We start from the raw sequence: 70,478 nt of genomic DNA, 5'->3' as shown, positions 1-70,478 counted from the left end.
ACACACCATCCTTCACTTGCGCATACACCCCCACACACACATTAAACCCTGCTATCTCACACACATACACCCCCACACACACATTAAACCCTACTATCTCACATACATACACCCCCACACACACATTAAACCCTACTATCTCACACGCATACACCCCCACACACACATTAAACCCTACTATCTCACACGCATACACCCCCACACACACATTAAACCCTACTATCTCACACGCATACACCCCCACACACACATTAAACCCTACTATCTCACATACATACACACCATCCTTCACTTACGCATACACCCCCACACACACGTGTAATGTGCTGCTCATGATCTGTGTCTACCTACTTCTGTATGTTGTCCAGGTGGGACTTCAGTGCTTCTGAGGCAGCCATGATGGAGGCTGTGGGTGACCTGGGGGGTGAACTGTCCATCCCTGACAACTTCTGCCTGACCGTGCCAGCTTACGACCCTGCCCGGCCACAGCCCCATGCCCACCCCAGCTACAGCACCAACCCGCAGACCACCGAGCTCTGTGCCACCCTGGGTCTCAGAGACATCTATGCCCAGGTTGGGCAGGGAGGGTATGGGGGCCAGATAGGCACCCCAGAGCTGGAGGATGATGAAGTCCAGAGTGGAGATGAACCCAGTGAGTACCCTAGTGACACCTCAGGCCTGTCCAGCTCCTACAACCCTGATGAGATCACCATAGAGGATGAGTGGGAGGAAGAGGAGGAGGGAGGAGAGAAAGAGGGAAGGGGGAAGAGCCCTGATGCAGTGGTCCCAGAGGGGGAAGCGGGGGAGGCAGGAGGGAGACGGGACTCGGGGCCCCCCTCTAGAGAGCTGCCCCCCAGCCGCATGGTTCTGACCATGCCTGAGCCCAAATCAGACCCCGCTCCTCCCTCACGCCTGTCCCTCAACCTACCTCCTCCCTCTCACTCCTCACCTCCGGAAAGGGAGGAGGAGGAGGAGGAGCCCCATGTCCGGATCCCTAAGCGCACCAGTGGGGAGACGGGGGACCCTATCAGTACAGGCAGCACCCCTAGGATCAAACGCAGGAACCAGGTCATCTACACTGCAGTGGACGATAATGAGAGTGAGGACTAGGGCTGGAACTTGACCCAGGTTTCAGGGGGAAGTCCGTGGGAACTGTTGTCAAATAGAAGATTCTTATTATCTCCTTTTTATATTGCTATTGTCGTTCTTCAATGCAAACCAACAGAGTTTTTTTTTTTTTTAGTATAGGGAGAGTGGAGAATCCCATGATGGAAATGTATTTTTTTAAGTCTGTTCAGTTCCTTTTTTAAATTATGAAATAAAGAAAATGGTGATTTTAAGAAAAAAATAAGTTGAATTTCAGATGAGGCACACTGTTTCCTCAGTAGTTTTCCACTGTGGGTCAACTTCAAAAGGGCTGTGTTGGGAAACAACAAAAGGTTAAGAACATGAATATGTTTGTACACCAAATAGTCATAAACCAATTTTGAACATGAACCTTATGACATCTTTACTTTAGCCAGAAGTCAAATTCTTGCCAAAGTTTAATTTCCTGTTTGCCGTTTAATCGGTCTACGAGATATGACTCTTTTATACAAATGCACAGATAAGAGGGTCCATGGACAACTTCATAACTGGCCAGGGTTTCCCCAACTCGGTCCTGGGGCCCCTCCCTGGGTGCACGTTTTGGTTTTTGCCCCAGCACTACTACACAGCTGATTCAAATAATTAAAGCTTAATAATGAGTTGGTGATATGAATCAGCTGTGTAGTGCTGGGGCAAAAACCAAAATGTGCACCCAGGGAGGGGCCCCAGGACCTGTGGTTCCTGAGCTCTTTAGCAGACCCACACATAACTACAGTTTCAAGCCAAAACCCATGACAGGAGAGCAGTATCACCACTGACTAAATCATTGAGACATACTATCGGTTCAGTCACTGACTGCACACATGGCGCAATAGCACATCTTTATTGAACAACGCTTTACAGAGGTGCTGATGGGAGTTCAGTTTTTTCCCACACATTGTGTGAACATCATTATTATTACACATAACCTGTGATCAGGGAGTTAATGAATGAGTGACTCATGGATTCATCAGTTAATCACGATGAGCCCATGAAACAACTTGTTTTTAAATTAAGTAGAGCTCATCACATCGATTAGGGTCCTTTAGTTAGCGATTCATTCCAGGATGACATAGGTATTCTAGTCAGTAAAATCAACAACAAACAGAACAGGTTCAATACAATTAGGTGAGAATACATAGTGTATTTTTGACGAGTTCAAAGGGCAGACTGACAGACAACGTGCAGGCAGCTAATGGTTACAGGGATGTGCTTTACTTGGACTGCTACCTACTGAACACACACCAGAGCAAACTCAAAGCATACAGGGGAATAAAACAGAGTAGGCACTTTGTTGTTTTTCAAACCCCTTGTAAGCACCCTTATTCTTCTTAGCTAAACATGCGCAATTCCAAAACGATCCCCCCCCCCCTATCACCTACCTACCTCCCTGTAGATCTGAAACAAATGGAGAGTTAGAAGCAATATGGCAAACATAAATCCACCCAGTCGATCAGTTGACAAGGTGAAGCAAATATGTCTTCTCTCATCCATCCAGATCTATATGGAATGTCTAGGGGTTATGCGTTAATGGAGTCCAACAGAGTGGGTAGCTCTGTATTCAAAGCTGTCCGTCTCCAAACCAGTGCTTTGAACAGCATCAGCTCGTTAGTCAGTCATTAAAAGCGTTATTACATTGTTTTCATTTACATCAACTCTTACGCAGTAAGACACAGGACAAACGAGGAACAGCAGAACATAGCATGTATATCATGGCCCATGCATTCACAACATGACAGGCAAGATACAATGGTTTCCTAACTACAGGACTTCATCCCTAGAGGGGTTTGTAGCCTGGTCCCAGATCTGCTTTTTCTGTCTAGCTCCACGATCATTGTCAACCATAGGGACTTGGCAATGACAGCACAAACAGATCTGAGACCAGGCTAGGGTTTTGAGATCCTACTATATATTATCACTCAGGAGAGGCAAGGATTTTCTCCTGACCAGGAGAAACTGCAGCCCTGGATATCACTGTGCAGTAACCAGGGTTTTCCGAGCTCGGTCCTGGGCCCCCTGGCTGTGTAGTGCTAGGGCAAAAAAACAAAACACGCACCCAGGAGGGGCCCAGGAAGGAGTTTGTGAAAAGCTGCATTAGACAGTGGATTGATTGTTAGAAACAGCGGTGGTCTCCAGCGAGGGCCAGACTCAGACATGGCATAGAGCAGACTCACTCTGTACTGTGGATTCTTCAGTGTATATCTAGTGTACATATGTGGGTGGAGGTGAGGACGAAGGGCCTGGATGATACCAGACTGGCATTGGCACCATGATGTCTCGCAACACCGCTGCTCTGAGGAGTATTAATAATAATAATAATATAGCCTAGGGGAAATAAATAAATGAGGCCAGAGGAAATAAGGGCATCAGAAGAGGCCATGAACTGTGTTTCCCTCCCTCTCATGCGATTGTGGGTAAACTGTGCCATCTAACATGGGTTATTCTATCTGTGGCAACCGGGAAGTGTCTGGAATGGCTCAGGCCAGGCCAAGGCTTCAGGGTTTAGGTTGTTCAGGCAGCCTGGGACTCATGCTAGAGGGAGTGATGAGGGGGCATTCAGGACAGCAGTAAAGGGAATACTTTGGGGGAGTGTGACCTGCATCCCATTCCCTCTTTTCCCCCCTCATCCCTTAAGACTCCCTCGCTCCAGCTCTCCTTTCTTCCCTCTCTGCCACTCAAGAACCGACACTGCAGCGATTGCATAATGAAATGGAACCATGATTGAAATGAATCGAGACAGACAGAAGGCAAAACAACATCCACGATTAGTGCTAAATAATATAGTCTCACACTCACTCTTTTTCTTCCTGTCTGTCAGTCTTTATCAGACCTCTCTCTCTGTCAGAAATCTATCTGGCTTCGCAAAAGACAACCGTCCTGTTCCGACTCTTTCCCTATGTCTCTATCTCTCTGTGGATGGGAGGGAGGGTGGAGGTTTGAAGGGGGTGTCCCCTTGCCCGACCCCAGAGGTTGGGAGCAGGGATGGCAGGGTGGAAGTGGAGCGGTCCTAGTTCCCACCTCCTCCTCCTCCTCCACAGCAGGATCGGGTGTTGTGGGCATCAGGGTCCTGTAGGTTCACTCCTCTGTGTCGTGCTGCGTGTGTAGGGTTCTGGGTGTCTGTTTTTGGCATCTTTTTGGCTGCAGAGACAGTGGAACACACTGTTATTATTCTGACCTAGTTCTAACTGGGGCCTGGAGTTTTTCTTGGGCAGGTCATGTTGTCATGAAAAACTGTTAACAAATGTTCTGTTATTAGGTCAACAATTGAAATGAACAAAAATGGTGTCACCTATAAGTATCCCTATAGATTGATGGGGGAAGATGGAAGCTTACCAATGGCCAGGAACAGATCGTTGACATTCATGGCCGTCTTGGCAGAGGTCTCCATGAAGAGAAGCCCAGTGTCTTCAGAATAGGTCTGGGCCTCCTGTCAGACAGAAGGCAACAGTCCATCAGTATTGGGAATCCCCAGTGTTTTAGAATTCATATTTGATGTCAGTGTATAGTGACGACCATAACATGTTACTGAGTCAGTGTAGAGGACAGTACCTCGTACTCCACTAGTCTCTTCTCAGCCAGGTCAGCCTTGTTCCCTGCCAAAGCGATGACAATGTTGGGGCTAGCCTGCCTCTGTAGCTCCTTCACCCAGGCTTTGGCTCGCTCAAACGTCTCCTACAGGAGGGCAAAGCAGAGGCCATAAGAGAGGTGCAAGTTGGTGAGAAAGAGGGAGTCAGATACAGTGCAACATTTAAATAACATGGCAATGTTCACATGATAGAGGGCTAGAGCGTCTATACAGTACAATGGGGCGATTCCACGGCAACAGAAAATATTGGTATCTCAGATTGTTCTGGCATTTCTCACATAGAAGGGAGGAAGGGTCTTTGAAATGCTTTTTACATTTGTATCACAAGCCATTTAAAAAATAAAAAAAACATGGTGAAAGTGGCCATTTTAGGCCCTTTTTATACCTGTACATTACTCCTGTCAGACCTTATGATCTGTGAACCGTACAGGATACAGACAGCAGCTTGGTGTCATTATACTATAAGACCCTATGATCTGTGAACCGTACATGATACAGACAGCAGCTTGGTGTCATTATACTATAAGACCCTATGATCTGTGAACCGTACATGATACAGACAGCAGCTTGGTGTCATTATACTATAAGACCCTATGATCTGTGAACCGTACAGGATACAGACAACAGCTTGGTGTCATTATTCGCTGCTGCCATGTTGTGTTGCTACCATCTGTTGTCAGGTTGCTACCATGTTGTGTTGATGTCATGCTGTGTTGTCGTCTTAGGTCTATCTTTATGTAGTGTTGTCTCTCTTTTCGTGATGTGTGTTTTATCCTACATTTTTAATTAGAATCCCAGCCCCCATTCCCTTAGGAGGAATTTTGCCTCTTGGTTGGCCGTCACTTGTCTAGTTAACAAAAAAATAAGGTTAAATAAAATATACTCCTTATAGTGTGCTCTAAAAATGTCTTGATTATGAAATGTAATTTTGCACATTCATTTATTCAACATAAAAAATCTGTAATCTCAAAAGACATATTGTTTGGAACAATAACCTCTACAAGTACATCACACTTCCAGTGGGCTCTCTGCTAATTCTGAAGGTATGATACATTTATATGGACACCAGAAATACAGTGAATTGTAATGGGCTTCAAAGGGAACTCCCTCCCACTGCTGGTGATTTGCTGAATGTGCAATCCTAAAGGAGGGCTGTGATTGGTTAATGACCTATAATGTCAATTTCTATGTATAAAATGGTTCATATCATTAATAGTACCAGAGAGCCACTCTGGAAATGTGATGTGTTTTAAGAGTACTGTTACAATGTGTCTACAAAATAAGCTACGTCAAAAAAGGAAGTTGAGATATTAATATTTGTAATGTTGAATAAATGAATTAACATTTTTATTTCTGAATCTTGACACTCCATATTTGAGAGAACACTATGAGGAGTATAATGGCACCAAGATGTTGTCTGTATCATGTACGGTTCACACATCATAGGGTCTTACAGTATAATGTACGGTTCACACATCATAGGGTCTTACAGTATAATGTACAGTTCACACATCATAGGGTCTTACAGTATAATGACTAGATGTCTGTATCATGTACGGTTCACACATCATAGGGTCTTACAGTATAATGACACCAAGATGTCTGTCATGTACGGTTCTCACATCATAGGGTCTTACAGTATAATGACACCAAGATGTCTGTCATGTACGGTTCTCACATCATAGGGTCTTACAGTATAATGACTAGATGTCTGTATCATGTACGGTTCACACATCATAGGGTCTTACAGTATAATGACTAGATGTCTGTATCATGTACGGTTCACACATCATAGGGTCTTATAGTATAATGACTAGATGTCTGTATCATGTACGGTTCACACATCATAGGGTCTTACAGTATAATGACACCAAGATGTCTGTCATGTACGGTTCACACATCATAGGGTCTTACAGTATAATGACTAGATGTCTGTATCATGTACGGTTCACACATCATAGGGTCTTACAGTATAATGACACCAAGATGTCTGTCATGTACGGTTCTCACATCATAGGGTCTTACAGTATAATGACACCAAGATGTTGTCTGTATCATGTACGGTTCACACATTTTGGGGTCTTACAGGAGACAGGTATACACTTAGCATATAAAACATTAAGAACACCTGCTCTTTCCATGACAGACTGACCAGGTGAATCCAGCTGAAAGCTATGATCCCTTATTGATGTCACTTGTTAAATCCACTTCAATCAGTGTAGATGAAGGGGAGGAGACATGTTAAAGAAGGATGTTTAAGCCTTGAGACATGGATTGTGTATGTGTGCCATTCAGAAGGTGAATGGGGAAGACAAAATATTTCAGTGCCTTTTGAATAGGGTATGGTAGTAGGTGCCAGGCACACCAGTTTGAGTCAAGAACTGCAACGATTCTGGGTTTTTCACACAACAGTTTGTTTCCCATGTGTATCAAGAATGGTCCACCAGCCAACTTCACACAACTTTGCATTGGAGTCGACATGGGCGAACATCCCTGTTGAATCATTTTGACACCTTGTAGAGTCCATGGCCCGACGAATTGAAGCTGTTCTGAGGGCAAAATGGGGGGGGGTGCAACTCAATATTAACAATGTGTTCCTAATGTTTGGTATAGTCAGTGTATGTCTAAAATTGGCCATTTCATCATGATCTTCTCAAAAATGGTTTGTGATACAAATGTAAAAGCATGGTAAATATCTTTCCTCCCAATGAAGTTTCTATCAGATACCAAACACATGTTCTGTTCCTGCTGGCATGGAATCACCCAATACATTTATTTACTCCTTAAGTTAGCCCTGAAAACGCAGCTCTGTGGTGCGCTGAATGATGACTGTACCGGCTTGGTGATGTCAAAGACCACAATAGCAGCCTGTGCCCCGCGGTAGTACATGGGAGCCAGACTGTGGTAGCGCTCCTGTCCCGCCGTGTCCCAGATCTCAAACTTCACAGTGGTGTCGTCTAGACACACAGACTGGGCCAGGAATGCAGCTGAGACAGAGAAGACGAGAGAGTGAATGTAAAACTAATTATGTAAAACTCAACCCTTTCATCTCAGCAAACCCTCCCTTCTTGGTCCAGGAATAAAACTCTCTGTGTTCTTAACAGAAGATTTTGTTACGGCACTCCAGGAACAGAGTTGCCCAACCCTGATCTGGGGCCAACAGTGTGCCAGTCAACTTCTCTCCTCCTCCTCCCCTCTCTCCTCACCTCCAATGGTGGTCTCCTGGAACTCATCAAACTGTCCCTTGACGAAGCGCAGCACCAGGCTGGACTTGCCCACAGCCATGTCTCCCAGCAACACCAGTTTAAACTGGCATATCTTTGTCTGGGGCAGCATGCAATTGGGCCGGCCACTCCCTCTGGTAGCCATGGTGACAGAGATGAGGAGGGCGGGAGCCTCCCAGTGATGGGAGCTCAGACTACAGGGGACTCTGGGACGTGAAGTCTTTCTCCAACTCTCCTCTTTTTCTCTCTGCAGATGAGAGAAGATTTTATTTTTGTATTTATTAAAGATCCCCATTCCTGGGGTTCAAGATCCTCTTCCTGGGGTCCAAACAAATGAAGGCATAAACATTATTACACCACTACACATCGAAAATACAACATTTATAATACCACTATATAGATATAATACCACTATGTGTGTGCTGGTGTGTGTGTGCGTAAACGTGTGTGTGTGTCCTGATTTTAATGCACGAGTTACTTGATGTGGAATAGATATGAGAACAGAACAGAGGGAACTGGTAATGGACAATGCTGGTAATGGACAATGCTGGTAATGGAAAAAGGAAAGATTGGCTCAAATGACAGCAGGTGTCATTCAGTCTGGACAGGTGGGTCATTTTATTTTATTTTTTAATCAGTTCAGATGACCATTAATATCATGATATATTTATGACAACATTATTACATGTTCTGCAATAATGCCCATCCACACAAATCTAGGAAGACTGACAAAACCAAAAACACATGCATAGAGGATGTTTGAGCATGACAGTCATATTTCATTGTGTGACGCCTTCGTCACCAGCCTACGGATTTGTGCTATGTAAATAAACTCAGCAAAAAAAGAAACACCCCTTTTTTCAAGGCCCATTCTTTCAGAGATAATTTGTAAAAATCCAAAGAACTTCACAGATCTTCATTGTAAAGGGTTTAAACACTGTTTCCGATGCTTGTTCAATGAACCATAAACAATGAATGAACATGCACTTGTGGAACGGTCGTTAAGACACTAACAGCTTACAAACGGTAGGCAATTAAGGTCACAGTTATGAACACTTAGGACACTAAAGAGGCCTTTCTACTGACTCTGAAACACACCAAAAGAAAGATGCCCAGGGACCCTGCTCATCTGCGTGAACATGCCTTAGGCATGCTGCAAGGAGGCATGAGGACTGCAGAAGTGACCAGGGCAATAAATTGCAATGTCCGTACTGTGAGATGCCTAAGACAGCGCTACAGGGAGACAGGACTGACAGCTGATCATCCTCTCAGTGGCAGACCACGTGTAACAACACCTGCACAGGATCGGTACATCCGAACATCACACCTGGGGACAGGTACAGGTATAGGCCTGTTGTAAGGCAGGTCCTCACCAGACATCAACGGCAACAACGTTGCCTATGGGCACAAACCCACCGTTGCTGGACCAGACAGAACTGGCAAAAAAGTGCTCTTCACTGATGAGTTGCGGTTTTGTCTCACCAGGGGTGATGGTCGGATTCGCGTTTATAGTCAAAGGAATGAGCGTTACACCGAGGCCTGTACTCTGGGGCAGTGTGTCACAGCATCATCAGACTGAGCATACCCTTCCTGCAGGCTCATCCTGACATGACCCTCCAGCATGACAATGCCACCAGCCATACTGCTCATTATGTGCGTGATTTCCTGCAAGACAGGAATGTCAGTGTTCTGCCATGGCCAGCGAAGAGCCCGGATCTCAATCCCATTGAGCATGTCTGGGACCTGTTGAATCGGAGGGTGAGGGATAGGGCCATTCCCCCCAGAAATGTCTGGGAACTTGCAGGTGCCTTGGTGGAAGAGTGGGGTAACAACTCACTGCAAGAACTGGCAAATCTGGTGCAGTCCACAAGGAGATGCACTGCAGTACTTAATGCAGCTGGTGGCGACACCAGATACTGACTGTTACTTTTGACCCCCCCCCCCCCCCTTTGTTGTTCAGTTTGTGTCTCAGTTGTTGAATCTTGTTATGTTCATAAAAATATTTACACGTTAAGTTTGCTGAAAATATAGGCTGTTGACAGTGAGAGGATGTTTCTTTTTTTGCTGAGTTTATTTATTATAGCGATTTAAATTAACCGCCATAGGGGTCATTGAGAGGTCGAAACATGGGGCTGGCTTCTGCTGTTCCTGGTCCATTTGATAGAACGAATGGACCTGGTCATGTCAGTCGCGCGCACCAACAACGGCGAGTTGATGTCCCACTCCCCACTGTCACATTCATCCAAAAGCTGGCATTTCGCCAGGCAGCGAGCTATTGTCATTTCAGTGGAGTGACAGCACGCACAGTGTTTTCACTTTCATTACCACGAGAGCTCAAACCCCGTATGCCATTGTTTTTCATTATCTGCTAAGCATTTAGCTGTATATTTTATTTTACATCGGGGTATGAATATTAAAATAGGCGCTATGCAGGTATCGTCAGTTTTATCCGTAAACTGCTGTATCTCCGTACAGAATGGACTCCGTTGAAGCCCAGTCATTTTGCTGCGGATAAGCCAAATCCGCCCCAGCTCTGGTTCGACGGTCGTCTCACTTTCATTCTTGCAGCTCCACATCCCATATGTACACTCAGGGAGTAGAAAAATATGAATACATACCAGTGACGATATCGGCGCTCTCTGAAACGATCAGAGGTCCCCGTCTTGAGACTGTTGACAATATATCAGCTGGTAAAACGACTATTAACACTTCCTGCAAATTCGCGCAGTCGCAGTCAGTGTCGCATTCTCGATTTTCTTAAACGGATAGATAACCGCATTCCTCCACGTTTAGTTCGTCAGGTGCAAAGGCCCGCAGTCTCAAAACAGACTGTTTTTCATTACCAAAAATGTATTTACAACCGCATCAGAACAGAACTGCAGTAGCTAATACATATAGGTTGGGTTGTAATTTGATGCCTCTGTATCTGAATGGTATATTGTGCCTATTATGGAAATGTTTAATCACAACAAAATAATTGAAAGCTAAATGAGGACCAATGTACATGAGGTGTACACATGTAGAGAATGGACTTCGACTCGGCTACCTACCTTTAATCAGACGCAGCGGAAAACGACTGCCCCCTCGCATTGAAGAGTTCAAATTGAAGGCTAACCGCGGTACTGCAGGCATTGTTTCAGAAAACAGGTTGCCCATTATATTAAATTGTGAAATTATAGTGAATGTGGTAATGGCGATCTTCGTGGTCAATATTCGTGGATATCCGTCTATAAAAACAAATCGAACACAATCGTGGTACAAATAATTGCTTCTATTTCACCAGATGTATTTCCTTAACCAATTACTTTAAAATCCCACACAGACGAAGTAAAAAGGATAATTGAGTTGATAATGGCAGCCTGCAGTACCCCGGTCGTCTTCATTTTGAGATACTCAATGAGAGGGGAAGCAGATTACATTAGTTTAGATTGTTTATATTTTGTCACATGCACAGGGTTGCAGATGTAGTTGCAGTGTACAGTGACATACTTAAACTCCAAGAGTGCAAGTGTGAATGAAACAATAATACAAAAATAATATATGTTTACAAATGTTCAGTAGCGGTGGAGCTGCCGTATCAGGCTGTGATGCAGCCCGTCAGTATGCTCTCAATGGTGCTTCTGTAGAACATTGAGGGCACTCTGGGACATTTCGAATTTCTTTTGCCTCCTGAGGTTGTTGGTAATCAGGACTACTACTGTCGAGTCTTCGGGGAACTTGATGGAGTTGGAACTGTTTGAAGCCATGCAGTAGTGGGTATACAGGGAGTACAGGAGGGGACTGAGGAAACAACGTTGTGGGGCCTCCATGTTGAGGATCATTGTGGCAGGGTTAATGTTGCCTATCTTCATCACCTGGGGGTGGCTCATGAGGAAGTCCAGGACCCAGTTGCATAGGAAGGAGTTCAGTCCCAGGGCCTTGAGCTTTGAGGTGAGTAGGGTTGCACATTTTGGGGAATATTCAGAGGTGGAAACTTTCTGTGGGAATTAACAGAAATATATGCAAATTCATATTAATACCATTTAAATGTAGATGTTTTTTGCATTGGATATATTTACCATATCATATGGAGACAGAAACATAAACATTTTACCTCATCAGAAGGAGACATAATTACAAATGATTAAATCCTTCCAATAGAAAAAACAAATAGTTACAAATTGAACTTTGATTAAATGAGTTGACTCTTCACATGGGATGATTTCACTAAACAACAAAGAAAGAGAATATTGAATGATCCCCAATGATCCATCACATCTCCCAAAAACGTTTTCAACATACATCTGTAAAATGATAGTCTAGAAACTAAAGCTTTGGTTGTCTTCCTCTCAGGCTTCCATGTCTTCTCCCTGGACCTGCTCAATGTCCACCTCTTGAACATCAGACTCTCAGGCCTCATCTTCACTGTCACTTTTCAACCTTGTTGAGGTTAACTTGTCAGGCTCAAAAAGCCAAAAATTTGCCCGTATGGCCACCAATTTTTCAACCATTGTAGTGGTCAGCCTGTTGCGTGCTTTGGTGTGTGTGTTCTCAAACAAGGACCAGTTGCGCTCTGAGACAGCTGATGTTGGTGGGATTTGGAGAATGATGGAGGCAACAGGGGAAAGAGCCTCAGATCCACAAAGTCCCTTCCACCAGTTGGCTGATGAGATATGTTGGCACGACTGCCATATTGCATCTCCATCACAAAGCCCTTGCTTGGAAGTGTACTTCGCCAGACAGCCAAGAACCTTGCCCTCATCCAGGCCGAGGTGGTAAGACACAGTAGTGATGACACCATAGGCCTTGTTGATCTCTGCACCAGACAGGATGCTCTGCCAGCATAATTGGGGTCCAACATGTACGCTGCGGTGTGTACGGGCTTCAGGAAGAAGTCTTCATGCTCTTTGATGTATTTCAGAACTGCTGTTTCCTCTGCTTGGAGCAACAGTGAAGTGGGCAGGGCAGTACAGATTTATTCTCTTACATCTGCAAGCAGAGTCTGAACATCAGACAGGATGGCATTGTCTCCCTCAATCCGTGCAATGGCTACTGCTATAGGTTTCAGGAAAACTGGGGCGGCAGGTAGGCTAGTGGTTAGAGCGTTGGACTAGTAACCGAAAGGTTGCAAGATCAAATCCCAGAGCTGACAAGGTAAATATCTGTGGTTCTGCCCTTGAACAAGGCAGTTAACCCACTAGGCCGGCATTAAGAATTTGTTCTTAACGGATAGATTCAATGCATGAGCAGCACAGCCAATGGGTGTGATGTGAGGGTAGGACTCCTCCACTTTAGAACAAGCAGCCTTCATGTTCGCAGCATTGTCTGTCACCAGTGGAAATACCTTCTCTGGTCCAAGGTCATTGATGACTGCCTTCAGCTCATCTGCAGTGTAGAGACCGGTGTGTCTGTTGTCCCTCGTGTCTGTGCTCTTGTAGAATACTGGTTGAGGGGTGGCGATGATGTAATGAATTATTCCTTGCCCACGAACATTCGACCACCCATCAGAGATGATTGCAATATGATGATTTGCTTGACCTTCACTTGAACTCTGTTGAGCAAATGAGTAGATAAAGCATGTATTGTTGGAGGGGTGTATACTGGGCGAAGAACATTCAGAAATCTCTTCCAATACACATTCCCTGTGAGCATCAGAGGTGAACCAGTTTCATACGCAGCTCAAGCAAGACATTCTTGAATTTCTTCAGCATTTCTCTGACTACGTTCCTCCATTGAGTCAAATAAACTCCTGATTCCAGGAGGACCATGATCTGTTGCTATCGATAAGATGTCTGATCTATCATTTTCACCTCAAATAGAAGTAGAGGGACTTTTGTCAGAGGTTGCTTGTTGTGAGCGCTCAGGGAATTTCATGCACTTTCCCAGATGATTCTGCATCTTTCTTGCATTCTTCACATATGATTTGGCACAGTATTTGCATATGTACACAGCTTTTCCTTCTACATTAGCTGCAGTGAAATGTATCCACTCATCAGATAGTGCCCGTGGCATTTTCCTGTACAGATTAGAAGATACATTTTTTTTTTAACCCAAATACAATTCCATGTACAGATAAATATTTAAGCAGTTAGATTAAACAACTCCTTTGTAAGATAAATGTTTTAAAATGAAACATGTTTGGAAACAGGTGAATTAACACTCCTCAGTTAGCAGGCTCAAGCCAGCTAAAACCCACATGGTAGCAAAAACTAACTAGCAGAAATGTTTAATAAGTTAGAAATGATTTAAACACACTTTGCAGTAGGCTACTATTTACTAGTTAACAAAAAATAATGTATGTCATATTATTATATATATATTCACCCCATCCAGTATTGTAAACAAAATTTACTAGAAAGCATGTAGTCCTTGGCTCAGACAGTGTAGTGGTGTGGGCTCAATAGCATCTCATTAGTGTGCAAGATCTTGAGAATCAGCTGTACATGTGATGGAAGAGTGCACCGTGCATGCAGAGGGTTGCAATTCCATTAAATTGGGGATAGTTTTACCAAAATTTGCCACAAGACCTGGAATTGCCTTATGTGTATCCCACAAAAAAGGTTCACTGTTATAAGGTCATTTTAAAAAATGAATTTAAGCAAAATTCCCAAAATTCCTGGGCTTAACTTCCCATGGAAAATGTCAGACCCTTTGCAACAACTAGTGGTGAGCTTAGAGGGCACTATGGTATTGAAGGTTGAGCTGTAGTCGATGAACAGCATCGTCACGTATGCATTCCTCTTGTCCAGGTGGGTGAGGGCAGTGGGCAGTGCAATGGCAATTGTGACGTCCATGGATCTGTCGGGGCGGTCATCGAATTTGGAGAGGGTCGAGTGTGTTGGGGAGGGAGGAGATGATTTGGTCTTCGACTAGCCTCTCAAAGCATTTCATGGGGACGATAGTCATTTAGTTAAATGACTTTCCTTTTCTTGGGCATTTTTATGAAAATGTCAGAAAACACAGCAACTAGTTGGTCTGCAAATGCTCGTGAGGGCGCTCTGATGCTGTCTTGGCCGGCAGCCTTACGAGGGTCAACACGTGGAGACCGTAATAAGCATGTAACCCTTGTTGTCCTCAGGGGCTCTCATCGGCAGCTTAGTCGTTTTGCTTGAAACGTGAGAAAAGGGTGTTTACCTCGTCCGGTAGAGCGGTGTTGGTGTCGGCGACGTGACGCATTCTTTTTGTAATCTGCGATTGTTAGAAGCCCTGACACATGTGCCTTCATCCAAAGTTTTCACATTCTATGATCAGATTTCGTTGTTGGCAATTACCTTTATCTTATGTCAACATGGATTTGATTCGGGTGAATGTATTATTATTATCCTGGCAATCTTTCATAGATAGGTGAGGTCACAGTTAAACCTTTACTTAGTGTTTTGCCAGAGGTTATAATGCCCTACATAGAAGTATCTGACCTGACTTTGAACAAAGACACATTTCCCTCCGTACCACAGGACGGCGCAGTAGAGCTTTGATCAACATAACTGTGCTCTTTTCCTCCGGAGAGAACCTAAGCGTCACCAAAGATTTGTTTAACTAACCCTCGTTGTTCTAGCTCTGGCGTCACGTGACAAAGCTGCAAAATCAAAACAGTTCTCTCTATTTATCTGTATAAACAATGTAACCAGCTCCTGAATTCATTTACTCATGTAAGTTAAATAATCAATAGGTCCATCTCTCTTCCAATAACATTGGCGAGAGAAGAACTGCACACGTGTTAATGAATAAACGAACAAGTGAGCTAGCTAGCTAATTCATTGACAGATGTTCTGATAATGCCAGTAACCAACCAAAGAAAAGCAACATCAGGAGAGAGATGATGCGGTGTTCTGCTCTTTGACTTTACATCTAATGCAGCAACTGCCTTAATATTACTGGAGCAATAGTAGTATAGCAATCATATCAGTAGTATAGCAGTGTAATAACTAGTGTTATGCAGGTGCCCTTTCTGTTCATTAGTTTGTCTGTAATGTGGAAACTGTGTGTTTGTGGCTACTAGCTATATGTCATTATACTGTTGTGACTGTGTTGTGTTGTTGCTGTGTCAGGTGCAGGGCACCAACGACAGCAGTGTGCTCAGTAAGGTGTCTGCTGTAGCTCAGGGTTACTTCCTGGATGACTACCTGAAGCAGTTTGTGTTTAAGGAGTTTAGGAGAGCCCCTCTCATCAACAGGTCGCTAAGATAGAAACATAACATGTGCACACACACACACTCAATAGATTTGTAGAGTTAGAAGGATCTTCCTCTATGTATTTGTTTGTGTTTGTACTGTATCTCTGGTGCAGGGATTACTATGGGGTTACTATGTACGCTGGAGAGCTGTAGACCACTGTGTCAAGCAGTTTCTGTGGCTGACAGAAAGCTGCCCCAGGAGACAGGTAAGCTTAGCCTGGTCCAAGGTCTGTTTGTGCTGTTTTGCCAAATCCTCCCCTGTGACGACCCCCATAGTGTCCCCTCCCCCAAGGTCAGCGCTGAGCCCTCTCTCCCTGGTGGTGAAGCCCATGCATGGGGAGCTGTGTGTGGAGGGTCTGAGGATGGCCTCTACCTTTACTGGGTCCTGGGCTGGTGCTGCTCAGTGGGGGTTCAGGCAGAGTGGGTAGAGGGGCTGTCCCCTCCTCCCAGGTGTCCGACTGTATCACACTGTACCATCTGTCCCAAACTGTCCATCTGTCCCTCGGTGGGGAGCTGTGGCGTTTCCACTCCACCCAATCAGAACCCTTTTCAGAGTGAGCTATGACCCTTGTGACCTGCCTGACCCAGTTGCACCTGACAACCAGGCCTCACTGAGGCTCCCCTTGAAGGAGATAGGCTGTGCTGGCAACCTGCCTCAACCAAGACGGAGGCACACTGCGACCATACTGAGGCAGGAAGGTGAGTACCCTTACAGGCTGATCTAAAGTCAGTTTGTCTGCAGCAGGGATTACTGATAGGACTTTGTTTTAGAGTCTTCTCCTGTCTCCCTCGCAGGTCAGAACTTCCTTTCTGTGTTTGAAGGGCAGAACGAGGCTGAGGATGCACTGTATCTTGATGACCAGCGTTGGACCGAGGTCTGTTTGTTTACTCTGCTGTTCATTATAGTACCTTCCTGCATTACCTCGCTGTGGGGAACATAGCCTGCCTACCACAGGATGTTGGTGGCACCTTCATTGGGGAGGATAGGTTTGTGGTAATGGCAGGAGTGGAATAGGTGGACTGGTATCAAATAAATCAAAAACATGGTTTGATGCCATTCCATCTGCTCCGTTCCAGCCACTATTCAAATCAAATGTTATTGGTCACATCACATGGTTAGCAGATGTTAATGCGAGTGTAGCGAAATGCTTGTGTGTCTAGTTCCAACAATGCAGTAATATCTAACATGTAATCTAACAATTCCACATCAACTACCTAATACACACAAATCTAACTAAGTAAAGGGATGGAATAAGAATATGTACATATAAATATATGGCTGAGCAATGACCGAGCGGCATAGGTAAGATACAATAGATGGTATAAAATACAGTATATACATATGAGATGAGTAATGTAAGATATGTAAACATTATTAAAGTGACTAGTGATCCATTTGTTAGAGTGACCAATGATTTCATGTCTGTATGTAGGCAGCAGCCTCTCTGTGTTAGTGATGAGCCGTCCTCCCCTCAGCAGCCTCTCTGTGTTAGTGATGAGCCGTCCTCCCCTCAGCAGCCTCTCTGTGTTAGTGATGAGCCGTCCTCCCCTCAGCAGCCTCTCTGTGTTAGTGATGAGCCGTCCTCCCCTCAGCAGCCTCCACTGCTGCTTACATCAAATAAATACAATATCACTGAACTTTGACTGTGTGTTTTATATGAGGGCACCGTTGCCTGAGCCCCGCTTCTCTAATTCAGCCTGTCCATCTAAAGGAGGGGTGGTGGTCTGTGGAGGTCTGGGTAGAGGAAGTGTTCCACTGAGGGATACAGTCCTACTGGGGCCCACCACCACCACAGGTTTCTGCTGAGAGAGACTGCAGCTCCAATCCCCTCCAGTGCCCAGCTGTGGAGCTGCAACAACTCAAACAGGAAAACACTTTTTATTTTATTTAACTAGGCAAGTCAGTTAAGAACAAATTCTTATTTACAATGACGGCCTACCCCGGCCAAACCCGGACGATGCTGGGCCAATTGTGCGCCGCCCTATGGGACTCCCAATCACGGCCGGATGTGATTCAGACTGGATTCAAACCAGGGACTGTAGTGACGCCTCTTGCACCAAGATGCAGGGCCTTAGACCGCTGCGTCACTCTGGAGATAATTGATTTCAAAGCATCGTGTCACTTTGTGTTTTGCATATTGTTTTAACATGGAGTGAGTTAATGGACAGATAAGTTGTTTCAGACTCCGTAGTCCTCCTCTAAATAAGCCCAGGATATTGTTCTGCTAAATCATAGGTTTTCTTTAACACTGGCACCATCCTCAATTCGTTGTAGATATTCCCACTGTGCCCATGTGATTTGTAATTGGCTTGTGTTTGTGGGAAGAGTGAGGGTGTTCTAGGGGTTGCTGTTACAGACTTGACCACATGGGGCAGTGTGGAGCTCATCCTGGACACTGAGTAGGCTTTGACCCAGTTATATTACATCCCTGTATGTAGTGCACACACGGTCACAGATAACACACACAAAATGGATTCACTGTACACACTGTCATGGGCTACACAAAATAGATTCACTGAGATCCTCCCCTAGTCTGCCGTACTCCTGTTATATTATACTCCTGCTTTCACTGCACACAGTCAACACAGACAATATAACATGGATTCACTGATTACCAACTGCCATCTCTCTCTGTCCCTCCTCTGGCCTGCTGTACCCTGGCCTCATGCTGCACTCCTGCTCGGCGCTCCTGGCTTCTAACAGACTCTTGACGGGTCAACAATGATGGCTCTGATTGGTGGAGGAGGAAACTGCTTCGCCTTTGGGACTCATCACAACCCTCACCCTGTCACTGTGGACCTCAAGCCTGTTCTATAACAATGGTTGCTAGAAGTATTCTTTGTGAGGACATTTTTGTACAGTATCAACTTGGTATTGGAAACCTGAGTCGACCTGTGGCAGTGGAACTGAAGCATCGATAAGCTATCTTGACACCTGTAGAACTCAAGGTCATGGTGACATTCTCTTATTGTTATTAGTTCCTTTGTTATTCGGGCGATTCCAACAGAAAAGATTGCTCCCTCTAGCTTTCACCAAAATGAGTCAGTGGCTGAGTTACACATACAGAAGTACATCTTCCTTTGGGTTGCAGCAGTTCAGGGCCATGGGCTACCTTCCAGCCCTACACACTCACTCACACAGACACATAAAAAAGTCCCAACATATCAGATCTGCTTACCAGACACATTTTTATTTCAGGTGAAACAAAGGACTCACAGTAAAAGGATAGGACTCACAGTAATAGGATAGGACTCACAGTAATAGGATAGGACTCACAGTAATAGGATAGGACTCACAGTAAAAGGATAGGACTCACAGTAAAAGGATAGGACTCACAGTAAAAGGATAGGACTCACAGTAATAGGATAGGACTCACAGTAATAGGATCAAATAACATTTTATTGGTCACATCCACGTGTTTAGCAGATTCCTTCCCCAGTCGTCATTGTTTTTGTTTCATATCTGTGTGTTGTTAATGTTTCGGTTCATGTTCCGTTTATTTGATTAAAACACTGACTCTCAGGGCACAGCGTTACAGAATGACGACTCAACAAAGGGAAGCATCAGGGAGTGTTTTTTCTGTTTTTGTGTTGAAGGCGATGTTGGGTCCGGGTGTTGGAGCTGGAGCTACCTGGGAGGTCTCAGCCGTTTGTTAACTGGATGAACAGGTCCCCATGCCTCAGCCGAGGCTCTTAGTCCTCAGCCGGTTCGTCAGGTTTCTGCGCCTCAGCGGAGGCGACCGATCCGCTCCGGATCCCCGGGATCGTCCCTGTGGTTGGAGCCGACTGCGCCGGGTAGGGGATACTGTCACGTATGATCTCTCCGGCGCTCTAGGTCGTCATGCTCCCACGCCTTAGCAGAGGTGACCGGTCCGCTCCTGATCCCTGGGATCCTCATCTTGTCGGCGTCCTGCGGCTGGAGCCACGCGTCGGGTAGCGGGTACCTGTGCTCCTTCTCCGGCCACCAGGCTGCTCGTTTATGGCGCACACCTGTCACCAGCACTACGTGGATTTGCGCATAATGACACTCACCTGGACTCCATCACCTCCTTGATTACCTGCCCTATATATGTCACCCCCTTTGGTTTCTTCCCCAGTCGTCATTGTCCCTGTCATGTCGGTGCGCTGTTTGTGTTTCTTGTTTTGTTTATTTATTTATTTATTAAATGTATTCACTCCCTGAACTTACTTCCTGACTCTCAGCGTACATCTTTACAAGTAATATCTAACAATTTCACAACATCTACACACATCTAAGGAGTGGAATTAAGAATATATTAATATTTGGAAGAGCAATGTCAGAGCGGCATAGACTAAGATACAGTATATTTATTTTATTTATTTATTTCACCTTTATTTAACCAGGTAGGCAAGTTGAGAAGAAGTTCTTATTTACAATTGCGACCTGGCCAAGATAAAGCAAAGCAGTTCGACACATACAACAACACAGAGTTACACATGGAGTAAAACAAACATACAGTAGAAAAACAAGTCTATATACAATGTGAGCAAATGAGATGAGATAAGGGAGGTTTAGGCAAAAAAAGGCCATGGTGGTGAAGTAAATACAATATAGCAAGTAAAACACTGGAATGGTTGATTTGCAGTGGAAGAATGTGCAAAGTAGAGATAGAAATAATGGGGTGCAAAGGAGCAAAATAAATACAGTCGGGGAAGAGGTAGTTGTTTGGGCTAAATTATAGATGGGCTATGTACAGGTGCAGTAATCTGTGAGCTGCTCTGACAACTGCTGCTTAAAGCTAGTGAGGGAGATAAGTTTTTCCAGTTTCAGAGATTTTTGTAGTTCATTCCAGTCATAGGCAGCAGAGGACTGGAATGAGAGGTGGCCAAAGGAAGAATTGGTTTTGGGGGTGACCAGAGAGATATACCTGCTGGAGCGCATGCTACAGGTGGGTGCTGCTATGGTGACCAGCGAGCTGAGATAAGGGGGGACTTTACCTAAGCAGGGTCTTGTAGATGACCTGGAGCCAGTGGGTTTGGCGATGAGTGTGAAGCGAGCGCCAGCCAACAAGAGCGTACAGGTCGCAGTGGTAGGTAGTATATGGGGCTTGGTGACAAAACGGATGGCACTGTGATAGATTGCATCCAATTTATTGAGTAGGGTATTGGAGGCTATTTTGTAAATGACATCGCCGAAGTCGAGGATCGGTAGGATGTTCAGTTTTACGAGGGTATGTTTGGCAGCATGAGTGAAGCATGCTTTGTTGCGAAATAGGAAGCCAATTCTAGATTTAACTTTGGATTGGAGATGTTTGATGTGAGTCTGGAAGGAGAGTTTACAGTCTAACCAGACACCTAGGTATTTGTAGTTGTCCACATATTCTAAGTCAGAACCGTCCAGAGTAGTGATGCTGGATGGGCGGGCAGGTGCAGGCAGCGATCGGTTGAAGAGCATGCACTTATTTAAGAGCAGTTGGAGGCCACGGAAGGAGTGTTGTATGGCATTGAACCTCACCTGGAAGGTTGTTAACACAGTGTCCAGAGAAGGGCCAGAAGTATACAGAATGGAGTCGTCCGCGTAGAGGTGGATCCGAGACTCACCAGCAGCAAGAGCGACATCATTGATGTATACAGAGAAGAGAGTTGGCCTAAGAATTGAACCCTGTGGCACCCCCATAGAGACTGCCAGAGGCCCGGACCACAGGCCCTCCGATTTGACACACTGAACTCTATCAGTGAAGTAGTTGGTGAACCAGGCAAGGCAATAATTTGAGAAACAAAGGCTATCAAGTCTGCCGATGAGGATGTGGTGATTGACAGAGTCGAAAGCCTTGGCCAGGTCAATGAATATGGCTGCACAGTATTGTTTCATATCGATGGCTGTTATGATACCGTTTAGGACCTTGTGCGTGGCTTTGGGGTGGTACCTGGTAGGTTCATTGATAATTTGTGTGAGATTGAGGGCATCAAGCTTAGATTGTAGGATGGCTGGAGTGTTAAGCATGTTCCAGTTTAGGTCACCTAGCAGCACGAGCTCTGAAGACAGATGGAGGTTAATCAGTTCACATATGGTGTCCAGAGCACAGCTGGGGGCAGAGGGTGGTCTATAGCAGGCGGCAACGGTGAGAGACTTGTTTTTAGAGAGGTGGATTTTTAAAAGTAGAAGTTCAAATTGTTTGGGTACAGACCTGGATAGTGGGACAGAACTCTGAAGGCTATCTCTGCAGCAGATTGCAACACCGCCCCCTTTGGCCATTCTATCTTGTCTGAAAATGTTGTAGTTAGGGATGGAGATTTCAGAGTTTTTGGTGGTCTTCCTAAGCCAGGATTCAGACACGGCTAGGACATCCGGGTTGGCAGAGTGTGCTAAAGCAGTGAATAAAACAAACTTAGGGAGGAGGCTTCTAATGTTAACATGCATGAAACCAAGGCTATTACGGTTACAGAAGTCATCAAAAGAGAGTGCCTGGGGAATAGGAGTGGAGCTAGGCACTGCAGGGCCTGGATTCACCTCTACATCACCAGAGGAACAGAGGAGGAGTAGAATAAGGGTACGGCTAAAAGCTATGAGAATTGGTCTTCTAGGACATCTGGAACAGAGAGTAAAAGGAGGTTTCTGGGGGCGATAAAATAGCTCGAAGGTATAATGTACAGACAAAGGTATGGTAGGGTGTGAATACAGTGGAGGTAAACCTAGGCATTGAGTGATAATAAACACTAACCAGAACAGCAATGGACAAGGCATATTGACATTAAGGAGAGGCATGTTTAGCCGAGTGATCATAAGGGTCCAGTGAGTAGTGAGATTGGTTGGGGTCACGGCGATTCAGACAGCTAGCCGGGCCATCGGTAGCAAGCTGGCAGAGGATGGAGGTCTGTTTTTAGCCACCTCGTGTGTTTCCGTCAGTAGATTAGTGGGGTTGCGTGTGGTAGAGGGGACCAATCCAATTGGCAAAATAGATGTAGTTATAGTGACCCAAGAAAATTGTCCGATAGACTTATTCAGATAGCAGCCGATACGACAGCTAACGATTAGCGGGCCGCAGATGGGCGTTCAGGTAACAGACGGAGTGGCCAGTTGGATAACTCCCTCGGGCAGATAACGTCGGTAGTCCAGTCGTGAAGGCCCGGTGGGGCTCCGCGTCGGCAGTAAAACGGGTCTGGATAGGTGATTGTAGCCCATTAGTGGCTGATGGAACTCTTCAGCTGGCTATACATATGACATGAGTAATGCAAAAATAGGTAAACACATTAAAGTGACTAGTGTTCCATTTATTAAAGTGGCCAGTGATTTCAAATCTATGTATATAGGCAGCAGTCTAATGGGCTAGTGATGATACAGTCCGACAGGATGCTCTCAATTGTGCATCTATAAAAGTTTGTGAAGGTTTTAGGTGCCAAATTTCTTCAGCCTCCTGAGGTTGAAGAGGCACCATTGCGCCTTCACCACACTGTCTGTGTGGGTTGACCATTTCAGTCAGTGTACACCGAGGAACTTAAAGCTTTCCACCTTCTCTACTGCGGTCCCGTTGATGTAGAAGGGGGGGGGGGGGGGGGGGGGGCCTCCTCTGCTGTCCACGATCATCTCCTTTGTTTTATTGACTTTGAGTGAGAGGTTATTTTCCCAGATCCCTCACCTCCTCTCTGTAGGCTGTCTCATCATTGTTGGTAATCAAGCCTACTACTGTTGTGTCGTCTGCAATCTTGATGATTGAGTTGGAGGCGTGCGTGGCCACGCAGTCATGGGTGAACAGGGAGTACAGGAGGGGTCTGAGCACGGACCATTGTGGGGCCCCAGTGTTGAGGATCACCAAAGTGAAGGTGTTGTTTCCTACCCTCACCACCTGGGGGCGGCCCGTCAGGACGTCCAGGACCCAGTTGCACAGGGCAGGGTTCAGAAACAGGGCCTCAAGCTTAATGATGAACTTGGAGGGTACTATGGTGTTGAATGCTGAGCTATAGTCAATGAGCAGCATTCTTACATCGGTATTCATTCCTCTTGTCCAGATGGGATAGGGCAGTGTGCATTGCAATCGCAATTGCATCTTCTATGGATCTATTGAGGTGGTAAGCAAATTGAAGTGGATCTAGGGTGTCAGGTAAGGTAAGAGGTGATATGATCCTTGACTAGTCTCTCAAGCACTTCATGATGACAGAAGTGAGTGCTACGGGCGATAGTCATTTAGTCAGTTCCCTTTGCTTTCTTGGGTACAGGAACAATGGTGGCCCTCTTGAAGCATGTGGGGACAACATACTGGGATAGGGAGAGATTGAATATGTCCGTAAACACTCCAGCCAGCTGGTCTGCACATGCTCTGAGGATGCAGCTAGTGATGCCGTCTGGGCCGGCAGCCTTGCGAGGGTTAACACGCTTAAATATCTTACTCTTGTCGGCCACGGAGAAGGAGAGCCCATAGTCCTTGGTAGCGGGCCACGTCGGTGGCATTGGATTATCCTCAAAGCGGGTGAAGAAGGTGTTTAGCTTGTCTGGAAGCAAGATGTCGGTGTCCACGACATGGCTGGTTTTCCTAGTGTAGTCCGTTATTGTCTGTAGACCCTGCCATACACACTACAGTTCAAAAGTTTGGGGTCACTTAGAAATGTCCTTGTTTTTTTGAAAGAAAAGCACATTTTTTGTCCTTTTAAAATAGCATAAAGTTGATCAGAAACACAGTGTAGACAATGTTGTATTGTAGCTGGAAACGGCAGATTCTTCATTGAATATCTACATAGGCGTACAGTGGCCCATTATCAGCAACCATCACTCCTGTGTTCCAATGGCATGTTGTGTTACCTAATCCAAGCTTATAATTTATAAAGGCTAATTGATCATTAGAAAACCCTTTTGCAATTATGTTAGCACAGCTGAAAACTGTTGTTCTGATTAACCTCCAAACGAGCTTCAATGCCAAACAACACTCCTTCCGTGGCCTCCAACTGCTCTTAAACGCTAGTAAAACCAAATGCATGCTTTTCAACCGTTCGCTGCCTGCACCCACATGCCCGACTAGCATCACCACCCTGGATGGTTCCGACTTAGAATATGTGGACAACTATAAATACCTAGGTGTCTGGCTAGACTGTAAACTCTCCTTCCAGACTCATATCAAACATCTCCAATCTAAAATCAAATCTAGAGTCGGCTTTCTATTCCGCAACAAAGGGTCAAATCACGCCGCCAAACATACCCTAGTAAAACTGACTATCTTACCGATCCTCGACTTCGGCGATGTCATCTACAAAATAGCTTCCAATACTCTACTCAGCAAACTGGATGCAGTTTATCACGGTGCCATCCGTTTTGTTACTAAAGCACCTTATACCACCCACCACTGCGACCTGTATGCTCTAGTCGGCTGGCCCTCGCTACATATTCGTCGCCAGACCCACTGGCTCCACGTCATCTACAAGTCCATGCTAGGTAAAGCTCCGCCTTATCTCAGTTCACTGGTCATGATGGCAACACCCACCCCGTAGCACGCGCTCCAGCAGGTGTATCTCACTGATCATCCCTAAAGCCAACACCTCATTTGGCCGCCTTTCCTTCCAGTTCTCTGCTGCCTGTGAATGGAACGAATTGCAAAAATCGCTGAAGTTGGAGACTTTTATCTCCCTCACCAACTTTAAACATCTGCTATCTGAGCAGCTAACCGATCGCTGCAGCTGTACATAATCCATCGCTAAATAGCCCACCCAATTTTACCTACCTCATCCCCATACTGTTTTTATTTATTTACTTTTCTGCTCTTTTGCATACCAGTATCTCTACCTGCACATGACCATCTGATCATTTATCACTCCAGTGTTAATCTGCTAAATTGTAATTATTGACAGTGACCCCAGACTTTTGAACGGTAGTGTACGTGTCGTGTCTGAGCCGTTGAATTGCGACTCCACTTTGTCTCTATATGGACGTTTTGCTTGTTTGATTGCCTTGCGGAGGGAATAACTACACTGTTTGTGTTCCACCATATTCCCAGTCACTTTGCCGTGGTGGGGATGGGGGTGAGGGGTGGTGGTAGTAGTGGAGGTGGAGGTGAAGGCAAGGGATTGGGAAAGAAAGGGGAGGGGATGTGGTGTAAGAGAAAGAGAGGAGGGATATGTAGGGAGATTCTTACTCTGATTGTAATTTAGTTTTGGGGGCTACGATGTAAGGTTTGTATTGTTCTGTTTTGTCGATGTTCTGTTCAATCTAAAAATCTATTTGCCTAGCAATCCATCACCAACACAATGTTTTTATATTCTTGAGAAATTAAACATCTCTTTTTATTACAATGTCTGTTGTATCCCCCCTGTTGTATTCCCAACTGTTGTATTCCCCCCCTGTTGTATTCCCCCCCTGTTGTATTCCCAACTGTTGTATTCCCCCCCTGTTGTATTCCCCCCCTGTTGTATTCCCAACTGTTGTATTCTCCCCCTGTTGTATTCCCCCCCTGTTGTATTCCCAACTGTTGTATTCCCCCCCTGTTGTATTCCCAACTGTTGTATTCCCCCCCTGTTGTAATCCCCCCCTGTTGTATTCCCCCCCTGTTGTATTCCCCCCCTGTTGTATTCCCAACTGTTGTATTCCCCCCCTGTTGTAATCCCCCCCTGTTGTATTCCCCCTCTGTTGTATTCCCCCCCTGTTGTATTCCCCCCCCTGTTGTAATCCCCCCCTGTTGTATTCCCCCCCCTGTTTTATTCCCCCCTGTTGTATTCTCCCCCTGGTGTATTCCCCCCCTTTCTGCTGTTTGCATCGTTTATGGCTTCTGTCCTGGAAATATTCAGTCAATCATATTTCACAAATACTGTGAGTTCAAATATACTTTTTTTTGTTTTTTACAACATAACAACTCCCTTCCATTCTTGGCACACGCGTTTTATACATTACTCCTCACGTCACACTCATAGTAACTCCTCTTAATGACCCATCCCCTCTGGCATTTAGCCACCTTTATCTTATTGCCTTGCACTAAGTTTAGTTTGGTTTCATATTAGGGCATGGAACTCGTAGAGCCACAGAAATAGTTCAAATAGACAGACATGTTTTCAACTAAGACAGGTGCGTACATGTAGGACCCTAGCCACCATCCTTGGTACTTTACAAAAATAACCAGACATGTCATCCTGCTAACTCCTCTTAAAGGGACACCCATGTTCTGGAAAAAACCCAAGAGGTGTAACCATAGCAACAGTACATAGTAGGCCATAACACAGTTACAGGAATAACCAGTCGTGTCCAACCCCAGACAGGTACATGTCTAATGGTGTCTAATGACCCAGAGCACATATGGAGTGCACTAGTTTAGCTGACTCCTTCTGAAATAAATAGTTGCCACATATCTACTGTAAAATGCACAATACTTCCTGTGTTATAGAGAATATATCCACCACTATATTCTGCAGAATTGTTGTGTCAAAGTTGCAAAATGTATTGATTCTACTGTGGAAGTGTATGCCTGATTCTGCCAGCACTAGGTCAGCCCATAGCGATCACTCGATCAGTGTGATCAGTGCTATATGCTGGTATTGATCTTCATTGGCCAAGCCCTGAGGCCGGGGGGAACTGTCACTGTCCTGTCCTGTGCTCGGATTCATTGGGATTGGGATGCCTAATATGCCCATCTTGCATATGCCCTCTAGGACTGAGATTGAGGCAGTGGCTGACTTACAAAGTGGATCATCTTGCAGGAGCCGAGACGGTTCGTTGAGGCCCATCCAGCGCAGGTATTCAGGCCCCCCCCCCCGGTAGCCCATGTAGTTGGGCCTCTCGTAGACCACCCAAGCACGACTCTCCACACGGAGGGAGTTACAGCGGCTCAGGTAGGAATGGAAGTCTGTGCAGTCGCTGTCACACTCAACAATGGCCCTGTAAGTTCTTATACTCGTAAAAAGACAATCTGGAAGAAAGCCAAAGAAATCAGAGGTGAGTGACTGGGTTGACTTTAGGTTCTTATGCTTGTTTAATGCTCTGAATTTGCACTGTAGGACACATGTACCTTTTCACACAATTAATGGCTTTTCCCAACCTAAAATATTGAAGTAATATGGTCCTTGCTCAAATCATCCATAAGACTCCAACCCTACCAGTGCCTGGTGATTGACAAAGAACAAATCAATCCACCCAACACATTCCTGATGCTTTCTTTGCAGCTAGTACTGAACAAAACTATAAATGCAACATGCAACAATTTAAAGGATTTTATTGAGTTACAGTTCATATAAGGAAATCAGTCAATTGAAATAAATTCATTAGGCCCTAATCTATGGATTTCACATGACTGGGCAGGGATACAACCATGGGTGGGCTTGGGAGGGCATAGGCCCACCCACTTGGGAACCAGGCCCACCAGCTGCAGAGCCCGACCCATCCAATCAGAATTAGTTTTTATCCACAAAAGGGCTTTAATACAGACAGAAATACTCCTCGTCAGCTGTCTGGGTGGCTGGTCTCAGATGATCCCGCAGGTAAAGAAGCCGGATGTGGAGGTCCTGGGCTGGCGTGGGTACACGTGGTCTGCAGTTGTAAGGCCGGTTAGACGTACTGCCAAATTCTCTAAAATGACATTGAAGGTGGTCGAGAAACTGTGCCATTGTGTTGAGTGACAAAACTGCACATTTTAGTGGCTTTTTATTGTCCTCAGCACAAGGTGCACCCGTGTAATGATCATGCTGTTTAATCAGCTTCTTGATATGCCACACCTGTCAGGTGGATGGATTATCTTGGCAAATGAGAAATACTCACAAACGCACAACATTTGAGAGAAATAAGCTTTTTGTTCATATGGAACATTTCTAGGATCTTTTATTTCAGCTCATGAAACATGGGACCAACACTTTACATGTTGCGTTTATATTTTTGTTCAGTATAAAAGCCATGGACGGGGGTAAACCCATCTGTTTGAGTTAGTTTTTCCAGCACAGGAAAACTTTCATGTAAATATTTTCAATGGCACTTGAATGCCAAATAGAAGACTGGAGTTCCAATCACGTTAAGTGTTTAGGCCAGGTGTCTGTAGGACATCAGTGCTGACGAGCTTTTACCCACATTCTAGTTCACAGATGGGGTTGAGCTGTGAGGTCTGGCAATAGTGCCATCCACTTACTGTGTATATCCCATGGCATCACACACAATTACTCTGTAAATATTACACTCCCATGACAATGTTTAGACTATTACATTGTTATTACTATGGCTGGCAGGATAAATCAGTCAAGTTTGACAGAAAATATTCAGAAGGACCATACCATAACTATACCAAACACACCACAGAAAATCACTGCTATGCTACTGCCACCATACAATCCCTGTGGCAAACCTGAGTGTCCTGTCCTGTCCACCACATCTGCATTAAAACCTATTCTGATGGAGCCGGTGGCAGCCCAGAGCCAAGCGGCCATATCCCTGTTACTCACCAGCCCATTTTGGACATTATATGTGGGCTAGGCTTGATAGATAGCAGTGGTCTGATGGTCCCCCTGAGGCCTGGATGTCTCTGGTCCTACCACTCAATCCCTTTTATATAACCAGCCTCCCAGTTTTATAAACAGTGGCGGCTATGAGAGGAACAATTGCTGTCATGAACATTTTGATAAAAAAATGAGTCAATGATTCTAGTGCCATTCAGTTTTTCCAGAAAAGCAAAGTGGGATTACAGCATAATGGTAACATGGTGACCGTGCCCTTTGACACCCTCTCTGCTGGTTTTCTGAAATGCCCCCCCAACTCACCTCAACCCCCATACCCACCACAACAGACCCACCTTGTATGCACCCCAACTCACCTCAACCCCCATACCCACCACAACACAGACCCACCTTGTATGCCCCCCCAACTCACCTCGACCCCCATACCCTCCACAACACAGACCCACCTTGTATGCCCCCCCAACTCACCTCAACCCCCATACCCTCCACAACACAGACCCACCCTGTATGCCCCCCAACTCACCTCAACCCCCATATCCACCACAACACAGACCCACCTTGTGTGCCCCAACTCACCTCAACCCCCATACCCACCACAACACAGACCCACCTTGTATGCCCCCTCCAACTCACCTCAACCCCCATACCCATACCCACCACAACACAGACCCACCCTGTATGCCACCCTGCTCCCCTCACCCCCACCCAGCCTATGCCCACTGTGCCCACCAACTCATGCCAACAGTCTGCCCCGATGCAGGATGATATTGTCCTCCCAATAGTTGAAGTGACACAAGTTCTCTCCAGACGTAGTCACGTGTTCAACTAACAACAGCAGGGCAGAGAGGTGTGTGGGTGTGCTTGGAGACGTACATCAGACACAAGTTCCATTACACTAGAAGGCCATTTAGAAGCATGGCATTCTGAAAATCTGTCAAGTATGCAGGCCAATCTATCTCTTCCATACCTTTTCTAGGGCCAATGAATGTTCAAAAGAGACAAAGGCAGGAGTGACACCGAGGTAGAATTGTGCCACATCTGTTCCCCTCCAGTCTTTGCCAAAAATAGTTGATGTACCAGTTCACAGTCCCTTTGCCCTGAATTGGCAGAATAAAGTCAAGCTATATCATGAGCCCGAACAGAGCCAAGACAGTATGGTTGGGAACGTTTCCAGGCAGTTCATAAGTAGAGAGCATTTAAAAGGGTATTATGGGATTGGTACACACATTTGACATTTAAATTCATGACATATACCCATTGATTCTTGAACAATATAACTTGTAAAGGCCTCATGAGCTTAGTTCAACTGTCATACCCCATCAATTATCAGCTTGTTTTACTCCAATGTTTGTAAACAATGTAGTTGAAATATATATATATATTAAAAATGTAGTAGTGAACAACCACTGTATAGCCTCAAACATGGTTAAAACTATCATTTTGATCAGTCCTTGCCTCAGATTACCCCTTTAAAAGGTCATTGGCGTAATCTCTATGCATGTTGACTGTGCTACAGCTAATTGTAATGGTGTGTGATCAGTCCAACAGTATAAGTAAACATTGAGGTCGATATACAGGGTATCTAGGAAAGAACGCTAATCATCAACAACACATAAAATGGCACGTCAAGGCAAAAAAAACTAATCGTTTATTGATGTCTAAAGAACACTTGAGAACTAACAAAATTGTGCTCTTAGAAACCATTGTAAATGAATTCCATTGTAATTGTGTAGGCAGGGAAGCATAGTGCAATTGAATTGAAAGGCAAGTCACTGAGAACTAAGCTACAGCAGTAAGGCATAACCACAATATCATCCATCCTTCTACACACTGAGGAAAAGGGAGAGGACTAACAAAGAAGGGATAGACTTAGGTTACCTAACACATCAGCATCCTCTGGCCCATGCTAGGCTAATGTTAACAGTACACAGATCTTTGCTTTAGGTCCACTGTCCCTTGACCCATATAATGGAATAGAACTGCTCCCTCAAAGACATGTTTCTCTTCTCATTACACTAATGTGCCCTGTCATCCATCCTCTTAGAGGTGCGTGTTTTCTGAAGACGACAGGCTTCAAATACCCATCCCAGGGAAGTACTAGCCTGGTCCCACATCTGTGTGTGCTCTTGCCATCTCCATTGATCATTTTGAAACAGTAGTAAGGAGTTGACATGATAGCACAGTAGATTGGCACTCAGGCTAGGAAGGTACTAAATTCATTGGAATTTGTTGAAGAGGCAGACCTTTAAATTCATCACACCCTCTCTCCTATGCTACCAGAAAAGGCATATTAAGACGTAATATCATACATACTGTACAATCACATGAATACATTAATTAATTTCTTCTACATACTGGACAAGGTCAATCTCTGGATGAACAGCACAACCTGATTCCCTATTATTTCAATAGTACAGTACCCACTGCAGAGGCACCACACTACACAGATCTAACCAGTGTGGCTAACAATAGGTACCATGGTATTGTACCCCAAGTGCTCTATGACCACTGGCTCTGTCCTGATTCTCTACCCTGCACATCCGCACCATTGTTAAATACATGAGAGGGAGTGTACAAGTACACACTTCTGGAGAAGGGTAGAGAATCGGGACGCAACAGTCTCAGCTGGATGAAGGGGACGAGAACAGAGCCAGTCGTCTATACCAGACCACCCTCCTTCTGTAGTCTACTGATCCTCAGATCAGATCCTGCCTGGAACTGTGGACAGACAGCAGGCAAACAAAGAGATTAGAGGTGCTAGTGTCTGAGGCAAACCGCTGACTGTGAGGCAAAGGCAAAAGCTTTGTATGGGGATCTCCATCAACAAGAACCCAAAAAGTCAGCAAGGCAGATGTGTCTGTCCCACTTCCCGTATAGATGTCCCTTCCTGTCTGGTGTCATTGGTCCTGGCCTCCAGGCTGTCGCTGTCCGAGGGGTCCTGGGATGCGATGCAGGGGGGGATAAGGCTATCAAGCTCCTGCCTGTGTCCGGACTCCAACAGCCATTCATGGAACTTCTGCTCCACCAGTGCCTGGAACTGACGTCGCTGCTCCCTGAAAACAGAGACGCATGACTGAATAGAGGAACAAGAGAAACAAGAAACATTACCAGACCCCTCAGAGCTCACAACGCTGTAGGAAATCAGACATTTTAAAAGGGTTGCTTCATAATTCACATTGATCATGGAATCTGGGAAGCAGTTCGTGTTTTCATTCTCTGAGTCCAGGTCAGATTTCTCATTGTGTTAATAAATCTAGCAGTTTGGTCTTCTCTGTTAATGACTCACTTGTTCAGGTGGGCATCCTTCACCATCTTCTGCCAGTCCTGTACACTCTTCTCCCTCTCCTCATGGGCCTTCTGGTACAGCGATGGCAGCCCACCCGGCACCTCACACGTATCCCCCTCCATCCTGAAGGGCACCACAAGGGGGCAGAACTCAGCGGGCGGCAGCAGCCTGTAGGATCCAGGGTCTGGGATGGTACCCTCCACTCCCACCAGTAAGGGTTGGTCCCAGGCATTGGGCACCACAGCTAGACCCACACTGGCCATGTGATCCTCCAGGGAGGGGTAATGTGTGTGGAAGGGCCCCAGGGTGAGTGCAGTGTTCCCAGGGAGCAGTAGAGGCCGGGTGGGGGTGAGGGCATGGATGGTACAGTAAGAGGAGGACCCTATGGCTAGACGGCCAGCCACACACACCACCTTGACGTTCTCACAGCTTTGGATGTGGATACTGGTCTCGATGGGACCCAGGACTACCGTGCTGTTACGACACTTGTCCAGGCTCACTGACCTGAAACACACACCACGGGGAATGCCATCTCATCTAAGAAAAGGGATATTTCTACTGAAATGGATCTGTTTTTATAGTTAGTCGGGGCATGCTACAGCTGTAGTGTCCAGTCTGACTATGTGTAGAGAACCTCTCACCTGAGTGGAGAGAGGAGGTAGATAAAGGCGTCACTGCAGCGGTGTATTTTGACGTTAGCTCCTGCTAGCTTGTCTGAGTCCTTGGCCAGGGTCTGTCTGAACACCTGTGACATCAGCACCATCTTGCTGCCTGGGGGGGCCGTGTGGGTGTTCCGAGCGATCTTAGCTCTCTTCATAGCTCCCTCCACTAGAGGACAGGAGAACAGACAGTCACAGACAGACAGCCATGCTTCAATCCTAATAGCTCTCTACATCTCCCACAGAAAAAAGGTGAGCTAGAAAACAGTTACAAGATAACGCACTCATTTCTATAAAACACACTAACACACCTTATTTGACTGTGCATCTAAATATAAATGAATGATCCACATTAGGGTTTACTTTGGGTGGTAGTAACATACCTTGCTGAGCCCAGGCCAGCTTCTTCCCAGACCTCAGGCAGGTTGACATCCCAAAGGGGTTGGGGACGAGGGCCTGTCTGAGCCATGCCAGCAGGGGGTGCAGGGAGAAGGAGCGGCCGAGTTTGGAGTACCCTGCTTGGGTCTGGAGTGGGGCTCTGGAGAGCAGCTTGTGGATGGGGTGGACGTTCCGGCCGCGGGACACTGAGCCCTCCAGCAGCAGGCTGAGGCCCTGTAGAGAAAATATGTTATTGTATTATTGTTTACTGAAAAGGCAAATTGTTGTATTGTAAAAACTGAATGAAATCTGCAACATATTGGGCATGTTATGGAACCTTTCACTGTTTTATACAAGAATATATAGTTGAGGATGAGTGCATCCAAATGTCATCCTTTTCCATATATAGTGCACTACTACAGAGCCCAGATGGCTCTGGTCAAAAGTAGTGCACTGTATAGGGAATAGGTTTCCATTTGGGATGCGGCCCATGTTCTCTCGCTTCACCTGTAGAGCCTCCAGAGAGACCTGGCTGTCCTTCACGGCTTGGCCGGACCCTGACAGCTGGCCTGGTTCTACTAGCAGCTCCAGCAGTTCACACAGGTGGGTCTGGAGGAAGGACAGGTGGGCCTGGTCATCCCAGTTCTGATCACAGATACAGGGTGAAAAGACTGAACAATGATACAATGCATGGATATGGGAGCTAATGCAATGGGGTAGTATATTTAAGCAATGAGGCACGAGGGGGTGTGGTATATGGCCAATATACCATGGCTAAGGCTGTTCTTATGCACAACGTATCGTGGAGTGCCTGGCCACAGCCCTTAGCTGTGGTATATTGGCCATACACCACAAACCCCTGAGGTGATTTATTGCAATTATAAACTGTTTACTAACATAATTAGAGCAGTAAAAATAAATGTTTTGTCGACCCATGGTATACGGTCTGATATATTATGGCTGTCAGCCAATCAGCATTCTGGGCTCAAACCACCCAGTTTATAATAAAATGTCAGTAACTAGACCATCAGAATATGTTTTGCTTAGAGATTGGTTAGAGAGACTTAATTGTAAAAAAAGATTGTGTACATTTACACTCTCAGCCTGCCGTTAAACTTGTAAGCAATATAAAGCAACAGGACCTTATTTTGAGAGCTGGTCTTTGCCTCGCGGTCCGAGGAGGGGGAGCGAGAGCGGGGGCTTGGCCACTCTTCACCAATCAGAGACGTACGCAGAGACACCCGGTTCAGCTGCTGAATGTAGAGGAAGAGGAGGAACTGCAGCGTGTCCACACACAACTAGAAAAGAGAGAACAGGAAAATACAGAAAAAAAAATACAGAGATTCTGAACACAAACCAATACGTGACATAGGTCAGTGTCACAAACAATACCTAAAAGGATAATGGACAGACTCCTAGGTCAAAGTCTGTTTAAACAAAAAAAAAGTGCAGGATACAACAGGATAGATATTATTACAGTCCAACTGACAACACATCCCTGGGGGACACAGGTCTCTGCCCTTTTCTCATCCCTCCCTAGTGTGCTCACAGCTCACCTTGCTCCTCTGGCGGTCCAGCTCTCTGGGGGAGGAGCACTGGGACAGGTTCTCAGCCCACTCCAGCCTCTCCTCTGCAGGGTGACCAGCCAGCAGGTCAAAGGTCTCAAAGTAGAGCCAGGCCAGGTCCTCAGGGAGCTGCAGCTTGCCACAGGCAATGTGCCTCCACATGAGCCAGCCTAGCATGGGGAAGCAGCCCTCTCGCGAGCGCACGTAGGCAGCCATCTTGCGCAGGTAGTGCAGGCTGAGTTTGGTAGGGGGTGCAACCTGCAGAGCCCCCAAGAGGAAGGGCTCCATGCGAGGCCACACCGCCACACCACCACCCTGGTCCATGGCTGGGTGGTGGGCCAAGAGGAGGAGGGAGTGGAAGAACAAAATAACTGGGTGAGAGGTCAGACAGAGGGGTGAGCATACAGTGAGTGTGGTGAGATATCTGAGCTATGGTAGTGCATTGAATTTAGAAGGTTGTAGACAAGAGTTCACCCATTCATTGGTGGCTTCTGGTCTGCTGTTCAATATTGCAGTATTATTAGATAACTCGTATTTAAAAGGGCAACTAACTAGCTGTATTATAAAAACTGAATTTGAACCTTATGGGCAAACAGAATATCCCCTTCATAACTAGCTAGTGCACTAACGCACTCTAAATAATGTTCTATTGTATTTATGTGACTACTTGTTCCATTGCAAATGCCTGTGTTGTCTGACTTTGCTGTTCCTTCCTGGCTAACAGAGTGGACGCCGGATGTTCCCATGACAACAACTGGCCACTAGAGATGATCTGTAGGTAGCTGACAGCATTTGCTTTGTTTATTTATTTAGCAGGGGAACGTTAGCGAGCTAGTTAGCTAGCAACATGGCTTAGCAGCTGATACAAAGCAGTCAGACTAGCAGAGACAAAACACTTGACGCGTAGTTTACCTTGGCTTGTTCAGCAAGTTTCCACTAGTCCAAGCGATTTCTGGTCCTGCCTCGAAGTTCCAGGAAAAGTAACTGGTGATCAAGCTCCCTCATAAGTAAAATTAAAGTTTAGTACCTTACAGTATTTAGCTAGCTACCTGGCTTTTGCTTATGGTTTGTTTACTATGCTGTGAATGTGATCAGCACGTAGCTAGCTACAGAACGTTCGACGTTCTTCCTATTTGGCGCCACTGCTGGTTCTCATCTGTTGCGCGCGACTCATCAGAGCGACGGTCGCGCGCACATTGCACTGCCCGGTGGTGCGTCAAGTCCGACGTAAACGGAGAATATTTTGACGTTTCTTTTTTTGTCGATATTGCTGAAAGGCACCAGATATATTGTAAGAATCCGATGCACATTCTACATTCATCCACTAGAAAATATATTGCAAATATATTTAAAAAAGTGTACACCGGCTTTTATTGCTGTTGCTTTAAGAGCTATATATATATAATTGGCAGTATATTTTCTATTGGATGCATGTAGGATGTGCCTCTGATATACACGGTGGGCGGGCGTTAGCACGAGAGGCGGGACTTCCAGGCAGCATGTGGGCGGTTCTGATTTGACAGAAGGAAAAGGATCAGTGACAGAAAGGAACCCTATCGCAAACGCCGGGTTGTTCTGTTGGTTTCTTGAAGATACTGGTATCTATGGCCGTTAAAGGGATGAATCTATGCAGTGTTTGCTGTCTTGCCCTTTATTTCGTTACAGCAGTGCTTGCAGGGTAAGTACTTCTATATTACCCGAACACACCGTCTCTGCAATGGTCAAACCGGTTCAAACGCGGTATCGCTAGCTGGTACACATGTTTAATTGTGATTGGTCTACGCTTCTGAAGCCCATTCTCCATGTGTAAAATAGCTAACGTTAGCTAGCTACTATTTGGAGGGGTAAATAAGCAATCTCAGCAACGTGAACAACACTGTAAATAAAGCCCTTGTTCATAGAGTAGTGAACATCACCCTGCCAGATCCTTTGTTTCCAGTATCGTGAATCTACTCGAGGGAATGACATGGAAGAGTGGGCGAACTTGCTCAACTGGCTTTGTACTCAAAAATGAGAGCCGTTGATATCGAACTGAATTACTCTGGACTGGGTGATGCCCATTTTGAATGATTTACTTCACAAAACCACACGTTTGTGAACCCTACTCCGCTTGTCACTATCATGAAGGGAAACTATCTAAGATCCGGTAGGTAGCTAGACACCCTCTCTTATTTTCACCTCTATCTACAGGCGAGATTTCTACAAGATCTTGGGGGTGAGCAAGTCTGCGTCTGTGAGGGACATCAAGAAGGCTTACAGAAAGCTGGCTCTCCAGCTGCACCCTGACAGAAACCAAGATGACCCAACTGCTGCTGACAAATTCGCAGACCTGGGGTCAGCCTATGAGGTAGGAAGTAAACCCCTGTATCACTTATCTCTATGGTAATTGTTATTTGCATGGCACTTTCGTTTTACAATATGTGCTATCAATATCATGCCACGATGATCTTGTCTTGTATAGCTAGTCTCAGAAACTATACCCATCAACATCATTGTCAGTCTCATGAAGAGATGTAAAAGAACTGAATGGCAACTGAGTGTTGAGATGATAGTACTCTATTGTTATGTATAATTTATTAACTTTTTATAATAGTCATTTGATCTGGGTGTGTAGTAATATTTGGCTTCAGCATGCTATCTCATTTTCGTTACGATCGATCGAGGCACCGAAACGAAAGTATTTTGTAAGAAACTGAAGCGACCTATTTGGTTGTTGTTGGAAACGACATAGTGATTTTGATTGGCCAAGAAGACCGTGTGGCTGCCTCTGATTGGCTCATACTGTGGTCAGTGTTCTCTCATGAAAGCACGACGTGGAGCACTCGGAGCGGCTCAGTGAAACGTTCCATGATGCGCACCTCAACAGTGACATCATGATCACTGATAACGCGTAGATTTGAAACATCATCCAATTTCATGATTGATACATTTTGCATGGTTAAGCTATTTAAGTGTGTGAAATGTGATGTTAAGAATTTGTAATTAAAGTTAATTTCATGTCACTAATGTAAAGAAACCATGATCTCTACAGTATTTTGTGACTTAAAAAGAGTTCATCCCTGATGTTGTGCTGTTTGTAGGTGCTCTCTGATGAAGAGAAGAGAAAGCAGTATGATGCATACGGAGAGGATGGTCTGAAAGAGGGCCACCATGGTTCTCACAATGATATCTTCTCCAGGTACAGGATGTTTACCTAATAGGTTACTATTTCAGTCCAAGTCAAGTACTGCTTGTAGTGGGAGCTTGTAATTTAACACACTTCAGCCTGGTATTAAGCATTTATTACAAAGTAAAGCCCTGTTAAGCCTGGTCTCGGAGCGACCACATAGACATATACCCACAAGTATGATGAGGATATCATTGTTGAGCACCAAGATCATATATTCTGAAACCATCATGTACAGTATAGGTGCTGGTGCTCATTTTGAGTGCTCGAACTGTTTACATTTAGGTGCAGTATCTACACAATACTTTTGAGATAATATTCTGTAAGAGGAACAGGAGCTCAAGCAGTAGAACATTTGAGGTGCTGGTACTCAGCTCCTGTGAGCTCCTGTCTATGTCAAGCACTGGCTACATTCCAAATAATGTATCTTACCCCACTGTTACCTCACACTCTGTTGCCTCTTCCAGTTTCTTTGGCGACTTTGGCTTCATGTTTGGAGGAAACCGGCAAGGACAGCAGGACAGGAACATCCCCAGAGGAAATGACATTGTGCTGGACCTGGAGGTCACACTCGAAGAGGTGTACTCTGGGAACTTTGTAGAGGTATACTTCAACCCTTATTGTGTTCTGTATATACTGTCCACATCCAAAATCTGTCTTGCCTACTACTTACTTAAACTACCTACTTTGCACTGTTTAGTAAAAATGTATGTAATAAGCATAAAATAACATACTAGGCTCCTCCATACTGAGAATGCGTCATCTAAAATGCGCAATTGCGTATATTCCCGGCATTCGTTAATTTTGGTACGCTGCGTAACCTTGTGTGATTTATCAGCTGTTGTCTAACGATTCTCTTCAATGGTGTGCAGTGAATTCTACTAGATATCAAGCTGAATGGAGTATGACATCCTGGCATTGAAAGCATACTAAATAAAAAAATGTCACCTACTATAGAACTTTCTATTTTCACATATCCAAAATGCTACTATTTAGAACGCAAGTACGAGTATTCTGACATGGCTACTGTATACAATTAGTATGCTCCACCAGGCCTACCCTATTCCAACACATATATGTCCTAATCTCATCACGTCACCTATATGTACATCTCAGGTTGTTCGTAACAAGCCTGTAGCCAAAGAGGCCCCTGGGAAACGGAAATGCAACTGCAGACAGGAAATGAGGACGACGCAACTCGGACCTGGACGCTTCCAGATGAGCCAGGAAGTAGTGTGTGATGAGTGTCCCAATATAAAGTGAGTCACTGCTTCAGGGGTGCTGCTTTGTGGTTGACTCTGTCCTGTTCATACCCTGTCATGTGCATGTTGGGTTGGGTGCTGTCAGCAACAACAACAACAAAAAGAATGTCTGTGCAAATGGATACATTTTAAAGATGTGTTTTATACCAGTGGTTCCCAACCAGGGGTACTAGGACCCTGGTGGTACTTGGCAAATCCACAGGGGTGACTTGAGAAGACTCATGAGACCATAGGCCTACTGGTAAAAATGCACATGAGGGGATACTTCAGGGGTACTCCAGGCGGAACAAAATATAGTTGGTGGTACAGTAACTGAGAAAGGTTGGGAACCTCTGTTCTATACTGTCATATTGACTGTGCATCTGGTTAAGACTGTTAACACAGGAGTCAATGGGTTCTTTCTTTATGTGATGAGGATGATAATGTCTTATGATCCCAGGCTGGTGAATGAGGAGAGAACTCTGGAGGTAGAGATTGAACAGGGAGTGAGAGATGAGATGGAGTACCCTTTCATTGGGGAAGGTAAGCTACTTACTCAACCATCAGGATAATGGGTGTATAAAATAAAGTGTTTACAAGTGGTATCAGTGTCTAACTCACGACTACGTCTGTCTCAAGGCGAACCTCACATCGATGGAGAGCCAGGGGACCTACGCTTCCGCATCAAAGTTATGAAGTAAGAGCAGCATTTCCATGTTTCACAAATAACACAGTGGTTCTAATCAGGCTACTATTAACTTCTATAACTTCTCTAGGAGCCATGCTTTGTTGGTATAGGACATTATGTCAACACTAATACAATAGTGTTATGTAAAGATCAGTGGAGGCTGCTGAGGGGAGGACGGCTCATAATAATGTCTGGAAGGGAGTGAATAGAACGGTATGAAACACATGTTTGATATCCTATACTCCATTCCATCTATTAAACTCCATTCAGGCCATTACTATGAGCCGTCCTCCCCTCCGCAGCCTCCACTGGTAAAGATTTTTGGAATGTTCCCTACTTGCATTCACCGCTGTCTATGCAACTCAAACCTTGTATCTAAACTCAGCAAAAAAAGAAACGTCCTCTCACTGTCAACTGCATTTATTTTCAGCAAACTTAACATGTGTAAATATTTGTATGAACACAACAACTGAGACATAAACTGAACAAGTTCCACAGACATGTGACTAACAGAAATGGAATAATGTGTCCCCGAACAAAGGGGGGGTCAAAATCAAAAGTAACGGTCAGTAGCTGGTGTGGCCACTAGCTGCATTAAGTACTGCAGTGCATCTCTTCCTCATGGACTGCACCAGATTTGCCTGTTCTTGCTGTGAGATGTTACCCCACTCTTCCACCAAGGTACCTGCAAGTTCCCGGACATTTCTAGGGGGAAGGCCCTAGCCCTCATCCTCCGATCCAACCGGTCCCCGACGTGCTCAATGGGATTGAGATCCGGGCTCTTCGCTGGCCATGGCAGAACACTGACATTCCTGTCTTGCAGGAAATCACGCACAGAACGAGCAATATGGCTGATGGCATTGTCATGCTGGAGGGTCATGTCAGGATGAGCCTGCAGGAAGGATACCACATGAGAGAGGAGGATGTCTTCCTTGTAACGCACAGTGTTGAGATTGCCTGCAATGACAAGAAGCTCAGTCCGATGATGCTGTGACACACCGCCCCTGACCATGACGGACCCTCCACCTCCAAATCGATCCCGCTCCAGAGTACAGGCCTCGGTGTAACGCTCATTCCTTCTACGATAAACGCGAATCTGACCATCACCCCTGGTGAGTCAACCGCGACTCGTCAGTGAAGAGCACTTTTTGCCAGTCCTGCCTGGTCCAGCGATGGTGGGTTTGTGCCCATAGGCGACGTTGTTGCCGGTGATGTCTGGTGAGGACCTGCCTTACAACAGGCCTACAAGCCCTCAGTCTAGCCTCTCTCAGCCTATTGCGTACAGTCTGAGCACTGATGGAGGGATTGTGCGTTCCTGGTGTAACCCGGGCGATTGTTGTTGCCATCCTGTACCTGTCCCCAGGTGTGATGTTCAGATGTACCGATCCTGTGCAGGTGTTGTTACACGTGGTCTGTCACTGCGAGGACGATCAGCTGTCCGCCATCTCCCTGTAGCTCTGTCTTAGGCATCTCAAAGTACGGACATTGCAATTTATTGCCCTGGCCAGATCTGCAGTCCTCATGTCTCCTTGCAGCATGCCTAAGGCATGTTCACGTAGATGAGCAGGGACCTTGGGCATCTTTCTTTTGATGTTTTTCAGAGTCAGTAGAAAGGTCTCTTTAGTGACTTAAGTTTTCATAACTGTGACCTTAATTGCCTACCGTCTGTAAGCTGTTAGTGTCTTAAAGACCGTTCCACAGGTGCATGTTCATTAATTGTTTATGGTTCATTGAACAAGCATTGGGAAACAGTGTTTAAAACCTGTTATGGCTAGGCGTGCCTCAAGCGACCCACCTCGACAACATCCAGTGAAATTGCAGAGCGCCAAATTCAAATGACAGAAATCGTAATATTAAACTCATGAAAATACAAGTGTCATACATCATTTAAAAGATAAACTAATTGTTAATCCAGCCGCGTTGTCAGATTTCAAAAGGGCTTTACGGCAAAAGCACACCATGTGATTATCTGAGGACACCGCCCCGCATACAAAAGCATGAAAAACATCCAGCCAAGCAGATGCACCACGAAAGTCAGAAATAGTAATAATATAAATCCCTTACCTTTGAAGATCTTCATCTGGTTGCAATCACATAGCAAATGGTCCTTTTGTTCGATAAAGTCCTTCTTTATAAAAATATCCCCAAAAAGTTTATTTGGCGCGCTTCATTCAATCACCCACCGGTTTCCCCTCATTCAAAATGCTAACACAATTAATCCCAAATTTTACCAATAAACTTAGTCCAAACATGTCAAACAACTTTCCTAATGAATCCTCGGGTACCCTAATATGTAAATAAACAAAGTTTAAGACGGAAAATAGTATATTCAATACTGGAGATAACCAAGTGCTTGCCCTCACCGGAGTGCGTCACAATCATTTTCTAAGCAAGCAGATTCATCACGAAAGTCAGAAATAGCTATAAAATAAATGGCTTATCTTTGAAGATCTTCATCTTTTTGCAATCCCAAATGTCCCAGCTACACAATGAATGGTCTTTTTGTTCGATAAAGTCCTTTATATCCCAAAAATGTCTGTTTATTTGGCGCGTTTGATTCAGAAATGCACCTGTTCCAACTCACCCAACATGCCTACAAAGGAATGTAAAAAGTAACCTGTAAACTTGGTCCAAACATTTCAAACAACGTTTGTTATCCAACCTTCGGTATCCTAATATGTAAATAACCAATCAAATTTAAGACGGAATAAACTGTTTCCAATACCGGAGAAAAACAACAAGGAGCGCGCTCTCATTCACACGCACCAAAATAGTAGAGTCCTTCGGAGTGACACTTAGAAAGAATACGACTACTTCTTCATTTAAAAAAAACACTGAACAATTTCTAAAGACTGTTGACATCTAGTGGAAGCCATAGGAACTGCAATCTGGGTCCTAGAAATGTGGGTTTCCCAAGAATTGTAATATCCAATGACCTCAATTTTCCCCTGGATGGATTGTCCTTGGGGTTTTGCCTGCCAAATCAGTCTTTTATACTCAGACATTATTTTAACAGTTTTAATTTAGTGTTTTCAGTTTTACTTTAGAGTGTTTTCTATCCAATACTACCATGCATATGCATATCCTAGCTTCTGGGCCTGAGTAACAGGCAGTTTACTTTGGGCACCTCAGTCATCCAAATTTCCAAATACTGCCCCCTATCCCTAAGAAGTTTTAAACCCTTTACAATGAAGATCTGTGATGTTATTTGGATTTTTATGAATTATCTTTGAAAGACACGGTCTTTGCAAAGGGATGTTTCTTTTTTTGCTAAGTTTATATGCTTGCTGTATGCAAATACGTTCTCACTCTGTTAGGTAGCCTGTCTCTCTCTATTATATAAGATGTATGTTGTCAGTTGTGGAAGCTGTTTTGTGTTGTTTATGTGACTCAACCCTTCTGTCCACTACAGGCTTTATTCTTTCCCTGTTAGAGAACTTGATACACCGGTGTCTACTTAAGTGATAATGCCAGAGAAGCCGGTGTTTGGAGGATACAGTTGAAGTCGGAAGTTTCATACGCCTTAGCCAAATACATTTAAACTGAGTTTTTCACAATTCCTGACATTTAATCCTAGTAAAAATTCCTTGTCTTAGGTCAGTTCGGATCACCACTTTATTTTAAGAATGTGAAATGTCAGAATAATAGTAGAGCGAATGATTTATTTCAGCTTGTATTTCTTCCATCACATTCCCAGTGGGTCAGAAGTTTACACACTCAATTAGTATTTGGTAGCATTGCCTTTAAATTGTTTACCTTGGGTCAAACGTTTCGGGTAGCCTTCCACAAGCTTTTCACAATTTTTGGCCCATTCCTCCTGACAGAGCTGGTGTAACTGAGTCAGGTTTGTAGGCTTCCTTGCTCGCACACGCTTTTTCAGTTCTGCCCACAAATTGTCAATAGAATTGAGGTCAGGGCGTTGTGATGGCCACTCCAATACCCTGAATTTGTTGTCCTTAAGCCACTTTGCCACAACTTTGGAAGTATGCTTGGGGTCATTGTCCATTTGGAAGACCCATTTGCGACCAAGCTTTAACTTCCTGACTGATGTCTTGAGATGTTGCTTCAATATATCCACATAATTTTCCTACCTCATGATGCCATCTATTTTGTGAAGTGCACCAGTCCCTCCTGCAGCAAAGCACCCCCACAACATGATGCTGCCACCCCCGTGCTTCACGGTTGGGATGGAGTTCTTCGGCTTGCAAGCCTCCCCCTTTTTCCTCCAAACATAACGATGTTCATTATGGCCAAACAGTTCTATTTTTGTTTCATCAGACTCAAGGACATTTCTCCAAAAGTACGATCTTTGTCCCCATGTGCAGTTGCAAACCGTAGTCTGGCTTTTTTATGGAGGTTTTGGAGAAATTGCTTCTGCCTTGCTGAACGGCCTTTCAGGTTATGTCAATATAGGACTAGTTTTACTGTGGATATAGTTACTTTTGTACCTGTTTCCTCCAGCATCTTCACAAGGTCCTTTGCTGTTGTTCTGGGATTGATTTGCACTTTTCGCACCAAAGTACTTTCATCTCTAGGAGACAGAACGTGTCTCTTTCCTGAGGGGTATGATGGCTGCGTGGTCCCATGGTGTTTATACTTGCCTACTATTGTTTATACAGATACATGTGGTACCTTCAGGTGTTTGGAAATTGCTCCCAAGGTTGAACAAGACTTGTGGAGGTCTACAATTGTTTTTCTGAGTTCTTGGCTGATTTCTGTTGATTTTTTTCCCCCCCATGATGTCAAGCAAAGAAGCGCACTACGTTTGAAGGTAGGCCTTGAAATACATCCACAGGTACACCTCCAATTGACTCAAATGATGTCAAATAGCCGATCAGAAGCTTCTAAAGCCATGACATCATTTTCTGGAATTTTGTAAACTGTTTAAAGGCACAGTCAACTTAGTGTATGTAAACTTCTGACCCACTGGAATTGTGATACAGTGAAATAATCTGTCTGTAAACAATTGTTGGAAAAATGAATTTGCATGCACAAAGTAGACAAGGAATTTGTGGAGTGGATGAATAACGAGTTTAAATGACTCCAACCTAAGTGTATGTAAACTTCCGACTTCAACTGTATATTTGGCATGGGTGTTGTTCGTCGAGGGCCAGCAAACCGTGCCAATATATCCTCAACACCGGCTTCGATGGCATTATCACTTTTATACAACAGGTTACCAACTTATTAAAATATTGATTGACATATTTTAATTGAAAGCATTATTTTGATGCATTTTTTTCATACTATTTAATCCTTCCACAAGATATTGTCCCGAAACAAATCTAGGGTTGCTACCCAAACCGGATGGTCGTTCGTTCTATTGGTTCGGTTGCCAGAGACGCGACCCAGTCGTTCAGTCTTTTTGTTCTGTATCTATGGATGCGACAGTTGTTCGTTCTAAATGATCCATTGCCATACTGGCTGGCAACATTCTTATCCCTTGCTTGCTGGCTAGCCAACTACGGCCAACATATTCCCGTCAAACAGTGCAGAAAGAATAACAAAAGGAGCTTCATTTGTTTACGCTGTTTTCTCGTGACATTTTATTTGGATACATCCATAACAATGAGCTAACGAGGCACGATTTGACCTGGCATAGAAAATGTGCTCTCTCGTCAGGACACTGTTGTTCAGAGGATCTAGCCAACAACACAGCTAACACAATCACTTCAAACTGAAGCTGGGAAGACTGCAAACTAGCTGCACTTCATTTCATTTGAACTTTTTTCAATTGACCTTTCTTTGTATATCCATAAAAAATGATGCTAGCTGATTCATCATTTCGACTGGCTGAGAAACGCTGCCTGCCTCCCTCTCTCGTCCCGACTGCCGACCCCAACACGTTCATTACTATGGGACAGTTGGAGATCTGAATACTGAAACAATGCTGCAAATGTCGGAGGGACAGACCATAACACGGAACCCAAACCGTCTGCGCGCGTGCGCCATCGTGCATACATGTATTTTTTGTTCCCCCACACCAAACGCGATCACGACACACAGGTTAAAATATCAAAACAAACTCTGAACCAATTATATTAATTTGGGGACAGGTCGAAAAGCATTAAACATTTATGGCAATTTAGCTAGTTAGCTTGCACTTGCTAGCTAATTTGTCCTATTTAGCTAGTTTGCTGTTTCTAGCTAACTTGTCCTGGGATATAAACAGTTATTTTACCTGAAATGCACAAGGTCCTCTACTCTAACAATTAATCCACACATTATCCTTTCCAGGCTTTTTCTTCTCTTGACAATATTTTGCAATTGGCAACTTTCATAAATTACTTGCATTACCACCACCAATATTTATTTCTGCTCTAATTATGTTATTAACCAGTTTATAATTGCAGTAAGGCACTTCGGGGGGGTTTGTGATATATAGCCAATATACCACGGCTAAGGGCTGTATCCAGGCACTCCGCGTTGCGTCGTGCTTAAGAATAGTCCTTAGCCGTGCTATATTGGCCATATTACCCCCCCCCCCCCCCCCCCGGGCCTTTTATTGGTTAACTAACATCTTGTCAATTGTGGAAGCTGTTTTGTTGAAGCGTGATTTAGTAATGTATGTGTACTGACAGACATCCAGTGTTTGAGCGGCGAGGAGATGACCTGTACACTAACGTCACCATCTCCCTGGTGGAGGCTCTGGTTGGCTTTGAAATGGACATCACACACCTGGACGGCCATAAGGTAACTATGGACGAGTGAAGCTAAGAAATACATGCATACACTTTTACTGCCATGTACTGAAATGTTTTGGGGAGGGGAGCTTGTGTTGAGCCATCATTGCCCCATTCTCAAAAAGCACACAAAAAGACTGGTTGAAAAGCAAAAAATATGCATTTTTGTTCTGTCTAGAAAATAAAGTATTTATTCATAATAATAAAGTGTATTCTAAAAGGTATTCTAAGGAATCAGTGACACACTTTGACTGCTCCTCTGACTACAGGTCCACATTGTGAGGGACAAGATCACTAAGCCTGGTGCTCGGGTGTGGAAGAAAGGAGAAGGACTGCCCAACTTCGACAACAACAACATCCGTGGCTCTCTCATTGTCTCCTTCGACGTCGAGTTCCCAGAGACACAGCTGAATGACAATCAGAAAGAGGGTAAGGAGGAGGCCTATAAAGATGGGTGGGGGGGTGTGACTTGTAATGTATTTTCTTATGAGTTTGAGTTAATTAATGGTGCCAGGAAAGTAGACTGAATGTTATATATCAGAGCTGGTATATACGAGGTATGGGTATTGTTGATGCGTATTAAGACTCAGAGGCAAAGGACATGCCCGTAGAACAGTCCCGTCCCCCCCCAAACTGTAAGCGACACATATACATCTCAATAAATCGTCTTCGTATTGCTGACTTTACACCACTGACGGGGAGACAATAACGGAACACATTAACTTCTCAGATATGAAAGATTATGAAAAAATGTAATTATGATCATAATCGATAGTCATTTACAATTGGGGCTTGCTTTTGTTCCAGGAGTGAGGGCGATTCTGAAGCAGGCATCGGTACAGAAGGTTTACAACGGACTACAGGGATACTGACACACCAACAGACAGAATCTGGACTGAGTTCTGTGCTACAAAACACACAAAGGAACAAGCACAGGGGTGTATTTATTTTCAGATTGTTCTCAGGATGGGTTGACTTGATTTGTTTTATTTTTTAATATTCAACATTCTGAAGGTGACTTGACATTGTCTATTTTCTTTTAAAGAAGTCCTTGTTATATTTCACATTGACAGGGTGAAACTACACCATATTTATACTTTTAATTTTCTTGCCCTCGTCCCAATTTTTTACTACCACCATTTCTTTGTCACTCATTTTACTTTGTCTTTTTTAATTCACCTTCAATTTCAACTACTGTCATCCAATGTGAACCACTATCACAGACATGTTTGATTATCAAAGCCCACTATCTGATGTTAAACCTTTATCACACCTGACGGGGCACTAAAAAAGGAGCTGGACTGAGGCAAAGGACTCTGAAATCAAAGGACCATCTCATGGACCTCAGCAAGACTGGAATACTATTCGCCTCCCTGTTGTTCTGATAACTTTTACAGATGTAATACTGTACTGGGGAATTTCATCTTGAGTGATTTTGACTCCTCTGACACCTTCAACAATTCTGTCATTTATAGGTTTTTGGTCATATATGTTTTCAGTAATATCTCAAAACGCTTTGTAAATAGGAAAGAAACTACATATTGTTATTTTTGTTGCTTTTGTTGAGTTGGATCGTATCTTTCGATGTCTTCTTTGGGGGGAATGTCTTGAGTGTTCTGTATGTTGAAAGAGAGGCCACAGAGAATGGACCTGTTGAGCTGCCTCGCATAACCTCGTCATCAGGGTAGGATTTTACCATGGAGAGACACTCTGGCTCCACCCACCACCATCCACACCTCTTGCGCCTCCTTTCAGCCTGTTCTGCGTCCCAAATGACACCCCACCTGTATATTACACTACTTCCGACCGGTCCCCATGGGGCTCTGACCGGTCCCCATGGGGCTCTGACCGGGGCCCCATGGGGCTCTGACCGGGGCCCCATGGGGCTCTGTTCAAAAGTAGGACACTAGATAGGGAATAAGGTTTAATGCCAGACACAGACCTAGGTTGTCTGGACTACTCTTCCTGGTGGAATGGGGCTACTGTTTTCCAGAGTGCTACAGTACAGGAGGGAGAAGTGTACTTTCAGCTGAGAGTTCAATTAAAAGTTTATATAAATAATGACTCAAGGATTATTTTAGTGTGTCAATTTAAGGATGTGAGCTATGTCTCCAGTATGTCTATCAGTCACTATGTACATGGAGACCACAGGAGGTTGGTGGCACCTTAATTGGGGAGAACAGGCTGGTGGTAATGCCTGGAGAGGACTGGTATCAAACACAAGGGTTCCAGGCGTTAGATGCCATTCCATTTGCGCCGTTTCAGACATTATCCTCTCCTTAGAAGCCTGCTGTGGTAAAGACAAGCGAGCCAATATATTACCAGGAGAGGGCCCGACATGTCACCAGGAGAGGGCCGATATACCACTAGAAGAGGGAGCAACATATTACCAGTAAAGGGCCCAATTGGCAGCATGTAGCCAAGTGGTTAGAGCGTTGTACCAGTAACCGAAAGGTTGCTGGATGGAATCCCCGAGCTGACAATGTAAAAATCTGTTGTTCTCCCACTATCACAAGTTAACCCACTATTTCCTGGGAGCCGAACACGTTGGTGCCGAGTATGGCAGCCACCCTGCACCTCTCTGATTCAGAGGGGTTGGGTTAAATGCGGAAGACACATTTCAGTTGAATATATTCAGTTGTACCACTGACTAGGTATCGCCCTTTCCAATATATTACCAGTAGAGGGCGGTAAGTGTGCAGTGAATGTTAAAGCAGCCAAGGATACCTGCTGCTACGACTCCTTGAGGAGTCATTGGTCCACTCTATATCCAGGCCTCAGGACCTCACATAGCTCTTGGTTATATAATTGAATTCACATGATTGTTATGGCTTTATAGATTGATTGTTAGTGATCTATGCATTTTGTTGATGGGCAGTTCCTTATCTCCCGCATTCGTTCTGGTTTTACTGCTGTGATTGGCTGACTTTATTGGTCAGATTATAGGAATGTGGTGTCTCTAATCATGTGCTTGAATGAGAGGATCAGGCAGTGTGTGTGCGAGAGTCTATCAGACTGTGTATCGTATCGTATCGTGTGTATGTGGTCCGTATGACGCTGTTAACCCCTTGTAGCCACACCTCCACTCTATCTGACCTCTTTGTGACCCAGCTGGTTCAACTTATTCTGTAAGACTGTCTGTCACCGACTGAGGATACATCCCAAATGGTACCCTATTCCCTATATAGTGCACTACTATAGACCAGGGCCCATAGTGCTCTTCCCTATATAGTGCACTACTATAGACCAGGGCCCATAGTGCTCTTCCCTATATAGTGCACTACTATAGACCAGGGCCTATAGTGCTCTTCCCTATATAGTGCACTACTATAGACCAGGGCCTATAGTGCTCTTCCCTATATAGTGCACTACTTTAGACCAGGGCCCATAGTGCTCTTCCCTATATAGTGCACTACTTTAGACCAGGGCCCATAGTGCTCTTCCCTATATAGTGCACTACTATAGACCAGGGCCCATAGTGCTCTTCCCTATATAGTGCACTACTATAGACCAGGGCCCATAGTGCTCTGGTCAAAATGTATGCCCTACATATAAGGAACAGAGTGCCTTTTGGGATGCAGAGTCAATCTCAACTTTGTCCCCAGATGAGATCTACAGTGCCTTGCGAAAGTATTCGGCCCCCATGAACTTTGCGACTTTGCCACATTTCAGGCTTCAAACATAAAGATATAAAACTGTATTTTTTTGTGAAGAATCAACAACAAGTGGGACACAATCATGAAGTGGAACGACATTTATTGGATATTTCAAACTTTTTTAACAAATCAAAAACTGAAAAATTGGGCGTGCAAAATTATTCAGCCCCCTTAAGTTAATACTTTGTAGCGCCACCTTTTACTGCGATTACATCTGTAAGTCGCTTGGGGTATGTCTCTCAGTTTTGCACATCGAGAGACTGAAATTATTTCCCATTCCTCCTTGCAAAACAGCTCGAGCTCAGTGAGGTTGGATGGAGAGCATTTGTGAACAGCAGTTTTCAGTTCTTTCCACATATTCTCGATTGGATTCAGGTCTGGACTTTGACTTGGCCATTCTAACACCTGGATATGTTTATTTTGAACCATTCCATTGTAGATTTTGCTTTATGTTTTGGATCATTGTCTTGTTGGAAGACAAATCTCCGTCCCAGTCTCAGGTCTTTTGCAGACTCCATCAGGTTTTCTTCCAGAATGGTCCTGTATTTGGCTCCATCCATCTTCCCATCAATTGTAACCATCTTCCCTGTCCCTGCTGAAGAAAAGCAGGCCCAAACCATGATGCTGCCACCACCATGTTTGACAGTGGGGATGGTGTGTTCAGCTGTGTTGCTTTTACGCCAAACATAACGTTTTGCATTGTTGCCAAAAAGTTCAATTTTGGTTTCATCTGACCAGAGCACCTTCTTCCACATGTTTGGTGTGTCTCCCAGGTGGCTTGTGGCAAACTTTAAACAACACTTTTTATGGATATCTTTAAGAAATGGCTTTCTTCTTGCCACTCTTCCATAAAGGCCAGATTTGTGCAATATATGACTGATTGTTGTCCTATGGACAGAGTCTCCCACCTCAGCTGTAGATCTCTGCAGTTCATCCAGAGTGATCATGGGCCTCTTGGCTGCATCTCTGATCAGTCTTCTCCTTGTATGAGCTGAAAGTTTAGAGGGACGGCCAGGTCTTGGTAGATTTGCAGTGGTCTGATACTCCTTCCATTTCAATATTATCGCTTGCACAGTGCTCCTTGGGATGTTTAAAGCTTGGGAAATATTTTTGTATCCAAATCCGGCTTTAAACTTCTTCACAACAGTATCTCGGACCTGCCTGGTGTGTTCCTTGTTCTTCATGATGCTCTCTGCGCTTTTAACGGACCTCTGAGACTATCACAGTGCAGGTGCATTTATACGGAGACTTGATTACACACAGGTGGATTGTATTTATCATCATTAGTCATTTAGGTCAACATTGGATCATTCAGAGATCCTCACTGAACTTCTGGAGAGAGTTTGCTGCACTGAAAGTAGAGGGGCTGAATAATTTTGCACGCCCAATTTTTCAGTTTTTGATTTGTTAAAAAAGTTTGAAATATCCAATAAATGTCGTTCCACTTCATGATTGTTCCCACTTGTTGTTGATTCTTCACAAAAAAATACAATTTTATATCTTTATGTTTGAAGCCTGAAATGTGGCAAAAGGTCGCAAAGTTCAAGGGGGCCGAATACTTTCGCAAGGCACTGTACCCATCCCTCCTCCTCCACCCCTCTACCCCGCATGTGGGAGGGACAGTGGGCGGAAGGTTGTCTGGCAGTTTGTCTGGTTGGGTGCAAGCAGGGGATGTCCACATGACTCAGTTCAGTATGGGGATTTTATAGTGTGGTGACAAGCGCATCTGCCCACCAGCATGCATGTGTTTGTGTGTGCTGCATGTGTGTGTATTTGTCTGCATTTGTGTGTGTGTGTGTGTGTGTAAGAATACATGGGAGGTCTTCCTGTGTCTGGGAGGTGCTTTCCCAAAACTGATTACCCCATACATCTCTAATATCTGACAGTAAATCAGGTTTATTATGCAGATATTGCATTTATTTATTTTCTCCCATCTTACAATGATGGCTTTGTGTCCAAACTGCACACAACTGTGTGAATCTGTGTGCAGTCTGTGTGTATGATGAGCCCCCACAGAGATAGCCCTGTGGTATTGGGAATCTCCTCCACAGCCAACCACACACATCCTTTAGTCATTATCAATCTGGATGAGACCCAACAAGCAGGGTTGGTTGGTGATTAGGGTGTATAAAGACTCTGTTTAACCTCTAATTAGCACAACATACAGCTCTCTCTATGTCATGCTGCATAGCCGTCTATTTTAGATATGGCTCTGGCTGCATAGGGAGATTCCCAACCGAGTCCATGTATCTTCACCTATAGTTACTGGCAGTGATAAATCACAGATGCTTTCAGACCTCAAATGTAGTCTGTTGGTGAGACGAATATAAGTCCCGCAAAGTTTTATAGATCCAGCTGCATAAATAGGCCTGCAATCCAAATGAATGAGAAAGATTGCCACTGTCTACTTTAATAATTTTAGATGGTAACTATCTTTCCCATTCATTTAGGAATGGTCCTTGCTTTCTGTGATCTTTGGGACGTCCCCTATCCCATTGAAGTTTAAATGTAAAATGGTTAAGGTTAGGCAAGTGTGATGGTTAAGGTCAGGGTTTAGGGTAGGTTCATCCCAAGGATCCTAGAAAGCACCATTTAGGGAATCTGGATTGACAAACTTTGATTTTGAAATGATGAACTACCCCTCTAATGCACAATAAGGCAGCATTGCCTCTATGATAGGCTGACATTGCCTGTATGATGGTCTGAAAGACCTCCCCTGCAGCCCCTCAGGGGACCTCAGTCAGTCCAAGAACACTTCAGAGCTCTGTGGGACCCGGGTGTGAGTAGAGCGTAGGTGCACTTGACCCAGAACAATGACACTCTTTAAGTGTTAAATGGACCACGTGATGTGATGTCCTAATTGTACAATCTGCCAGCCAGGGAAGGGAATTGGCTGAGGGAGAGGAGAGAGAGGAGAGAGAGAGAGAGAGGAGAGAGAGAGGAGGGAGAGAGAGAGAGAAAGAGGAGGGAGAGGAGAGAGAGGAGAGGAGGGAGAGCGAGAGGAGGGAGAGCGAGAGGGAGAGGAGAGGAGAGAGAGAGAGAGAGAGAGAGGAGAGAGAGGAGGGAGAGGAGAGAGAGGAGGGAGAGGAGAGAGAGAGGAGGGAGAGGAGAAAGAGGAGGGAGGGGAGAGGAGAGAGAGAGGAGAGAGAGGAGAGAGGGATGAGAGAGAGAGAGAGGAGGGAGGGGAGAGGAGAGAGAGAGGAGAGAGAGGAGAGAGGGATGAGAGAGAGAGAGAGGAGGGAGAGGAGAGAGAGGAGAGAGGGATGAGAGAGAGAGAGAGAGAGAGGAGAGAGAGAGAGGAGGGAGAGGAGAGAGAGGAGGGAGAGGAGAGAGAGAGATGGTGCCAGCAGCCATGTTGACCTGTACAGACTGCTCAGTGTGCTCAGCGGATGGAGCCTGACCCTGTGTGAGGCAAGCGTTCAGGGGGAGGGGGGGGGGGGGGGGGGGGGGGGGGTGAATGAGAGTTCAGAGTGTGTGGAGGAGAGTGTGTGTGTGTGTGGGGGGGGGGGGGGGGGTCAGAGAGGATGTATGAGAGTGTGTGTAGGGGGGGGTTTAGAGTGTGTGTATGAGAGAGTGTGTGCGTGTGGGGGGGGGGGGGGGGGGGTTCAGAGAGTGTGTATGAGAGTGTGTAGGGGGGGGGTTAGAGTGTGTGTATGAGAGAGTGTGTGTGTGTGGGGGGGTTCAGAGTGTGTGTGTGTGGGGGGTGATCAAAGTGCGTGAGTGTGGGGGTGGTGGGCCAGAGTGTGGGGGGAGGGGGGTCAGAGTGTGTGTGAGTGTGTGTGGGGGGGGGGGGGGGGGGGGGGGGTCAGAGTGTGTGTGGGGGGTGAGAGTGTGTGTGTGTGTGGGGGGGTCAGAGTGTGTGTATGAGAGTGTGTGGGGAAGGGGGGGGGGGGGGGAGGGGTCAGAGTGTGTGTGTGTGTGTGGGGGGGGGGGGGGGGGGGGGTTCAGAGCGTGGGGATAAGAGCTCAGTATGGTAGCACTGCTAGTAGTAGTAACCCAAAGCAGTAATGATGCACTGAAAGTCTCTTTTAATGAAGAATGGAGAATGTTTTTTAATGCTTAATTTTTTTTTTTATAATTTGAACACTCTGGAAAAGATTTACTGGAGTCTGTCTTTTTCAAAAATATTGTAAGTGTGCTTTACATCACAGCCTTTATCTTTTCCTTAATCAAACATCACGTCCAAACTTTAGACTGATGCAAACGTTCAGAATGCCCAGCTTTCTGTGTTACTAAAATTCAATCAATTGTCACAGGGAATATTTATGAGATAGTATGCCTGAAAACCCACGGAGCAGGGACGAGTTCAACAACACGCCAACACGTTTCATCCCTGTGTGGTTATCAAGGCAGCACCAATATGTGTCTCAGAAGGGAGGAACGAGCAAGAGAAAAAAAGAGCACCCCCCGAAAAAGAAATGGTAACGGACAAAGCCTACAATTTGTGGCTGAGCATAAAGCAGACAATAGGCAGCGTTTGTGAGGGAGAATGCACGTCAGCAGTGTCCTCTGCTCTTCTCGCTGTAGCTTAGTTTGAACACGGCTGGGGACGGCCGTAGCATCACTGTGCATGTCATGTTGCTATATAAAAGCCAGTCACCTCGAAGGGAAAAGACTCAACTATTCAACAGTGAATAGTGGGGGCTGTAGGCAGGAAGAATTGCTGTTTATCTAAATGCTCCTGGGCTAAACATAGTCAGCTGTCATTATGTCTGTCTATTCTTCCTATTCCCCTCAAACATGTATTTATTTATGTCCCAATTCTGTCGTCTAATGACCCATTTTGTGGCTGAAGAGACTAGCTGAGTCTCCCTCCCAGTCACCCCACGGGAAAGGGTAGTGACTCGAGGCAGCGGAGGGGAGGCAGTCTCTCTTGAGCCTGTAGAGGACCGTGGTATAAACCACCTATCAGGATGAAAGAGCATGGACAGTGTTTCAAATCAATGTCAAGCCCTGTCTTCCAGCTTGCAGGCCTGTGGTGTGTACACATGTTCCTTTATCAGGCATAATCGCTCATTAAATTATCAAACTCAATGAATTTAACTATACAGTTGTGCACTCAGCCAATACATAGAGAATTTTTTCCTTCTTCCCTAAACTTTTACCAATGAATGTCAAGGGTTTGTATGCTTGTCACAATACCTGCAGGACATTTCTAAACCTCAGACTGTCAGGACCGAGTCCAGGGTCCAGGGTCCAAGGTCCAGGGTCCAAGGTCCAGGGTCCAAGGTCCAGGGTCCAGGGTCCAAGGTCCAGGGTCCAGGGTCCAGGGTCCAAGGTCCAGGGTCCAGGGTCCAAGGTCCAGGGTCCAAGGTCCAGGGTCCAGGGTCCAGGGTCCAGGGTCCAAGGTCCAGGGTCCAGGGTCCAAGGTCCATGGCCATATTATGGGGCCATATATATATTTTTATGTATACATCTACAGTGCATTCAGAAAGTATTCAGACCTCTTGACTTTTTCCACATTTTGTTACGTTACATACATCCTTATTCTAAAAAGGATTAAAAATTAAAAAAGGATTAGCTCAAATGTTCAAATTACCATCTTTAATTTCAAGCATCTTCACGTACACACATTCACTGAACTTGAACATAAGCTACAACAATGTAAGTAAGTTTAATACAAAAGTCAAAAAAGCACTCCGCTACAAAAAAAATGTAGATTACAATGTTCACTCACTGGTGTCCATAAAGCAAACAACACAAAAATAAACACATCTAAACACTGAGTCAATGAAATTGAACTTTGGCTACATAACTGCAAGTATAATACAAAAGTCCAGAAAACATGCCTCTGTACAAAAGCTTTAACTCACAGCAAATGTTCTTTCACCCTTGTCAGCCTGTTTAGGAAGAGACATAGCATAGCTTCTTCAGAGTAACCAGTGAGTAATTACCACTAGTAAACCAGTAAGTCACCGCTCTCTGCCATCTTGTCAATGATGTCATCTTTGTCAAGTCCCATAAGAATCTCCTTCTCTGTTTCCATCAAAAGGAACACTTCAAGGTTCTCTTGAGTGAGGGAGGTTCTTAGGCGGTTCTTCACGAATTTCAGGGTGGGGAAGGTCCTCTCACACGCCACCTGAGTGATGGATAGGGTGAGGAGGAACTTGTAGCCCAAACCAATGATGTGATACGCATCCGTGAGCAGATTGTTCTGAGAGGAGAAGATGGCAGCATATTGTGCAGTTTGGAACAAGTTCTGCTCACCAACTCCACACTTTCATCAGGATCCTCAAAGCCTTCCCCTGATTCATCACTGGCGGAGGTGGCCCTGGTCTTGTACTCCTCCAATGGTGACCGTTTCAGGCTTTCCCACTGTTGTGCAAGGCTGATCAGTTCAGCCTTCAATGCCTCAACAGTGGCATGTTCATCAAATTCCAGTAAGCATTTGGCTGAGCTCCTTCATGGCTGTCTTTGGAAGGCCCTTTTCTCTGATCTCAGGAAAATGCTTTGGCTTCATGCAGGAGACGTCTGTACACAGCACTGCATCTGCTGCATAACGTCAGTGAATACTTTCAACAACAGTGTCCAATACCACATTGTGGATCTTGATTTTGTAATCCATGTCTGCATTAGCAATGGGCTCGTCTTCTGCCAACTCACCTGGTTTTCTCTTCTTTGTTTCTGTTGTTCTCTTCTCTGGGAGAGCAGTCTGAGCTTCGGTATCAGTCCTGCTGCTCCTCCAGAATGCTATCTCGGGTGCACTTTCTCAGGTTATCCTCCGTCACCAATTAGTGTAAAGTGCACTAAGGCTTTGCAAAGCTTCCAAATACTTTCCTCGAGGCCTCTTCTTTGGCCCACCAGCATGTTTCACCAGTTACATCAAGCCTTCTGCATCTCCTTTCCTCGAGGCCTCTTCTTTGTTCCACCAGCGTGTTTCCACCAGTTACATCAAGCCTTCTGTGTCTCCTTTCCTCGAGGCCTCTTCTTTGGCCCACCAGCATGTTTCACCAGTTACATCAAGCCTTCTGCATCTCCTTTCCTCGAGGCCTCTTCTTTGTTCCACCAGCGTGTTTCCACCAGTTACATCAAGCCGTCCGTGTCTCCTTTCCTCGAGGCCTCTTCTTTGTTCCACCAGCGTGTTTCCACCAGTTACATCAAGCCTTCTGTGTCTCCTTTCCTCGAGGCCTCTTCTTTGTTCCACCAGCGTGTTTCCACCAGTTACATCAAGCCGTCCGTGTCTCCTTTCCTCGAGGCCTCTTCTTTGTTCCACCAGCGTGTTTCCACCAGTTACATCAAGCCGTCCGTGTCTCCTTTCCTCGAGGCCTCTTCTTTGTTCCACCAGCGTGTTTCCACCAGTTACATCAAGCCGTCCGTGTCTCCTTTCCTCGAGGCCTCTTCTTTGTTCCACCAGCGTGTTTCCACCAGTTACATCAAGCCGTCCGTGTCTCCTTTCCTCGAGGCCTCTTCTTTGTTCCACCAGCGTGTTTCACCAGTTACATCAAGCCGTCCGTGTCTCCTTTCCTCGAGGCCTCTTCTTTGGCCCACCAGCGTGTTTCACCAGTTACATCAAGCCGTCCGTGTCTCCTTTCCTCGAGGCCTCTTCTTTGTTCCACCAGCGTGTTTCACCAGTTACATCAAGCCGTCCGTGTCTCCTTTCCTCGAGGCCTCTTCTTTGTTCCACCAGCGTGTTTCCACCAGTTACATCAAGCCGTCCGTGTCTCCTTTCCTCGAGGCCTCTTCTTTGTTCCACCAGCGTGTTTCCACCAGTTACATCAAGCCGTCCGTGTCTCCTTTCCTCGAGGCCTCTTCTTTGTTCCACCAGCGTGTTTCCACCAGTTACATCAAGCCGTCCGTGTCTCCTTTCCTCGAGGCCTCTTCTTTGTTCCACCAGCATGTTTCACCAGTTACATCAAGCCTTCTGCATCTCCTTTCCTCGAGGCCTCTTCTTTGTTCCACCAGCGTGTTTCCACCAGTTACATCAAGCCGTCCGTGTCTCCTTTCCTCGAGGCCTCTTCTTTGTTCCACCAGCGTGTTTCCACCAGTTACATCAAGCCGTCCGTGTCTCCTTTCCTCGAGGCCTCTTCTTTGGCCCACCAGCATGTTTCACCAGTTACATCAAGCCTTCTGCATCTCCTTTCCTCGAGGCCTCTTCTTTGTTCCACCAGCGTGTTTCACCAGTTACATCAAGCCGTCCGTGTCTCCTTTCCTCGAGGCCTCTTCTTTGTTCCACCAGCGTGTTTCCACCAGTTACATCAAGCCGTCCGTGTCTCCTTTCCTCGAGGCCTCTTCTTTGTTCCACCAGCGTGTTTCCACCAGTTACATCAAGCCGTCCGTGTCTCCTTTCCTCGAGGCCTCTTCTTTGTTCCACCAGCGTGTTTCCACCAGTTACATCAAGCCGTCCGTGTCTCCTTTCCTCGAGGCCTCTTCTTTGTTCCACCAGCGTGTTTCCACCAGTTACATCAAGCCGTCCGTGTCTCCTTTCCTCGAGGCCTCTTCTTTGTTCCACCAGCGTGTTTCACCAGTTACATCAAGCCGTCCGTGTCTCCTTTCCTCGAGGCCTCTTCTTTGTTCCACCAGCGTGTTTCACCAGTTACATCAAGCCGTCCGTGTCTCCTTTCCTCGAGGCCTCTTCTTTGGCCCACCAGCGTGTTTCACCAGTTACATCAAGCCGTCCGTGTCTCCTTTCCTCGAGGCCTCTTCTTTGTTCCACCAGCGTGTTTCCACCAGTTACATCAAGCCGTCCGTGTCTCCTTTCCTCGAGGCCTCTTCTTTGTTCCACCAGCGTGTTTCCACCAGTTACATCAAGCCGTCCGTGTCTCCTTTCCTCGAGGCCTCTTCTTTGTTCCACCAGCGTGTTTCCACCAGTTACATCAAGCCGTCCGTGTCTCCTTTCCTCGAGGCCTCTTCTTTGTTCCACCAGCGTGTTTCCACCAGTTACATCAAGCCGTCCGTGTCTCCTTTCCTCGAGGCCTCTTCTTTGTTCCACCAGCGTGTTTCACCAGTTACATCAAGCCGTCCGTGTCTCCTTTCCTCGAGGCCTCTTCTTTGTTCCACCAGCGTGTTTCCACCAGTTACATCAAGCCGTCCGTGTCTCCTTTCCTCGAGGCCTCTTCTTTGTTCCACCAGCGTGTTTCACCAGTTACATCAAGCCGTCCGTGTCTCCTTTCCTCGAGGCCTCTTCTTTGTTCCACCAGCGTGTTTCCACCAGTTACATCAAGCCGTCCGTGTCTCCTTTCCTCGAGGCCTCTTCTTTGTTCCACCAGCGTGTTTCCACCAGTTACATCAAGCCGTCCGTGTCTCCTTTCCTCGAGGCCTCTTCTTTGGCCCACCAGCGTGTTTCCACCAGTTACATCAAGCCGTCCGTGTCTCCTTTCCTCGAGGCCTCTTCTTTGTTCCACCAGCGTGTTTCCACCAGTTACATCAAGCCGTCCGTGTCTCCTTTCCTCGAGGCCTCTTCTTTGTTCCACCAGCGTGTTTCACCAGTTACATCAAGCCGTCCGTGTCTCCTTTCCTCGAGGCCTCTTCTTTGTTCCACCAGCGTGTTTCCACCAGTTACATCAAGCCGTCCGTGTCTCCTTTCCTCGAGGCCTCTTCTTTGTTCCACCAGCGTGTTTCCACCAGTTACATCAAGCCGTCCGTGTCTCCTTTCCTCGAGGCCTCTTCTTTGTTCCACCAGCGTGTTTCCACCAGTTACATCAAGCCGTCCGTGTCTCCTTTCCTCGAGGCCTCTTCTTTGTTCCACCAGCGTGTTTCACCAGTTACATCAAGCCGTCCGTGTCTCCTTTCCTCGAGGCCTCTTCTTTGTTCCACCAGCGTGTTTCCACCAGTTACATCAAGCCGCCTGTGTCTCCTGTCCTCACATCTTTGGAGTGGAATACATTGGGAATGACTCTTTGAGGGGTTTGTTTTGGGTGGTACTGAAAAAATAAGTCAAAATTATTGGACTGAGGACGGGCAAAATAATCAAATTGATGTTCAGTGTTTTCACTGTCCCTTTCTATTTCCCTGTACTGGGCTCTGAACCTCTCTCTCTCTCTCTCTCTCTCTCTCTGTCTCTCTCTCTTTCTCTGTCTCTCTGTCTCTCTCTCTGTCTCTCTCTCTGTCTCTTTCTCTGTCTGTCTCTCTCTCTCTCTCTGTCTCTCACTCTCTCTCTCTCTGTCTCTCTGTCTCTCTCTCTCTGTCTCTCTGTCTCTCTCTCTCTCTGTCTCTCTGTCTGTCTCTCTGTCTCTCTCTCTGTCTCTCTCTCTCTCTATATCTCTGTCTCTCTCTCTCTCTGTCTCTGTCTCTCTCTCTCTCTCTCTGTCTCTCTCTCTCTCTCTCTCTCTGTCTCTCTCTCTGTATCTCTCTCTCTCTCTGAACCTCTCTCTCTCTCTCTCTCTCTGTCTCTCTCTCTCTCTGCACATCTGGTTACTCTGCAGAATGAGAATAACATTGTAAATAACTTAAACTTGTATTACTTGTGCAGTCATCGATTGTATGCCCCCCCCCGATTACAGTCCTACTGATAATCACAAAGAACATATTAATCTAAAATCATAGCCTACATGTTTAGGTTTGTGCTCTTAAATTGTAGCTGAAGGTTCCTGCTCTGAGTCTGACTCTGAACTGACCACCTCCAGTTCTGCAGGAGCACCTGAAACTCTAGTGCTACTGCTGCTTCCTTCTCCACCTTTACAAAGAAAATACTTGATTATCATACTCACTATCATTAGTGTATCAGTAGGCTACATTAATACAGCTCTGGAAAAAAAATAAGAGTGGCCTCTTAATTTGGAGTGGTCTCTGAATTTGGAGTGGTCTCTTAATTTGGAGTGGTCTCTTAATTTTTCCCAGAGCTGTATATTATTGTAGTAACTTGTAATGCTGGTGCCTATTGCGCTAATGATCTTTGTCATTGCCTGTGCTGTGTCAAACAGGCCACTGTGTTATGTTCATGGATGCATTATGGTTAGGTTACTGTAGCCTGTTTCACTGTACAGTGGATGTGCACTTCCCCAGCTTATGTGGTATGACTCATGACCGAATTCTGGCAAATCCATAGTCTAGGTTTACTATTAGTTGAAACATATTGCCTTCAATGTCATATTATGATCGCTATGTTGCACTCATTGCTATGATATAATTCCTCCATGAAGGCGTAAGACGTGCAAACTGTTTAGCCTCCCGGCCATTGTGTCACTGTTATTAGCCGTGCTGGGTGTCAGGTGTGTGTGTCGGTGTGTGTGTTTTAGCTAGTGTTTTCGACCTGGTTCCTTACTGGCGAACATGTCGCTTATATTGCAGCATTTAGCTGTGTCTGTGGCAAGGGCCTTTCTCTTTTTATTCTCTCCCTCTCTGCTCCACTTTTCCTTTTCTGACCATCTGACTTGTCTAAAATGTTATCGGCAGAGAAGCAGGTAGACGGTTGCTATATTCGTTGCGGAGAGACCTGATGTCATTTTTGGCACGTGCACCCTCAGGTGGGGACACTGCAGTGAGAGAGTGAGAGTCGCACCTGATGCGTGGATTCTCCGTCAACTCATTCCTGCTTGCTATATTATCGCTGGTCAAGTTGACTATTCACGGCAGTCCAAAATGACCCTCAGGCCACCGGGAAATGTCCTGGTGCTCCCGACGGCCAGTCCACCACTGCTTTGCTCCGTTCATCTTTCCCTCGATCCTGACTAGTCTCCCAGTACCTGACGCTGAAAAACATCCCCACAGCATGATGCCACCACCACCATGCTTCATCGTAGGGATGGTGCCAGGTTTCCTCCAGACGTGACGCTTGGCATTGAGGCCAAAGAGTTCAATCTTGGTTTCATCAGACCAGACAATCTTGTTTCTCATGGTCTGAGAGTCTTTAGGTGCCTTTTGGCAAACTCCAAGCGGGCTGTCATGTGCCTTTTACTGAGGAGTGGCTTTCGTTGGGCCACTCTACCATAAAGGCCTGATTGGTGGAATGCTGCAGAGATAATTGTCCTTCTGGAAGGTTCTCCACAGAGGAACTCTGGAGCTCTGTCAAAGTGACCATTGGGTTCTTGGTCACCTCCCTGACCAAGGCCCTTCTCCCCCAATTGCTCAGTTTGGCCAGGCGGCCAGCTCTAGGAAGTCTTAGTGCTTCCAAGCTTCTTCCATTTAAGAATGATCGAGGCCACTGTGTTCTTGGGGACCTTCAATGCTGCAGACATTTTTTGGTACCCTTCACCAAATCTGTGCCTCGACACAATTCTGTCTCTGAGAATTCCTTCGACCTCATGGCTTGGTTTTTGCTGTCAACTGTGGGACCTTACATAGACAGGTGTGTGCCTTTCCAAATCATGTCCAATCAATGTCCAATTTACCACAGATGGACTTTAATCAAGTTGTAGAAACATCTCAAGGATGATCAATGGAAACAGGATGTACCTGAGCTCAATTTCAAATATCATAGCAAAGTTTCTTCATATTTATGAAAATAAGATATTTCAGTTTTTTATGGGTGTCACGACTTCGACCGAAGTCGTTGCCTCTCCTTGTTCGGGCGGTGCTCGGCGTTCGACGTCACCGGTCTTCTAGCCATCATTGATCCATTTTTCATGTTCCATTGGTTTTGTCTTGTCTTCCCACACACCTGGTTTCAATCCCATTCATTACCTGTTGTGTATTTAACCCTCTGTTTCCCCTCATGTCTTTGTCAGAGATTGTTTTATTGTCAGTGTTGTTTATTTGCTGTGTTGGTGCGTGACGGGTCCTCGCACCCATGTTTGTTCATGTCTGTACTTTTAGTGTTATGGAGCATGTTCCATGGACATTTAAGACTCCATTTAAACTCCATTTTGACTCTCCTGCGCCTGACTTCCCTACCACCTATACACACGACGCTGACAATGGGCTAATGTGTGTTGATTGATGCAATAAATAATATTTCATCCATTTGAGAATAAGGTTGTAACGTAACAAAATGTGGAAAAAGTCAAGGGGTCTGAATACTTTCCGAATACACTGTATGTGCATATGAAAGGCTGTAAATATATATTAGTGTGTGTGTGGGGGGGGGGGGGGTGGGGGCTGGGGGCTGTAGGACTGGGATGGGGTGGTGGGCTGCGGGGCCTCTAGGTCAAAGCAGCCTTTGTGTGGGAGCTAGCTAGTGGAGGGAGCTTCTCTCTGGGGCCTCCCCTCAGCTCGGCGGTGCCCGGGCCTTGTGGTGGCAGATCACAGTTAATAACTGTGGGGTGGGCTGTCAGAGGCACTTAGCCTGACGTTGGACAGACAGGGCCCTCGAACAGAGCCTCTCCTCTGCCTGGCCTGTGGCTGCAGGGCAGGAGCACCCAGGCATGGGACCGGAGAGCACAGCCACCTGGCCTGGGGTGGGGCAGATAGGTAAAGGAACGCTGGTCAGAAAATGGAGATGGAGAGACTTATACAAATGGATCTTGGAAATGTAACTGTGTGTGTGTTTGAGTGGTTGAATTTGTTTGTAGGCTGTCGGCTGCTGTGGCTTTATATAGTTTGGGCAGGCTATCCATTTCCCAAGCTGACATGATTTGACTGTTGAGGAGTTAATTTCCTATTCAGGAAAAAGACCATTACCCATTAACACATTTAATGTAGCCTAAACATTCTCAGTGAACCCACAATGCTGTTTTCTTTCATCTGTGATTGATTGAATAGCGGCCTGTGATTTGCTCTGTTATTTCCACATCCTTGTCATTGCCATGGCACTTTAGCCACTTCTGTCAACAGTGACTAGTTACCCTGCAATCTGGCATTAGATCAGATGCTGATAGGAAGGAATATAATGACTGGGTAAACAGGAGAGGCTGCAGGGATACCTGCTTTTTAAACCGTTTATCTCATCTCACCAACAGGGATGAGATGTGGACTTTGAATCCCCAGCGGAAGAACGCAGATTGTTCAGTCACTGCCTGTCTCGTTTAACTGAAAATAAAACCCACTCCAAGATGAGACCTTCTTCATTGGACCAAGCGGTCCTTTGAAATCCTTCTCGTCCAGAGTACCTGCTTTATGAGAAAGGAGCTGATAACAGCTAATTACTGCTCTGGCCTGCTCTGCAGAGGGTCAATTAAGGTCTGGTATTGATGGGCTGAAACAGTTATGGTGCTTAAGTTTCCTCCTCCCAGCCACTCACATTAGATATGGTTCAGTGGAGGAAACAGAACGTTCTGTTCTGAAGGTAAACCTACCTATATCTGATTCTGATAACCAAATTAAGATTATAAAAGCACAACTTGACCTGACAATGCAGGTGATACTCCAATGTATCAATTTATCTATCTATGAATGATAAACTGCAGGTACATTTATTTTCTCTGTTGTGTGTGAGGTACAGGCGTTTTTGAATATTCATGATAATTTCAATAGATTCTTAGAAATTAAAACTCAATTAGTCCCATTATCCACTGACGTACACTCCAGGTACCGTAGCGGCAAATGAACCAGACACTAAGTGGATGGTAGACACCGGCCGGTAAGTGGATGGTAGACACCGGCCGGTAAGTGGATGGTAGACATTGGCCGGTCAGTGGGATGACGCAACGCTTACCTTTCCTTTAAACACACACGTAGCTTATTGATATAGCAGCTTTACCCGATGAAAGACCCCAGTCTGGTACTTTAGAGTTCGGGGAGCCTCTGGCATTCTGTTTAAATCATCACTTCCTGCTCTCAATCCCTGCGTCTGCTTATACTTCATTTCCACCCCCCACCCCCAGTCCTGCACCCCCACCTCGGCCTGTCCCTACCCTGGCTTAGGCCCGCCTGTCTGGCAGGCAGGGAGATGATCAGGGTCTTGGGGCTCTGGGTGAAGGGATCTGCTCCCTCAAGGCTCCCTTCATAATGAAGGGTTAATCAGTTAGCCCCAGAGCGGGGCTTCCAGGCAGACCCACAAGCCACCCTGACTGTAGCCATTGCCCGAATCCACCTCCCCTGCCGCAGCAGGCCACACTAAACAAAACTGGTTTGGCCTTGTCCTTGACAAGACCCTCTCTCCCACCCTCCGCCTCCCCTGCTGTCTCCACAGCATGCACTCTCTCACAGCACGCACAGACACACTGAGAGAAACCAGGTGCCACATCGGTTTCCCAAAGAGTGTTTGGCTGCTCTCTTTCTCTTACCTTTTGGGCTATTGCTTCCCACTCCTCTTACCCCCCCCCCCCCCCCCCCCCCCCCCCCCCCCCCCCCCCCCCCCCCCCCCCCCCCCCCCCCCCCCCTCAGACTCAGACACCCATCGTCTCACCCCAAAGCCTCCTTATATTTTCCCTGACTGAGTGGGGTTATGTTCTTGATCCTCTCTGGAGAGGCTGTGGGGTCAGACAAGAAGAAGGCAAACATACGTGGTGTGGGTGGTTTGCTTAGTTGGGAAGCAGATGTACTCAGAGACTGATTTCCATGTTGTTTCAAGTCTGTCGTTGAACAAGAGAGATGATATTGTTCTGTGTAATCAAAGTGATTGCTCCTTGACTTGACCTGATCTTTTTTAGCGACTGTAATGTGTTGTAACAGCAGACTTATCTGGTTTTCTACATTGGCATTTTTTTATTTCGTTTTATTTAACCTTTATTTAACTAGGCAAGTCAGTTCAGAACACATTCTTATTTACAATGACGGTCTAGGAACAGTGGGTTAACTGCTTTGTTCAGGGGCAGAACGACAGATTTTTACCTTGTCAGCTCGGCGATTCGATCTAGCAACCTTAGCCCAATGCTCTAACCACTAGGCTACCTGCCACCCCAATTTCAGGGTAAATTGGTAATAACATAATAATGAATTACTGATTAGTTTTATTGTTCAGACATTCTGTTGAATTCTCTGAGTCAGGGAATACAGTATTCCATAGTTACCTAATGATTTTGTGAATAACAGTATTAAGTGTAAAATAAATCACAATGGCACTTAAAATGTGAATTGATAAATCAGGATTTAACTGGCTTTCCAAATATACTTCTAAACATGTATGCTTTAGGAATAGTCCACCCAATCCCTTATGTGAAGCTTTGTCATCTCTAAATCACTTTAACACTACTTAGTTAATCAATGACACATGGAAAGTTCTGGCACGTTCTGACCCACCTCACCATTTTCTATCCCGTCATTTGCGTAGTGAGTGTTTCCTCTCATCCATTCATCCCCTCCTCCATCCATCCCCTCTTCCCTCCATCCCTCTCCCTTCCATCCCTTCTTCCCTCCATCCCCTTCCCTCTATTCCCTCTTTCCTCCATCCCTTCTTCCCTCCATCTCCTCTCCCCTCTTCCCTCCATCCCTCCCCCTTCCATCACTTCTTCCCTCCATCCCCTCTTCCCTCTATTCCCTCTTCCCTCCATCCCTCTCCCTTCCACCCCCTCTTCCCTCCATTACCTGCCAAACCAGACTATTCACCATCACGCTAATGCTTGTGTTGCTTTCCAAGGTGCTCCATTGCTCATGTATTACTCAGGATTCTCATTTGTTTTAATTTCCCAAACCTCTTTTGGCCCTCTCTCTTGCTCCTGCTTCTCTTTCTCTCTCGCGCATTCAAGCAGGCGCCACTCGCACACACATACTCTCCCCCCCCCCCCCCTCTCTCTGTTCCTTCTCCCTCTCTCCCTCGTGCCCCATCACAGAGGAGGAGAGAGAGGGGACAGAAAGGAGGAGAGAGCGAGGGGACAGAGAGTATGAGAGAGAGGATAAGAGAGAGGGGACAGAGGAGGAGAGAGGAAGAGAGAGAAAGAGGGTACAGAGAGGAGGAGAGAGAGGAGGAGAGAGAAGAACAAAGAGGAAGTGAGAGAGGAGTGAGAGGAGGAGGAAGAGAGAGAGAGAGAGAGAGAGAGAATAGTGATGTAGAGGATTGAGATAGTGGAGGGTAGACAAGGGATTGGAAGAGATGAGAGGTACACTTTTAGAAAAAATGGTTCCAAAAGGTTTTTTTGGCTGCCCCATAGGAGAACTCTTTTTGGTTCCAGGTCAAACATTTGTTGGTATTAGTAGTAGTACTGGTGGTGGTGGTGGTGGTGGTATTGGTAGTGGTGGTGGTGGTGGTGGTGGTGGTGATGGTAGTAGTAGTACTGGTGGTGGTGGTGGTGGTAGTAGTAGTACTGGTGGTGGTGGTGGTGGTAGTGGTATTGGAAGTAGTAGTACTGGTGGTGGTGGTGGTGGTAGTAGTAGTACTGGTGGTGGTGGTGGTGGTGGTAGTAGTACTGGTGGTGGTGGTGGTGGTGGTATTGGTAGTGGTGGTGGTGGTATTGGTAGTAGTAGTACTGGTGGTGGTGGTAGTAGTAGTACTGGTGGTGGTGGTGGTGGTGGTATTGGTAGTGGTGGTGGTGGTATTGGTAGTAGTAGTACTGGTGGTGGTGGTGGTAGTAGTAGTACTGGTGGTGGTGGTGGTGGTGGTGGTGGTATTGGTAGTAGTAGTAGTACTGGTGGTGGTGGTGGTGGTGGTATTGGTAGTGGTGGTGGTGGTGGTCGTATTGGTAGTAGTAGTACTGGTGGTGGTGGTAGTAGTAGTACTGGTGGTGGTGGTGGTGGTGGTGGTAGTACTGGTGGTGGTGGTGGTGGTGGTATTGGTAGTGGTGGTGGTGGTATTGGTAGTAGTAGTACTGGTGGTGGTGGTGGTAGTAGTAGTACTGGTGGTGGTGGTGGTGGTATTGGTAGTAGTAGTAGTACTGGTGGTGGTGGTGGTGGTAGTTGTAGTACTGGTGGTGGTGGTGGTGGTGGTGGTATTGGTAGTAGTAGTACTGGTGGTGGTGGTGGTGGTAGTAGTAGTACTGGTGGTGGTGGTAGTGGTGGTGGTGGTGGTGGTATTGGTAGTAGTAGTACTGGTGGTGGTGGTGGTGGTAGTAGTAGTACTGGTGGTGGTGGTGGTGGTAGTAGTAGTACTGGTGGTGGTGGTGGTGGTGGTGGTGGTGGTGGTGGTGGTGGTATTGGTAGTAGTAGTACTGGTAGTGGTGGTGGTGGTGGTATTGGTAGTAGTAGTAGTACTGGTGGTGGTGGTGGTGGTGGTGGTGGTATTGGTGGTAGTAGTACTGGTGGGGGTGGTATTGGTAGTAGTAGTAGTAGTACTGGTGGTGGTGGTGGTGGTGGTGGTAGTAGTAGTACTGGTGGTGGTGGTGGTAGTAGTAGTAGTACTGGTGGTTGTGGTGGTATTGGTAGTAGTAGTACTGGTGGTATTGGTAGTAGTAGTAGTACTGGTGGTGGTGGTGGTGGTGGTGGTGGTATTGGTAGTAGTAGTAGTACTGGTGGTGGTGGTGGTGGTGGTATTGGTAGTAGTAGTACTGGTGGTGGTGGTGGTGGTAGTACTGGTGGTGGTGGTGGTGGTGGTGGTATTGGTAGTAGTAGTACTGGTGGTGGTGGTGATATTGGTAGTAGTAGTAGTACTGGTGGTGGTGGTGGTGGTAGTAGTGGTGGTGGTGGTGGTGGTGGTGGTAGTAGTAGTACTGGTGGTGATGTTGGTGGTGGTGGTGGTAGTAGTGGTGGTGGGGGTGGTGGTGGTGGTGGTGGTGGTGGCGGTGGTAGTAGTAGTAGTAGTACTGGTGGTGGTGGTGGTGGTATTGGTAGTAGTAGTAGTACTGGTGGTAGTGGTGGTGGTGGTATTGGTAGTAGTAGTAGTACTGCTGGTGGTGTTGGTGGTGGTATTGGTAGTAGTAGTAGTACTGGTGGTATTGGTAGTAGTAGTTGTACTGGTGGTGGTGTTGGTGGTGGTATTGGTAGTAGTAGTAGTACTGGTGGTGGTGTTGGTGGTGGTATTGGTAGTAGTACTGGTGGTGGTTGTATTGGTATTGGTAGTAGTACTGGTGGTGGTGGTGGTGGTGGTATTGGTAGTACTGGTGGTGGTGTTGGTGGTATTGGTAGTAGTACTGGTGGTGTTGGTATTGGTAGTAGTACTGGTGTTGGTGGTAGTAGTAGTAGTACTGGTGGTGGTGTTGGTGGTGGTATTGGTAGTAGTAGTAGTACTGGTGGTGGTGTTGGTGGTGGTGGTATTGGTAGTAGTAGTAGTAGGTAGTATTGGTAGTAGTAGTAGTACTGGTGGTGGTGGTGGTGGTGGTGGTATTGGTAGTAGTAGTAGTACTGGTGGTGGTGGTGGTGGTGGTATTGGTAGTAGTAGTAGTACTGGTGGTGGTGTTGGTGGTGGTATTGGTAGTAGTAGTAGTACTGGTGGTGGTGGTGGTGGTGGTATTGGTAGTAGTAGTACTGGTGGTGGTGGTGGTAATGGTGGTATTGGTAGTAGTACTGGTGGTGGTGGTATTGGTGGTAGTAGTAGTAGTACTGGTGGTGGTGTTGGTGGTGGTATTGGTAGTAGTAGTAGTACTGGTGGTGGTGTTGGTGGTGGTATTGGTAGTAGTAGTAGTACTGGTGGTGGTGGTGGTGGTGGTATTGGTAGTAGTACTGGTGGTGGTGGTGGTATTGGTAGTAGTAGTAGTACTGGTGGTGGTGGTGGTATTGGTAGTAGTACTGGTGGTGGTGGTATTGGTAGTAGTAGTAGTACTGGTGGTGGTGGTGGTATTGGTAGTAGTACTGGTGGTGGTGTTGGTGGTATTGGTAGTAGTAGTAGTAGTACTGGTGGTGGTGGTATTGGTAGTAGTAGAAGTACTGGTGGTGGTATTGGTAGTAGTACTGGTGGTGGTGTTGGTGGTGGTATTGGTAGTAGTAGTAGTTGTACTGGTGGTGGTGGTGGTATTGGTAGTAGTAGTAGTACTTGTCGTGGTGGTGGTGTTGGTAGTAGTAGTACTGGTGGTGGTGGTATTGGTAGTAGTAGTAGTACTGGTGGTGGTGGTGGTGCTGGTGGTGGTATGGGTAGTAGTAGTA

General features: G+C 45.8%; 4 protein-coding genes and 1 non-coding gene across 9 annotated transcripts in view; 3 read left to right on the top strand and 2 right to left on the bottom strand.

Moving 5' to 3' along the window:
• LOC110501850 (lariat debranching enzyme) overlaps positions 1–1,548 on the top strand; it is a 5,675-nt gene extending 4,127 nt beyond the window's left edge. For 3 of the 4 annotated variants that reach the window (XM_036959280.1, XM_036959276.1, XM_036959277.1), the window contains one exon: positions 369–1,497. In XM_036959280.1, coding sequence (XP_036815175.1) covers positions 369–1,110 — 742 coding nt within the window. In that variant the 3' untranslated portion in view covers positions 1,111–1,497. Of the gene's footprint in view, positions 1–368 lie in introns of all 4 variants that reach the window. The other variant, XM_036959278.1, reaches the window with a different exon arrangement.
• A 377-nt stretch (positions 1,549–1,925) lies between these two features.
• LOC110501847 (ras-related protein Rab-5B) lies at positions 1,926–11,125 on the bottom strand. 2 transcript variants are annotated; one of them, XM_021579695.2, is made up of 6 exons: positions 10,986–11,125; positions 7,918–8,182; positions 7,547–7,698; positions 4,675–4,797; positions 4,459–4,552; positions 1,926–4,263 (listed from the first exon to the last, which is right to left on the bottom strand). In XM_021579695.2, exons 2-6 carry the CDS (start codon positions 8,078–8,080, stop codon positions 4,133–4,135), a joined length of 663 nt encoding a protein of 220 aa, XP_021435370.1. In that variant the 5' UTR covers positions 8,081–8,182; positions 10,986–11,125; the 3' UTR covers positions 1,926–4,132. The 2 variants fall into 2 exon arrangements, with proteins under 2 accessions (XP_021435370.1, XP_021435369.1); XM_021579694.2 differs by lacking the exon at positions 10,986–11,125 and adding an exon at positions 10,554–10,949.
• A 3,759-nt stretch (positions 11,126–14,884) lies between these two features.
• LOC110501846 lies at positions 14,885–20,178 on the top strand. The gene is made up of 3 exons (XR_005038832.1): positions 14,885–16,786; positions 16,883–16,962; positions 18,792–20,178. It is a non-coding gene; the product is annotated as a leucine carboxyl methyltransferase 2 (transcript).
• Positions 20,179–31,080: 10,902 nt separating this feature from the next.
• On the bottom strand, positions 31,081–36,544 carry LOC110501844 (TBCC domain-containing protein 1). The gene is made up of 8 exons (XM_021579691.2): positions 36,256–36,544; positions 35,335–35,669; positions 34,921–35,076; positions 34,286–34,423; positions 33,784–34,012; positions 33,383–33,569; positions 32,742–33,245; positions 31,081–32,508 (listed from the first exon to the last, which is right to left on the bottom strand). The coding sequence occupies exons 2-8, from the start codon at positions 35,665–35,667 to the stop codon at positions 32,295–32,297; spliced, it is 1,761 nt and encodes a 586-aa protein (XP_021435366.1). The 5' UTR covers positions 35,668–35,669; positions 36,256–36,544; the 3' UTR covers positions 31,081–32,294.
• An 81-nt stretch (positions 36,545–36,625) lies between these two features.
• On the top strand, positions 36,626–49,185 carry LOC110501845 (dnaJ homolog subfamily B member 11). Its single transcript, XM_036959273.1, has 10 exons — positions 36,626–37,021; positions 37,534–37,690; positions 38,424–38,521; positions 38,977–39,112; positions 39,626–39,768; positions 40,211–40,293; positions 40,390–40,447; positions 47,020–47,131; positions 47,391–47,550; positions 47,929–49,185. The coding sequence occupies exons 1-10, from the start codon at positions 36,948–36,950 to the stop codon at positions 47,991–47,993; spliced, it is 1,086 nt and encodes a 361-aa protein (XP_036815168.1). The 5' UTR covers positions 36,626–36,947; the 3' UTR covers positions 47,994–49,185.
• The last annotated feature ends 21,293 nt before the right edge of the window (positions 49,186–70,478 follow it).

This window comes from Oncorhynchus mykiss, chromosome 22, assembly GCF_013265735.2.
Source record: "Oncorhynchus mykiss isolate Arlee chromosome 22, USDA_OmykA_1.1, whole genome shotgun sequence".
Taxonomy (NCBI): domain Eukaryota; kingdom Metazoa; phylum Chordata; class Actinopteri; order Salmoniformes; family Salmonidae; genus Oncorhynchus; species Oncorhynchus mykiss.
This window is presented reverse-complemented; position numbering and strand designations above follow the sequence as displayed.

Excerpts from the sequence above, each read along its gene's own strand:
- LOC110501847 (XM_021579695.2), bottom strand. The coding sequence starts at position 8,080 with ATGGCTACCAGAGGGAGTGGCCGGCCCAATTGCATGCTGCCCCAGACA. Across the intron at positions 4,798-7,546 it reads TCTTTGACATCACCAAGCCG|GAGACGTTTGAGCGAGCCAA; the intron begins GTACAGTCATCA and ends GCCCTCCTGTAG. Across the intron at positions 4,264-4,458 it reads CGATCTGTTCCTGGCCATTG|CCAAAAAGATGCCAAAAACA; the intron begins GTAAGCTTCCAT and ends CTGTCTCTGCAG.
- LOC110501844 (XM_021579691.2), bottom strand. The coding sequence starts at position 35,667 with ATGGACCAGGGTGGTGGTGTGGCGGTGTGGCCTCGCATGGAGCCCTTC. Across the intron at positions 34,424-34,920 it reads AGACCAGCTCTCAAAATAAG|AACTGGGATGACCAGGCCCA; the intron begins GTCCTGTTGCTT and ends ATCTGTGATCAG. Across the intron at positions 32,509-32,741 it reads AAGGATGCCCACCTGAACAA|GGAGCAGCGACGTCAGTTCC; the intron begins GTGAGTCATTAA and ends CTCTGTTTTCAG.
- LOC110501845 (XM_036959273.1), top strand. The coding sequence starts at position 36,948 with ATGGCCGTTAAAGGGATGAATCTATGCAGTGTTTGCTGTCTTGCCCTT. Across the intron at positions 37,691-38,423 it reads ACCTGGGGTCAGCCTATGAG|GTGCTCTCTGATGAAGAGAA; the intron begins GTAGGAAGTAAA and ends TGCTGTTTGTAG. Across the intron at positions 39,113-39,625 it reads ACTCTGGGAACTTTGTAGAG|GTTGTTCGTAACAAGCCTGT; the intron begins GTATACTTCAAC and ends TGTACATCTCAG.